This window comes from Solanum tuberosum, unplaced genomic scaffold, assembly GCF_000226075.1.
Source record: "Solanum tuberosum cultivar DM 1-3 516 R44 unplaced genomic scaffold, SolTub_3.0 scf00017, whole genome shotgun sequence".
NCBI lineage: Eukaryota > Viridiplantae > Streptophyta > Magnoliopsida > Solanales > Solanaceae > Solanum > Solanum tuberosum.
Window position 1 is genome coordinate 2,892,937 of NW_006238943.1, and position 57,991 is coordinate 2,950,927.

General features: G+C 34.6%; 9 protein-coding genes and 1 long non-coding RNA gene across 13 annotated transcripts in view; 2 read left to right on the top strand and 8 right to left on the bottom strand.

Annotated features, from left to right (window-relative positions):
- LOC107057965 (glucan endo-1,3-beta-glucosidase-like) overlaps window positions 1-916 on the bottom strand; it is a 2,522-nt gene extending 1,606 nt beyond the window's left edge. The window contains exon 1 of the mRNA XM_015303149.1: window positions 830-916. The gene's annotated coding sequence lies outside the window, so the exon portion shown is untranslated. The remainder of the gene's footprint in view (window positions 1-829) is intronic.
- Window positions 562-5,326, bottom strand: LOC102594384 (calmodulin-like). Its single transcript, XM_006340303.2, has 3 exons — window positions 5,147-5,326; window positions 3,021-3,390; window positions 562-1,016 (listed from the first exon to the last, which is right to left on the bottom strand). The coding sequence occupies exons 1-3, from the start codon at window positions 5,220-5,222 to the stop codon at window positions 920-922; spliced, it is 543 nt and encodes a 180-aa protein (XP_006340365.2). The 5' UTR covers window positions 5,223-5,326; the 3' UTR covers window positions 562-919.
- Window positions 5,327-6,688: 1,362 nt separating this feature from the next.
- LOC102594712 (uncharacterized) lies at window positions 6,689-13,753 on the bottom strand. Of its 3 annotated transcripts, none has more exons than XM_015303141.1 (5): window positions 13,616-13,753; window positions 11,380-12,421; window positions 10,956-11,151; window positions 8,790-8,872; window positions 6,689-7,215 (listed from the first exon to the last, which is right to left on the bottom strand). In XM_015303141.1, the coding sequence occupies exons 2-5, from the start codon at window positions 12,262-12,264 to the stop codon at window positions 7,150-7,152; spliced, it is 1,230 nt and encodes a 409-aa protein (XP_015158627.1). In that variant the 5' UTR covers window positions 12,265-12,421; window positions 13,616-13,753; the 3' UTR covers window positions 6,689-7,149. The 3 variants fall into 3 exon arrangements, with proteins under 3 accessions (XP_015158627.1, XP_006340366.2, XP_015158624.1); XM_006340304.2 differs by having other exon boundaries at window positions 6,689-7,231; window positions 13,616-13,751; XM_015303138.1 differs by having other exon boundaries at window positions 6,689-7,231; window positions 11,380-12,424; window positions 13,616-13,751.
- A 3,150-nt stretch (window positions 13,754-16,903) lies between these two features.
- LOC102595052 (40S ribosomal protein S13) lies at window positions 16,904-20,205 on the bottom strand. The gene is made up of 5 exons (XM_006340305.2): window positions 20,087-20,205; window positions 19,936-20,008; window positions 18,892-19,030; window positions 18,504-18,690; window positions 16,904-17,164 (listed from the first exon to the last, which is right to left on the bottom strand). The coding sequence occupies exons 1-5, from the start codon at window positions 20,107-20,109 to the stop codon at window positions 17,131-17,133; spliced, it is 456 nt and encodes a 151-aa protein (XP_006340367.2). The 5' UTR covers window positions 20,110-20,205; the 3' UTR covers window positions 16,904-17,130.
- An 896-nt stretch (window positions 20,206-21,101) lies between these two features.
- Window positions 21,102-24,825, bottom strand: LOC102595378 (probable calcium-binding protein CML13). Its single transcript, XM_006340306.2, has 2 exons — window positions 24,301-24,825; window positions 21,102-21,481 (listed from the first exon to the last, which is right to left on the bottom strand). Exon 1 carries the CDS (start codon window positions 24,751-24,753, stop codon window positions 24,310-24,312), a length of 444 nt encoding a protein of 147 aa, XP_006340368.1. The 5' UTR covers window positions 24,754-24,825; the 3' UTR covers window positions 21,102-21,481; window positions 24,301-24,309.
- A 714-nt stretch (window positions 24,826-25,539) lies between these two features.
- On the top strand, window positions 25,540-29,906 carry LOC102595709 (hypersensitive-induced response protein 4). The gene is made up of 5 exons (XM_006340307.1): window positions 25,540-26,092; window positions 27,471-27,591; window positions 27,699-27,790; window positions 28,780-28,876; window positions 29,426-29,906. The coding sequence occupies exons 1-5, from the start codon at window positions 25,898-25,900 to the stop codon at window positions 29,797-29,799; spliced, it is 879 nt and encodes a 292-aa protein (XP_006340369.1). The 5' UTR covers window positions 25,540-25,897; the 3' UTR covers window positions 29,800-29,906.
- A 330-nt stretch (window positions 29,907-30,236) lies between these two features.
- Window positions 30,237-43,621, top strand: LOC107057980 (uncharacterized). Its single transcript, XR_001471691.1, has 3 exons — window positions 30,237-30,250; window positions 35,598-35,599; window positions 43,416-43,621. It is a non-coding gene; the product is annotated as an uncharacterized lncRNA (long non-coding RNA).
- LOC102596048 (65-kDa microtubule-associated protein 3-like) lies at window positions 30,430-37,208 on the bottom strand. Its single transcript, XM_006340308.2, has 13 exons — window positions 37,059-37,208; window positions 34,062-34,203; window positions 33,692-33,898; window positions 33,149-33,391; window positions 32,855-33,064; window positions 32,617-32,772; window positions 32,370-32,529; window positions 32,121-32,275; window positions 31,951-32,038; window positions 31,769-31,842; window positions 31,596-31,670; window positions 31,213-31,507; window positions 30,430-31,009 (listed from the first exon to the last, which is right to left on the bottom strand). Exons 2-13 carry the CDS (start codon window positions 34,131-34,133, stop codon window positions 30,540-30,542), a joined length of 2,205 nt encoding a protein of 734 aa, XP_006340370.1. The 5' UTR covers window positions 34,134-34,203; window positions 37,059-37,208; the 3' UTR covers window positions 30,430-30,539.
- On the bottom strand, window positions 38,141-43,853 carry LOC102596371 (cysteine and histidine-rich domain-containing protein RAR1). 2 transcript variants are annotated; one of them, XM_006340309.2, is made up of 6 exons: window positions 43,632-43,853; window positions 41,086-41,088; window positions 40,910-40,992; window positions 39,256-39,422; window positions 38,734-38,972; window positions 38,141-38,593 (listed from the first exon to the last, which is right to left on the bottom strand). In XM_006340309.2, the coding sequence occupies exons 1-6, from the start codon at window positions 43,719-43,721 to the stop codon at window positions 38,498-38,500; spliced, it is 678 nt and encodes a 225-aa protein (XP_006340371.1). In that variant the 5' UTR covers window positions 43,722-43,853; the 3' UTR covers window positions 38,141-38,497. The 2 variants fall into 2 exon arrangements, with proteins under 2 accessions (XP_006340371.1, XP_015158654.1); XM_015303168.1 differs by lacking the exon at window positions 41,086-41,088 and having other exon boundaries at window positions 43,629-43,840.
- Window positions 43,854-45,796: 1,943 nt separating this feature from the next.
- Window positions 45,797-52,668, bottom strand: LOC102596942 (uncharacterized). The gene is made up of 7 exons (XM_006340311.2): window positions 52,403-52,668; window positions 52,289-52,320; window positions 50,310-50,407; window positions 50,142-50,224; window positions 47,624-47,701; window positions 47,454-47,546; window positions 45,797-46,416 (listed from the first exon to the last, which is right to left on the bottom strand). Exons 1-7 carry the CDS (start codon window positions 52,496-52,498, stop codon window positions 46,123-46,125), a joined length of 774 nt encoding a protein of 257 aa, XP_006340373.1. The 5' UTR covers window positions 52,499-52,668; the 3' UTR covers window positions 45,797-46,122.
- Between the last annotated feature and the right edge of the window lie 5,323 nt (window positions 52,669-57,991).

Sequence of the window (57,991 nt, forward strand, 5' to 3'; positions counted from 1 at the left end):
AAAAAAAAATGACGTGGCCGAATTATAATTGGCCACGTGTAAAAAATGGTTTTGCAAAACTACCGTTAAAAAATAATGGCATGAATGAGCCTTTTCTTAAACGGTAATGGCGTAGATGAGCCAAACTTTTAACGGATGGCATAAATGAGCCTTTTCTGAAAGTTCGATGGCATATTTGAGCCTTTTCCCTTTTATTAATAGAAAACAAAACAATTTTCGTAAAAAATATTTTTTGTATTTATATTTTAAAAGTGCAATTACTATGCTTCCATACCAAAAAAATGATAGCTCGATACATGACAAGAATACTACTAAGACTCGAGGAGGAATTATTTGATAGTTTCATGACTTAAACTTATATATTATATCATACAAACACAAATAAACCGTTACTCCAACACTCTCCTGTGTCGAGATGAAATTACTATGAATCATTTGGATATTTAAGATGTCTCTTTATTTCTATATAATATAATATGTTATATTTTCTTTATTTTGGTGCTTAAAAGGAAAAAAGGTGAAAATGACGATATTACAAGGATGACTGGTGCAAAATTCAAGCAGTTATAACATTATAATTTTATTTAATAATTTTGAAGGCTAGTACATTATACAATAAGCTAATAAGAAAATTAAAGAAACACAAAGCTAATTATAAAAAGCTATTTTTTTCAACAATAGAATACAAGTCGTTTGGTTCATGGAATGAGATAGGATATTTCGTAATTAAGTTTGAAATTAAATTTACACTTCGTTTAGTTACCTTAATCAAACAAAGTATAAATTTAATTTTAATTATCCCATCGAATTTGGTGTTATTTCAACTTACCTTTTAAGTGGGATGAATCAGTTTAAGAACTATAATCTCGAAATAACTTAATTTCCAAACCAAACGATCCCAAAGAGAACATTCTTTGGATCAAAGAATTATGCATCGGTCTCTTTTTCGGCCTTTTCTTCCATTGCTCTGTGAAGTGGGTTTCACACTTCTACTTTGTACCGTCTTCATTCGCCTCCTGTAGTCAATATATAAATAGCGAATTTAAACCATGTAACTTAAGATAAAACCAAAAATGACACCAAATATGAATTGATGAGTTAAAATATTTATCGTATTTTAATTAAAAGGAAGTTAAAACTTTGACCAATATATACAATATTATTTTTTATAGAGATAGGACATTCTTCTGATAGAAAAATATTCGATTGACCACTCTATGATCTAGGTGGCTATGCTATTATTTGCACATCAGAAATATTTCATGGTCGATATTACATGATTCGAAATTCAAAGATAATAAATCAACCCTTCTACTATTTGTAACTTAAATGCAATAACTTAATTATGTCTCAATTCAAATAAGTTAGCTCAGCCGAATAAATCTTCATTAATCATGTTTCTCATTTAACTTTAATGACATTTTCATACTCAAAAAATAAATAAGAGAAAATAAGTTAAATGTTAAACTTTTATTTGAGATAAGTTTCGAATCATAACGTGCATCTAACTCAGGCATCACGTGCACGGTTTTAATAAAACCACTGGACGAATAGTTCTTTCTTTTCTAACACGTCTTTAATAATGTAAATATGAAAAGAAAACAATTTTCCTACCAAAATTTTCTCCATTTTTTTTATTTAAGAAAATCATGAGTTATTTTTCTTTATTGATTTTCTGTAAATTAAAAAAAATAAAATCAAAAAGTACCCCCCCTCCCCCCCGCGCCTCAAGAGAACCCAACTAAAAGGGAATAACATCTATTTATTCCAAAAAGTAGTGAAAAATCAAATCCAATTAGTTATGCGTTGAGATTAAGCTAAACTGAATAAAATCTAACTCTTCTTTTTGTAAAGATTTTATCACTTTATCAGATACCTTGCAATAATTAACTATGCCTCAAACCGAAAAATCAAGCGAAAATGATAGGTCGATGCACAAAAAATCTCACTTTACTGTAAGGCTCAAGGAAGAACCACTCCAAAGAAGTTAGCGCAAACAACCTGCTTGACTCAAACATCAAGGACTTCCGCATAAACGTATGATTCAAAGAAAGGCCGCAACCTAAGAAGTGTGATATACGTAGCCCACCTGATGCAAACATTGAAGGTTGATTTCACAACTTGAACCGATAACCTATATACCATACGAAGATAACTGAATCATTGCTCCAACGCTCCCTTCCTCAAAATTAGATTCTATACAGCTTGAAAATGGCATTTGGACAGAGGAGATTTGTTCGAAAAGAAGGAAAGAGGAAGAGATTGGAAAGAAGATAAAAAGGGAAAAGGAGAATTATGGAAGTGATATTAGTAGAAGGAATGTAAAAAGTTTTATGAAATCGTCAAGCGAGAACGAAAGCTAGAAGCAGGCGGGTTACACGTTCCATTGTCCTGAGATGAGATACAAGTGGTGATGATCACCCCAAAGTACGCACTAGCGCCTTTGGCAGACAATTTTGAACTTCATTTCGCGACCTTTCACTTCATGAAACCATAGTCTTCGAGACTGAGGAACAATGGGCTCAACCTCCTATCCTTCTTCACTTGTGCATTAGACTTGGATCGCTTGGCACAAGGGTCAAACTTGTGCCCTACGACACAAGTCCGTCAAAACTCAAAACTTCTTAGACCATAAAGAGCAAGTAAACACAAGAGTTAAAAAGGCAAAGCAAACAAATGCAAGAATATGAAATACCAATGAAATTACTCAATCAAAAGGTTTCAAAAAAGGACATTCAAGGTCCCTAATTGTAGAAAGGTTTGAATACCAAATGCTGAAGAGTTACTAACAACCAAACTACTAAAATGGGAATAGAGCAGAAAAGCATATACCAAAGAACAGCACTACAAAACAATGCAAATAGGAGAACAGGCAAGCACCAAAACAAAGCTAATAATGTCAAAGAACACATCCTAACCGGAAACAGAAACCTCATCAAACTTATCTGCCGTTCCTTTTTTTTTCCCTTTTATGTTGTACTTCCAATTTTAAAGATTAAGATGAGTTGATCAATTCTCACTTGGCCATCATGACCTTGACGAACTCGTCATAGTTGATCTGTCCGTCACCATCCACGTCAGCTTCGCGAATCATTTCATCAACCTCTTCGTCTGTAAGCTTCTCACCTAGGTTAGTCATGACATGGCGAAGCTCAGCAGCAGAGATAAATCCATTCTGATCCTTGTCAAACACTCTAAAAGCTTCCTTGAGCTCCTCCTCGGAATCAGTGTCCTTCATCTTGCGAGCCATCAGGTTAAGGAACTCAGGGAAGTCAATGGTCCCATTCCCATCAGCATCAACTTCATTGATCATGTCTTGAAGCTCAGCCTCAGTTGGGTTCTGCCCCAATGACCGCATCACGGTTCCAAGCTCCTTAGTTGTGATGCAACCTGCAGCACAGTTGCACATAGTTATTGGACATGTTAAGTTTTAAGAGCTTACAAGTTACGAACACTTACAACTAGCAATTCACATCCTCCCCCCCCCCCTCCCCCCTCTCTTTGGTTCTTCTTTATGTATAGATGGGAAAAGGCTTCAACAACAATATGGAAGCCTCAATCCCAAACAAGTTGGGACCGGTTACCTCACTCCTCCATTCAGAGTGTAAGAAAAGGAGAAACAGAAACACAAGTTTCATCACAATACAGTTAACCATCATTAATAAGAATTCTATGCGTCGATCTCCAGATATAAGAAGCCTATGAATGATCCCAACAATGAGGAATACAGTTAACCATCATTAATAAGAATTCTACGCATCAATCTCCAGCTATAAGGAAAATCAAATGGAAACTCATTTCCAAACAGAACAGAAATAAAATTGGCAAAATCACTTGAATTCCATTCATCTAAAAGCATCAACTATTTCAAAAGACAGCAGCTACTCATATTCGAGTACTTACTCTTGCTACCACTATATTTTACTTATTACTGCTATATTCCAATGGCATACTACCAGCCAGTGGATGTTTATAGTTACATACATATAATTACAAACTTGGGTTTTTCTCAAGCACATCTATAGACTTGAACGCACTTTACCTCCCGTGATAAAGCAATGAATGGAAGGTTGTGAAACCCACCATCACAAACACATTACCACATTGAACAAATGGAGACAATCCATCAAGAAATAAAGTCAAAGATATCATGACAAACTAGGTAAATCCACAAATAGAAAAAAAAAAAAAAAGGCAATTGACTTATATAACTTGATATAATCAAGAAAAATGCAACATCCAAAAACACGCTTTTCAAAACTTGCCAAACAAACAAATTCCCTAACTACCAAGAAATATCAGCCAAAGAATTCAACACATTGACCCAAAATCTAGAAGCCACCAATTTCTTTTGCACCCAAGGGTATCGCCTAGTTGTCATTTGTCAATGCAGTGAGTTGGTTCAAATCCCAGCGGATGTAAAAACAATAGGTGATTTCTTCCCACTTAACCAGTACTTGTGGCGGAGGTAAAAAGTACCTAATGAATTAGTCGAAGTGCGTGCAAACTAACCCAATACCACCATTATCAAAAGAAAAAAAGGATCTAGAAGCCACCAGCTTCACAATGGATCCATCAAAAACCAAACCCAAACACAAATTGAAACTACCCAGCTAAAGAAACAGCATGTCCAAGGATCAAACACCGAATCCCAGAATTTCCCCGTAATGAACACAAATCTCATAATTTGCACATCAATATCAAATCATGTATCAAAACAACTGCCATTCCAAATTCTAGAGGCTACCAGTTTATCATAAACCCATCTTCATATCCATTTCTATCAAAACAGCATAACAAAGAATTAAACACCAAATCCAACAATATTCCCTTAAGAAACAAAAACTCTTATCAGTAACACATCAACATCAAATCATAGATCACAGCACTGTCAATCGAAAGCAACATTAACCAAAAGAATTCAACATACTGAACTCAGAATCCGTCAGTTTCACAAATAAATTCATCAGATCAAATCCAAACACAAAAATTGAAACTACCCAACACGGAACACGACAATTAGCAGCACATCAACATCAAATCATAGATCAAAACACTGTTCAACAAATTAGAGGATAAAAAATGAAAAACTCAACGATTGGATCTGAGGTAAAATCAAAAGTTATAAAAGGGAAAAAGAAGAGACCATCTCCATCCTTGTCGAATAGGCTAAAAGCTTCTTTGAACTCCGAGATCTGATCGTCAGTGAGCTGATCCGCCATTATCGATTAATTCACAGAGCTTTTTTTTTAGTGTGTGTGTGTGAGAAAATGGAGAAGGCAAAGAGGTGTTATTATAATGGTCCAAAAATTCCTAAAGGGTACATCGTGGGTGGCCAAGCATCTTATTCTTTTTTCCTTTTTGACTCAAAATTACTCATCTAGTCAAGAAAGGAATACTTTGTAATCCCGAGTTTTCAAGTTCGAGCCTTGATATGATAAAATTGTATGTGACATTTTGTATGCTAGTGAAAATGTATTCGAACCATAATAGACCGAATAACAATGAGAACACTGAAAAAAAGAATTTGATTCAACTCCACATAAATCGTACTCGATGTTCCGATAGTTATCATGTAACTATCGTAAACTGAATCTTAAGAAGTAAATTGGATTGTTCGTGACATTTTGGATGCAAGTAAGAATTTATTTGAACCACAACGGACGGAATAAAACAACGAGAACACCGAAAAGGAATCTAATTCAGCTCCATATAAGTCACGCTTAGCCACTCTCCTACTTTCTCTTTAACAACGATGTTCTCATAGTTATCATGTAATTGTCGTAAACAGAATCTTAAGAAACATAATTGTATTGTACATGACATTTTGGATGCAAGTAAGAATTTATTTGAACCACAACGGATCGGATAACAATGAGAACACCAAAAAGGAATTTGATTCAACTTCACGTAAATCATGCTCGACACTCTCCTACTTTTTCTTTAACAACGATGTTCTGATAGTTATCATGTAACTGTCGTAAACGGAATTTTAAAGCAAAAGATAATTATAATGTTGCAATGGTCAAAAGGATGTTCGAGTTAAGATATATATTATGTGCAATATAAAAATAAATCGAATTATTTCATTGTTTTCAATTGAACAACAATTTGACACGACTGACAAATAAGCTAACGTTAGTAGAAGGTATGATTCAACAAACAACAGGGTTGAGAAATCAAAATAAATAATTTGGTTCGTTAGATTATAATGCAAATATTAAATAGGCAACCATAAATTTCAAATATTTTTCATTTTTTTAAATAAAATTTATAAAGTTTGAACTGAATATACAATTGTGATCGGTTATACGTAGATGATTAAATTGAACAATTTTCTCTAATAAGGCACACTAAGACAACTCCAAAATTCCTCTTCCAATAAATTGTTAGTAACTAATCAAAAAATTCTAATTCTATTTTGTCCAAATGCTTGTAGATCTTTTTTGTTTTTCAATGAAAAAGGAAATTCACAGCCACTATCCTTTGGGTGCGCAAACCCTGTGCACTTATGCAATAGCTCGCAAACCACATAGGAGAGGTAACACGCACTAGGCAAGCCCGGTGCGACGAGCTCAACCGACAAACCCCTTGTTTTCGCTGGCAAGGGGTTTCGAACTTAAAACCCCCAACATGTAAGTCCCAAGCCCAAACCACTGGGCCACCCCGAAGGGTCAATGCTTGTAGATCTTTTTCAAAATCGCGATATTAACAAGGGGCAATTACATAAGTGGCGCTATTAACATCCTTTCCTACTAAAGGCGACTCCATTCCCAGAACTATGATATTCTCCTTGCCACCTTACAAAGGAAATATTACTCCAAAAAAGACTAATATGCAAACTTTTACATACACTGAATCAACTCCATTTACATCCTTGTTTGAGAATGTACAAAATTCCCAGGGCCTTCAAAAAATAAGGACAGGAGGGAAAGCTAGGAAGTATCACAAAAATAAGAAACAAAAAGTTCCGCGGCAATGCAGAAAATTCACAAGATGATCCGCGTCTACGTTTGCTTTCCTGTATGATATACTGATTTTTTATAAAATGGAGTCCATGATTTCAGTCTTCACCACAACATACATCATATACATGTTCCAGTGGCTGTCTTTGAGTGATTAATCGGAAAAAGTTGGACTGGAAGTGCATCACTTCTTAACTAGATTCAGCCACCCGTGCAAGAAACTCAGTATCGTTCCAAGGTTTGAAGGCTCCTGCATTAGTGAGATTCTAGCAAAACACCAAATGAGAAAGTACGTTACTAAAACTCGTCTTAAACAACTAGTATGCAATAAATAGAACAACAACAACTATGCCTTAGTCCTTGAACAAGTTTGGGTCGGCTATATGAATCTCACTTCATTTAAGCTCATTTTATATTATCATCATACATGCAATAAATATAACATAGGGTAAAAACAGGTTGCCGACTAAAAAGTAGAATGGGAATTAAATCATTGATTGTTCATCCTGAAATTCCGTTTACTAGCCAAATAGGATCAATGCTCATAGAACTCGCAAGTCCTCATATTCAACCAGTATATGAATCTGACAATTTCAGTATTTCGGAAGCTTAAACAGGAAGAAGTCGTCAATCACCAAAATAGTCTTGATTATGTGAATCACTTAAACATTTAAACTTAAGTCACTGCAGAACAAGGACAAGATACAAAAGAGTCATGACGTTTCGTCGTCTCATATTAACACATTGAGTGCTTCTCTGAAACTTAGTTCTAATTATAACGACAAAAAAATCCTTGTAAATTACTGAAATTGATCACTTGGAAAAAAAAAATCAAAGACGGTGAAGGCATGAAACTAGCATTTGCTACAAAAGCACAACTCATAATATGCCCCCTTTTATATCTTTGGCTAGTTCTGAATTCGTAATCGATTTAATTCCTACCTATTTTAGTAAAACTGCATAGGAAACTAGCTAAAACAAGACTTAAACAGAACGATAGCTACTTCTCATAAAGTGAGGTAATCAGGCACTTGCTGATTCCCCCCTGATCAAATCAACATCATTCTTTTTTGGCATAATATATGGATAGACACTTTAACTTGACCTCAACTGGCAATTGGACACTCCAACTTAAAGGATGTACATCTAGACACGTCAACTCGTCTCCACTGTCAGTTGAGAATTCCAACTTACAAAATGATCATTTAGACACCTCCAAAATTTATGTGTCATGTGAGTGTCGGGTGTCCACAAGACAAAACAAGGACGAGTTGAGGTGTTTAGACTTTAGATGTGCATTCTCAAAGTTGGATTGTTTAGTTGACAGTTGAGGCAAAGTTTTATGCCTTTTTCTTCTTTCTTTCTTTTTTGGATAAAGTATCAACATCATCATTCTTTTGTTAATGTTGTTAATAAAATCATTGCAATGTAACTTATTTTTTCCAGTATTCAAATTCAAACTACAACAACATCCCCAGTATAGCCTCACAATTGGGGGTTTGGAGAGAGTGGGTGTACGCAAACCTTACCCCTACCTACATGAGGTAGAGAGGTTGTTTCCAATAGACCCCCGGCTCAAGAAAAACATTTTTTCTGGACAATTAGAAAGAAAATGCTATGATGAAAATCAAATTTGAACTAGAAATTAGTTTCTGATATAACTTTAAACCTTGTATTTAAACATAGATCCATACAACAATATCTTGTGACCAACAACCTTCTTTAATTGATTAGCAATAGATGGACATACACATATCACAAGCACAAGCCAAACGAAAACCATCAATCTGTTCTCCATAAAAAGGGCTGAGATGAGCCACTCACCTGTAACCAAAACGAAAAGCCACGCATGATCTTCAACTTCTTCCTCTCGTTATTACCAACTTCTTTAAGCCTTTCCTTAAGGTCTGCAGTATAAATAAATTGAAAAGATGTACTATTATGTAAATGGTGAGTGCAACTAAAGTGAAAATTCAACCACAAATTTGAATGACTTCATAGTACCCAAACTGCCGAGAACTCAGAGAGAGGTGAAGTTGAAGATTGTCATTGATATACAGCAGATATGAATACATCAAACTTGCAAAAGAATAAAACAAGAAAATCACCTAGCTCAATTAATGTTTCTAGCATTCGACAATCCCTAATTTCCCAAATTATCAAAGAACAACTAGTTCACATTTCTAGCAAGACAATCCCAAATTTCCCAAAATTACAAAGAACAACTAGCTCTCAACACTGAGCTTCCATTGTTTCATTGGGCAAACTGTTCTTATGGAAACATGAATTATTTTGGTTAAAGGAACAGTGTGATGCAACTTAAATATAATCTGGTTCCTTCGTGATTTCTATGCTTTCAGGTTCCTATTCCCAAGAGAAAAAAGAGGCCGATGAGTTCTTGGTGGGAATACAAACGAAAATAATTTTCAAATGCTGCTTTAGTACTGCTAGAGTTTTGATCTGTGGTGCACTATTTACAAATAGTCAACTTCTCATATAGTCTATTAGTGATGTCCTAGATGGTAAACTTCTTCATAAAACGTAGGAAACAGAAGATTTCTTAAGTTTAAAGTGGAAATTTTAAGACGACTCCAAAGTACAATATCACATTGTTCCATTTTTCTTGAGTGGTAAGATGGTACACAAATTTTGGTTGAGAGGAATAAAATTTTAAATAGATTTCCTGACAAAATCCATTTGGAGCATTATATCAATATTAAAACCTAGCGACATGACATTGATGGTTCATAACATGGGTGTAATTCCATAGTTGGAGAAAGATATAAGTATAAATTCCAACAGTATACAGATTTTATGAAAGCTTTTCCTTTTTTTTGTTTGCCATCACTAAGTTTCCCTGAGATGGTGCATATTAATGACCTAGAAGTCCTCCAGCTTGACGGACATTGGCTTCAAATGTAATATAGGGTGAAAAAATTCCCATATCTTTTGTGAAGATGTACTTAGGAACGCGGATCTCACTGTAGGAGAAGTACAAAACTTTGCGAGAAACGAACAATTTGAAAAAAGGATTCTTAGTTTCTTACTGTTCGTAGTTCATGATTTTCTCTATTTCTTTTTCTTTCCGTAATTAATTCACAAATTAGCCAACTGTCCTAAACATCACTTAGCAATTGGCCTCCTCATACTTGGGAGGTTGTAACACAAATAGACAAATTCATAATTCTTTTAAGAAGGAATAGGCAAATTAATTTATTTTTTTGTAGAAGTATGAAGCAATACTAAAAATAATTTTACATCTTGCTTGGAGCTACTAGTCAGCAGTCAACCTAAATTACTAATTATGCTATGGCCTATGGATGGTATAAATGACCAGGGTTCCATAAAACTTAAAGCCAACCAGTGATATCAAAAGTGAAAAGCGCAAAAAAGCTCTAAGGTCCTTTGGAACTTTAAGTGCAAATAAAACATGGCCTTTAAATGAAAAAAGGCGCAAATGGAGAAAATTTACAAATATATAGATGTTTAGTCCAAGACTAATAATTATAAGCATGAATAACAAATATATAGACAAAGAAATTTTGAAATTTTTTTTACCCTAGATTGAAATATCAGTTGTTTAGTGTCCTACGATGACACTGAAGCGCCCATTAAGTGAGGCAAAGCACTCACATGTTTTGAGCCTTTGTACTACGTAAAATCTTAAAACATTTTGCGTTATTATTTTGCCTTGACAGCATACTTTAGAGAAACTAGCAAGACATTCAAAGATGATATCAGAGACTGCAAAATTAAAGTGTTTTAAGATATAAGAAGGAAATTACTCCAAGCATTTTGAGCTCAATGACAGGTGAGGACCATTACCCAAATATTACTAATGTTTGAGAGGGCATTAATTCACCAGAACAACAGGTTATATATTAGACATACACAACAGAAACCAAGCAAAGGTGCAGTGGTACCAAAACTTTGAAACCACTGGAAATCGTATTATCAATGAAAATGCAACTTACAGGATGTTGAACTTACCTGTATAGTACTCCAGATATGATTTTCCCATTTTTGTTGTCTTGTAAGACTTCACTCCCCCTCTACGCGATTCCATATTCCTTTCCACTGGTTTTTGATCATTGACATATGTCCATAGTTCTTTGTACTCCTTTGGATTGTAAGGCTTCTTCAGAAGATCCGTGACTTTCTTCCTGAACTCAGACGGCTCACATTTCTGTTGATATACATCCTTGACCTTAGTATACATTGAAGCTCATTCACATACAAGCATCACGAAGAACTATTTCCACAGACTTCAAACTAACAAACAGACAGGTAAGGACTAAGGGTAAAATAGGGAGGAGAAACAAAGGACGGAAGAGTAAAATAGGGAGGAGAAACAAAGGACGGAAGACACTCTAGTGGTCTTTTGCAGAAAAAGCTGTAAAGTTAAAGCTTCAACCTTCTTGAGCATATTATTACTGTCATAAAGGATTTCAAGGTCATCATCAGTAGCTTCATACTTAATATTGCAACCGCTTCTTAACAAGGCTTTCATGCCCCATTTTTCACATTGAAGATTCTCCAGGAGTAACGCATAATCTTCACCTACATCAGATGCTTTGTCTTTGTCTCTGACATGAACTAGTTTACACCCTTTTTCCATCATCTTCTCCTCACACGACTTTATCTTAGTCTCACACTTCCCCTGCCTCTTGGATGCACCACATTTCCCCGTGCTAAGTTTCCGGCTCATATTCCCATTGTTTCTCTGAGAAGTAGGATCGGAAGGCTCAAATATCACATCCATGCCTCCCATGGATCTATTGCTATCATACCTGGGATCAGTCCTTGGAAATCTCCGATTTTTTAGCTCATCTTTGCTACATTTATTGAGTGAGATGTCCTCATCCACAGCATCCTTTTGCGTCTCCATATCTTTCTGTTTTTTACAACAGAAACATTTGCACCCATTATTACACTCACTCTCTTTTTCATACTTTATGGACACAGGAAACTCATCCTTTCTATTGAGGTTAAGGATATATGACCTCCCATCACGCTTAGCATTAGCCAAAAATATCTTGTACTGCGGGTCAGTTTCATCCTCAACCTCATCATAGCTGACATCATCTCCATGTTCATTTGTGTATGACTGAGAATTTATATCATAGTTGTAGAGTAGCTTCAAAAACTCAACATAATCTTCATCAGCATTCTCTAATCTTGAAATCTTTTGCGTGAGATTGTCACTAATCTTTACTTCACCGGAATATTTTGCTCTCTTTCTGTTTCCACGTCTTGCTTCATAATCATCATCATAATTCCTCAATCCTGGTCGCCCCATTATAATGGAATTCAGCTCCAACAAACGAACAGCTCACAACAAAAATTCACTGTTATTTCACCCCAATTTCCCTCATTCATAGACATAGAGAAAGAGTAAAAAACTTCATAAATTTCACCATCTACATGAAGTGCAAGAATTTTTCTGAAAACTCCAGCTGCTAGAAAACAAAAGGAATAGTCAATGTCCATAAAAAAACATATCATAAAAAATGGAAAGAATATAATCAATGTCCAAGGACCCAAAATCCATGAGAATGAAAAAAATAGAATCCTAGAACTCGTGTATGTACATTTATAGTTATATACATAATCCATGTGTTGTGCACTTAAACAAACTCTTCATTGCCTTGTCATACCACCATTAGATGGTATGCCATGGGTATTGGGGACTCTGTAGGGATGTTTCCAAATACACTACAAACTTTCTCAAAGTTGAACACACTCGCACTAGATATATACGGACACAATGTGTCTACTAAATATTCGTACCTAAGTAAATCAAAGCTTCTTTTTTTATAGAGGGGTTCAAATCAACATGTGCACGCCTCAACTATTCCTTCAAGTACCTATTAACTTCCACCACCAACACAGGTATCCACTAACACTAAATCGTGGTATCCCGTGGTTTTCACCAACTTCATTGACTGCTAGGTACACGTAAGTTTGTCAATAATACTTCAAAAGACTTTTCATTCAAGGTTCATATACTCGGGAACTAAAATCCAAGAACTCAAGATGTATAGAATTATTTGTTTGATAACTATGGTATTCGGGCCCGCTTTCGCACACCTCAACTAATTCCATAGGATACATGTCACCTCCCACCAACAACAAGTACAAGATAACTCTGTCCACCAAGGCTAGGACAAACTCAAGATGTATAGAATACCCAAAAGAAAATGAAAAAAAAATCTATTTTCTTTCCATACTTAAGTTTGATGTGTTTTACTTGAGCCAAATATCTATTGAAATCCGTCTTTCTACCTTCCCAAGGTAGGGCTAAGACTACGTAATTACCACACTCCCCACCTGTGAGATTACATTGGGTTTGTTGTTGTTGTTTAGAAAATTTAACTATCATGGTAATCTTATCATCAAACTGGGAAAAGGGTTGTGCTTAGGGGGACCTAAAATTACAATTTTATATACAAAGATCAAATTTTTTTAACATATATATACACATATAACAAAAACAAACACATGGGTATAAACAAGAAATCAAATGTATACCATTTAGTGAAAAGAAAAACAGACAAATACACACTCAATCGTGAACAATACCAAGAAATAAACTCAAGAATCCAACAAAAAGGGCTTTTAGTAAAGAAAAAGAAATGTGAAAATTTTACCTGCAAATAAGAGAAAAGATAAAATACCCACAATAAGTTTTCTCTGTGTTGTCTGAAGAAGAAGTGAAGGAAGAAAAGAAAAATGCTTTAATGGCGAAACGGAGCACTTGTTCCTATGGAAAGCCGTCTTATTTTTGGCTCCAAACATCTTTTCATTACGGAGATTTCGAGATTCAAATAACTCTATCAAAAATTTTCATAGATTTGTTTGACTCTCGAAAATGAAAAGCATCATGTAAATTGGGACAAAGGGGTACTAACTTTTTTTTTCTTATTCTTGATCTGTATCCACGTTGGAATCCGATTAAATTTAGATTCGCGACAATTTGACTTTTCATTGTTATTTTTTTTTCAACCTTTGTTTGGTATCCACATTGAGTCTCGTGTCGATTTTTGTTGCAAACTTCTTTTCATTACTTTTTTTTTCTTCGCTCCCTAACAAAAGTGAGTTTGTATTCTGAGGACTCGAACTTGAGACTCTGATTAATGATGAATGAGTATTTACCACTCCACGACAATTCTTGTTAGTCTTTTCATTATTGTTCGTCACTTCTTTTCCCCTTTTTCTTTTTAAAACTACACAGTTTATGAGATTATATTGAATATGTTGTTATTGTTATTATTACCTAGCTTGATTTGATGTGAAGGATATATAGGTAATATGTAAGAGTATATCTATATTAGTAGGTACATATTGATTTGTTGTCCATTCTAGTAGTCACAGTGTTACTATTGTTTCTTGTTCTTTTATTTCAATCTATTTTTGTTTCGTGTAGTTTGATTATAATATTATTTTGTTATAGTATTGATTTGCTACTTTCTGTTATTTTATTATTGCTTGTTGTTTTCTTTAATTTCATTATTTATTTTTCTCGATTGTGTGTATTTATGATTTGACGTAGAGGGACATTTTATTCTCCTTAAATCTCACATTATGCAACAATAATGGTAATTATTGTTGTATTTGCTAAAAATTAATAACTACACCCTGTTTCTAATAGACTTCCGGTTCAACGAAAAAATATGTTCAAAAGTAATCCTAAAAAAAAATAACAGAAGTACACGAAACAACATATAGTAACAAAAATAAAAAATAGTAACAGAACAAAATTACAATAAAATAATACGATAGTTGAGACACAAAAAATAATATATCCCCCATCGTCTCACTAGCCGACCTTGACCCCTGTTATTTTGAGGTCATATCTAGTATTCAGAGTTTGCCTCGATTTGGTACTGCTCTCGCGGCTAATAACAGAAAGTAAGTAACAAACTAATTATACGACCAATAATGCGATTACCAAAAAAATATTTTGAATCAATAGTAATAAAAAAATAAAAAAATTACACAACCAAAAACACGATTACCAGAAAAAAATTCTAAATCAAAAATAATAATATAAAAAAAACTACAAAAATAACACGACAATTGAGGTACAAAAATTAACAAATAGTAACAAAAGGTAAAGGACAAAAAGTTACACGACCAAACAACAAGAATATTAGCAAGACGATGCATGATTACCTACTACTTACTATTACTATTAGTGAGAAAATTACTATAAAATAAAAGATAGGGAATCGAAATATAATACGATGAAGTTATGGTAAAATAAATAAATTGCTATAGTCATATTTGGCAAATTATCAGCAATTTTATTTTCTTTATTTTATATGTGTTAACAATTGTATTACCAACTCCAAGCCATTAATAATTGTTCATTAATACTGAGTTAAGTATGTTGATTTGCCTTTAAAGTTATTTATTATTATAAATTTTGAAACGTTTGCTATGATTGTCCCAATTTTGGATTTTTTTTTTTTTGTTTATTTGTTTTTATTATCTTATTTACTGGCATATTTACATAATAATATAATTTTGTCATTAGCTTGTCAATTAGTTTAGTATTCTTAGTCATTATTTTCTTACCCTTAAAATAATTTTTGTTTGTTCAATTTTATTCCTTTTTTTCACATTCTTTAGTAGTCTAAATTTATGAATAGTGCTTAATGTATACTTTTTATTTTCTTTATTTTCAAAATTAGATATCAACACTTTAGCACTATTAATGATATCCAATCGTTTTTTCAAAAAGAAAAAAGATTTTTCTCAACCATTTGAGTTCGAGTTTTGTAATTCACATTGTGATCGTTATATAAACGTTTACCCATTAGAGAAAATCAGCATTACAATCGAAATATATGAACATTACAATTCCTCTCTTCAGAGTAAGAATATATTTTTATATATAAAATGTCATTCATGAATATATTTATCACATAATCATGTATTTAAAATAAGCATTTAATTACTACAATTAAGTTGCTTTATTTGACATAAATATCATACATGAATAAGTAATTACCATCTGTAACATCCCTTTATTGTTTCTTTTACTTGTTCTAGTTTTTCTAATATAAAATTTTCCTTGTCAAAATTACTAGTTCATATCGTTTTGAGATATTTGAAAATTCACGATAAGTATAATTAACAAAAGTATCCTCAAGGAAGCAAATGATAATATCTAGGGAATAAGCATCGATTTATTCTGTGCCAGTCAATCACCATAGTAAAAATACAAAACATTATCCAGAGTGGTGATTGACATAAAGCGTCTATAGGTGGCTTTTTAAGTCCCCCATCAAATCCCAGGGCTTAGCAACAATCGAACAAGTGGGGAATGTTGTGGAACCAGAAAAGGTTGGGTAGATCTGGATATTTATCCAGTAGTCGAATCAAATTGGCATCAATAACCAAATTAAAGTATCGATGCATAACAATAATATCACCATTAAGTATCTAGGGGAATAAGCATCGATTAACTCTGTGTTAGCCAACAACCATAGTAATAGTACAAAGCATTATCCAAAGTGGTGATTGGCATAAAGCGTCTATAGGTGGCTTTTTAAGTCCACCGTCACATCCCAGGGCTTTAGCAACAATCGAACAAGTGAGGAATGTTGGGGTGAACCAGAAAAGGTTGAGTAGAGCTGGATATTTATCGAGTAGTCGAAAGAAATTGACATCAATACCCAAATTAAAGCATCTATGCATAACATTTAGTAAAAGTTGGAGAAAGTATCCAGAAACTATCACCATTAAGTATCTAGGGGGATAAGCATCGATTAACTCTGTGTTAGCCAACAACCATAGTAATAGTACTAAGCATTATCCAAAGTGGTGATTGGCATAAAGCGTCTATAGGTGGCTTTTTAAGTCCACCGTCACATCCCAGGGCTTTAGCAACAATCGAACAAGTGAGGAATGTTGGGGTGAACCAGAAAAGGTTGAGTAGAGCTGGATATTTATCGAGTAGTCGAAAGAAATTGACATCAATACCCAAATTAAAGCATCTATGCATAACATTTAGTAAAAGTTGGAGAAAGTATCCAGAAACTATCACCATTAAGTATCAAAATTCAAAAAAATGGACCTGAGAACTATTCGAATACATAGAGAAGAAGACTTCAGCTGATCAATCTTCTCAAAACTAATAATCCATCCATGTCTCAGTTTAAGCTACAAGTGTACTTGCCGTGGTAGACTCACTGTAAAATAATGAAAACATTCATAATCAGCAAAAAGGTTGTTTATAGGAACGCTAGAATACACTAGCTTGATCAATTCATCGAAGGGATTCAAAATATAAGTAAGTAAACACATGAAGAAGATGAGGTGATTCAACATCTATTTTATATACATAAAAAAATTGTTTAGACCTAGTATCTACCAACATTATCAAAGGCATGCTTAAAGTGTGCTTAAGCCCTAAAGCGAGGCCTGAAACGAGTTGTGCGCTTCATCTCACTTAATGCGAGTTCAATGTCATCATCAAGGTTCCAAGGCGTTTTCTTGCCAAGGAGCATCTTTTGAAGAGGTGACACTAAACAATTGATATTTTCACTTTAGCATAGTTTTTTTCTCTCAAATTCTTTGTTGAAATATTTGTTACTCATGCTTATAAAGGGTTTCTTCATATTAATTAGCCAATAACAAACTACTGCTCTCTAAAAATCCGAAAACACTTCTAAAAAAAAGCACTTCTCAAAGTAGATTTTGAACCTGGCCAAACAGGCTATGTGCAGTCTTGAGTTAGTGCAAGCTGGCTCCTGAAGAAAAGGTACTGACGAGAGTGTGGAGACTACGAAAAAGGCTACTTGGACTATAGTTAAGCGGTCTTGAGGGAATAAGGGTAACTTGGCTGTGGTAACTTCCAGCCAAAGTATAATGAAATACTGAAATTTTATGAACTAAAAGTCGTATCAAAAGTTTACGAGTAACAACAAAGAGGTTTTAACCCAAGTATGCAAATCAAACCCAATGACTAGTTTTTTCCGGGGTGGAACAAATCAGCATCAAACTATAGCAACATGTCAATAAATGTTTGGCCTTCAAATTGGTACCAGAATCATACTAGTAAACCAGCATTTTAGCTCGACTCTTCAAAAAAGTCCTTACCAGGATGAATAAGAACTGACTAAAAGGTATCTCATTTGGAGTAGTAAGATAGGAATACAACAAAGAAAGCAATGTTTCATCTTTATTCTTCAAAAAGATCCTTTCCATGTGGAACAAATATGCACCATAACTAGCGAATCATAATTTAGAAGCCATTCATGTTGAACCGCACAAGAAAGGAATAGACAGGGAACATTAAGATAGGTTATCTTTAAAAAGATACAGTACTAATGTTCTATCTATTCCTTCTCTTTTCTTACGGTTCATCCAATCCCTTAATCATATAGCAAGCATAAGCCACAAAGAATCACACAACCACAAAAGTTAAAGATTAATATTTCTGAAAATAACGGACCCTAGAAGCAACCAAACCACGGAATAAGGGAAAATGCAAAGTCACATTGTTAGGAGTGAAATAGAGAGACTTACTATTTCCAGACAGGTGGAAGCTTCTTAGTTTTCTTGTAATAACGAGCAAGGCGGTGAATCCTACTCTCCACCAAAATCAAGCGGAACTTGGAATCCTTGTCCTTTCTGTTCCTCTCCAAATGCTTCCTGATGGCAACTGCCTTCTTAATAAGGTGGTATAGATCCTCCGGGATCTCAGGAGCAAGTCCTATCCAATTGTCAAAAAAAATACATATATTAAATCAATCAACTGCTCATTAATTCCAAACTAAACAGTGAATTATCGATATATTCCATACTATTGGGGCACATTTCCTTCTAATTGATATATTAAACCAAATTTTATTTAAATATAACCACAATTGAATTTCTAGCAGCATTGATGATCTGGAAAAATATAATAAAATACCGTGAGCTTTGAGGATACGCAAAATCTTGCTCCCAGTGACACTCTTAACTTGAGCAATTCCATGAGAATCACGAAGAATCACACCAATTTGTGAAGGTGTCAATCCTTTTTTCGCAAACTTGCAGATATTGTCCTCAACCTAAAATTATCAAAACACAATCATTCATATATTTGATCTTAACATCTATTTGTTCGTTGTTCCTATATGAAGATGTACACATTAACAGCTTGTTTGGATGGTTGTTACCTAAACACAATCATTCATTTATTGATCTTAATATCTATTTGTTCGTTGTTCCTATACAAGGATGTACACATTAACAGCTTGTTTGGATGGCTGTTACCTGTTGAATTATATTGTTAATTTAAATACAATGTTTGTTTTGATTGTTATTTAAAGTTTATTGTATTGTATCGTTAAATCCATCATTACCTAATGATGAAATGTACCCATTTCATGTAACGACTAATTTGGTGTGATCGCATTGTTACCTTATTTTTTTCTTCTCATTTTATCTGTACTTATATCTAATAGTCTTATTCTATCTTCTTTTGCCAATTCTTTTGAATGAAGCATCTTCTAAGCAGAATCACTTGCTCACTATGTATACACCTTAATAACTCGTTTGGACATTTCACTATTTATACCCTATCTTTTTTATAATAACTCTAACCTGTGCCCTACTTTTCTTATAAGTAGGTATATTTCAAATTGCACATGTATGCCGTTATGTAACCACGGAAAACTATACAATCTACCTAAAAGTTGCATTCATCAATACAATACGACACAATATATTATGAAAAGATATGTAACAACCATTCAATCAAAGCATAAGGGACTGTTTGGACATATAAAGTTTATTGCTTATACATTGAAGTGAACTCTTTTCACTAATAAAACTTCAACATTCCAGATACACAAATTCAATTTTCCTATATATTTTTTTAACTTAATTTAAATACTAAAATTTTCAAATATCACCAAATTCATGTCCAAACGCCTATTAAAAACAGAAAACAACAAAAGAGTAGATAATTTACATCTGGAGCGGAGATCTTAAGCCAACTGGGAGGAGTTCTCTTGTAAGGAAGAGCCGACGCTGAGATACCCTTACTGAAACCCAACAAACGAAAAAATGGTGAAAAAAATAATAATTTTGCTTCGAAGTAAGACTATCGAGAAAATACTCACCCGCGACTGTGCATACGACCCATGGCGAAGATTAGAGTGAGCTCACTGAACTGTGTTGCTCAAAGCGTTGCTTCAGTCGGTTGAAGGAAGTTAACATACCCTAAAAGGTATTTTCTTTTAGGGTTTATGGGAGCAGTCGGTATTTTGGGCTTCAATTTTGCTGAAAGGATTGGGCCGTTAAATTCTGGGTCTGGCTTCTTCAGATATCCAACGGGTCATTTGCACTTTTGTTCCTATTTTGTGTTGAATTTTAATTTATGGAAATAACAAATCATTTTTTTCGCGAAACGTAACTTTATGCTTTTTGTATCGTATAACTTATGCTTCATCAGACATAAATTAAATCGCAATCTTAACAACACGCTGTCAAATCGTGCAAGTCTAGATCAAAAACTGATAATATGCTTTGTGCTCTTTTAGGAGTCATTCAGGTTGAAATGACACTAGGTAACCCCTCATGATTGGGTGATTTACAAAAAAAGTAACTTTAAAAGTGAATGATCTTGAACTTTTAACCTTGCTTTGTTTCAAAGGCAAAATTTATAATTTAACAAATTTGGCTTTTCAAGTTTGAAGATCTAGTTATTTGACAAGTGAGCGTTACAAAAGTACAAGATCATTTATTTCCGATGTCATTAGGCGTAATTCCGTGGCTGTAGTACCCCCAATGTATAATATACTATTTGGTTTGTACAAATTATTTAAATTTAACTGATTTTTGACAAATTTCTGGACTTGCTGCTACTTCTTCTTGAAGGTTTGAACTTTGAACTCCTATTTTGACAGTTATGTTTTGTTCAAGTAGTAATAAGATGATTGTAATATTTGCATAGCACCGAGTGCAAATTGTCATCCTTTAACATTCACAACAACAACATACCCAATGTAATCTAGAAGGTAATGCGTACGCAAACATTACCCCTACCTTGGGGGTAGAGATGCTTTTTTTCCCGATAGACCTTCACTCAAGTAAAAGCAGTTCAAAAAACAACCCTTTAGCATACACTAGCAGAAATAATACTATCAAAGCATACGGTTCTTGCTATTTTGATTGATGTTACATGAAAATTACTCCATAAATACACATAAAAATTCATCACTACAACAAGTAAAAGCATTGACGCGCTGAGTTAAAGATACATGGCATCTGAACTATACATAACTGGTTTAACATTGCAAGAAGCGATTGTATACCACATACCCGGATATAATCCAAACATCTGAACAATGAGTTGCTCCATGACAGTGCAAGGGGAAAATACAATAAAATCGACGATTAGCAAAATGGCTAATGAAAGATACACTTAAACATACAAATGAAAGGGCAAAGCTACCAAGGGCAAAGTTAGGTCCTGTTTCTTGCTATTGAGTAATATAGCCAAAGATGCAAATCTCCTGCAAGTAAGAATTAGGCAAAGTCAGGAAAGTTAAGAACATTTAACTCAATCTTATTACGATCAAAATTAAGCATGATACATGTCATCTCTTATAACTTCTTACTCCTGCATCTTAACACCAGCAAATAACTTGTTTCCATCCCGCCTAAAGTTTATTCTTAGTGTTAAATATATTAGGTTACAATACATAAAGGTCATGATTCCCCCAACCTCCCAACACCAAATATGGTGGTCAAGTTAAGCAATTTGGAGGCAGCATTTACTCGGTTATAACTATATAACTAATTATCAGTCTTACATGTTGTCTATTTCTCAAAACTCAAGTTATCTTTGAGTTTTTTTATGGTGGTGTCCGAGCAGCTTTCTTTGTACCTTGACTATACCACCAGGGTATTTGTTATTTGTTATCTCTGAATTGTATACCGGGCAACTTTGTCTATCAAGGGTTAGGTAGATGGGAAAGAAATCATCAAGCGTTCTTTCCTTTTCCTAGGGTTTGAATTGTGGTCTTCCATGATTAAAATCTCACTTTATTGACCACTAGGTCACACACTTAAGTTTTTAAAAGTTATCTTTGATTTGATTTTTTAATAACGGAGGTATCCAAGCCATCACGTGAGCACCTCAACTGTAAGCAAAAATATAAAGGAATAACAATGGTGTTTAGGTTTAACTGAAATGGTTAATTATAAAGTTTCTTACTTTCAAAGATGCAATTCAAGGGATCTGCTGCAGAAAATTGGTTATATCCTTTTAATTCTACTTTCCATTCTCTATCGTTGCTTCTTATATTTTTGTTTTTTCCCATCATTTTTCAAGTCATTTTAGTGAGTGCTTAGTAAGTCGATTATTCATCACTTAAATGAACCATCCAAAGTTATTGTTCCCTTAACATTCACATACAACAAATGAAGTTGCATAGGTATTAAGAAGAACATTCTTTCTCAAAGAAAAGGTATTAAGAAGAACATCATTCTAGCTTCATTTAACAAAGTCACATGCGCGGAAAAAACAACGATGCAACTCGTAGGATGAAGCTAATCTCTCCCTTTTCTAAACCGACTAAAATGCATAACCATGGAAGATCCAAAGCGATGCTTATCATTTTATTTTTTTTGATAAGTTAATGTGTAGCCCTATTCTCATTCATTCTGAATGCACCAAAAAGCTATCTGAAAATCACCATTTATGATGAGGATCACCCTTCTTAGCCATTTCTCACAACATTACATTGCAGCAACTATTCAGCACCTACATTCCTCAAATAGCCATTCAATATTGTGCCCACCCCACTTGTCGTTGTGCACTTACCTTAGATGAGTTTTTTTAGCATATCAACCATCAAAAGATGAAACACCGAGATTTTCCCCAAAAAGGCTCGACACAAAATATTTTTCAACATGAAATATAAATACAAAACATGTGGCCAAAGGTGGATCCAGGATTCCAAATTTATGGGATCTAAATTTTATAACGATGACTTTAATTGGTAATAACTGTGCTCTAAATTTAATATGTATACATATTTAATGAATTTTTCAACACAAATGCACTATTTGAACAAAAGCCACTTGATTCAACTGAACCTGTATCCGGGCTTCTATCTCTACCTGTGCATGCAGCAACTGCAACTAATCTTCAATCCTTTAGGGGGATGTATATAGCTCCAACCGAAAAACAAAGAGGGGGCCAGGTTAAAAAAGAGTGAAGATGCACTTGTAGACATTGAAATTTTGTGGACTCTACAAGACGTGTTCAATTTGAATTGGGACTCTAGAAGGTGTGTTCAGTTTCAATTAGAATTCTTGGAGGCTACTCAACCCTAAATCCTAGTTCATGTCTATATAAAGGGTACTAATTCCCTTAAAAGACATCTCAAAATATCCCATAAACTCTTGGGTATTTTTTAAAGATCAAAAATCTCGAATATTCCACAAAAGTCATGGAATATTCATATAGAGGTCAAATCTAAATCATCCTAGTTCGAGAAATACGCTACTAACGACCCTCGAATCATGATTTGGATAAATCATAGGAGAGTAGAATCAAGGGAGAAACAGAATTGTACCCGCATATTTATCAATAAAGTTATGTTTCTTCAGATTTTATTTATGTGGTTTATTTATTTTCCATATGTTTAAAATTTGTTGCAAACAACACTATTCTACCCAAACCATGTACATTATAAAACTTGCACTTATAGTTCAGCATAACCTTGATCATGTCAAGTTGAGCTCAAGCTCATGTACTTGCCACGGTTTTTTCTCTCTTTCTAGGATATTGGTGGTGTTAGAGCTAGCTAGCATGATTCTCGACTATTCTACCAAGTACATGCATCCTCCAAACCAACTATACCACTTATTTCCTCTACCTCTTTGCTTTCCAAATATAAAATTGCAAAGTAGGCATCAGCACAACAACAAAGGTCTTGAAATTGGCGCGTTGGTTCAGCATTCGTTTTTATTGTTTGAGGTCGGATGTTCGAACCTCAACCTAAGTATAACTTTACAAAATATAACATGCTATTACTTAAGATTGTGGCTAAGTAGTATTGAGCCCAAGAGCTCTTCCAGCTTAAGGCTAGTCTAAACCATTGGGTCAAGGATAACTTCTCACTTTCTTCTACAAATGTCAATGTTGCTTGCTGAAATTCTGTCTATGCCATTGATTGTAACGAGTACATTGAATTTTGAATTTACAAAAACTGGTATATATGTATAACTACTGAAAATGATATGAATAACAAGCTAAAACAAAATATTTGATAAGACATTTCAAATATGAAATTTTCAGGGGAGTTTGATAGAAGCAACTCACATGCAAAAATCACTTGGCAACCATCCTAGCAATGAAATCCTCATACCGGATCTTACCATCGGATCCAGCATCAACTTCTCGGATCCACTCATCAAATTCCGAAGGCTCAAGCTTCTCACCAATACTAGTTAAAATATGCTTTAGATCCGAAACAACAACGTAACCAGTACCGTCTTTATCAAGTACCTTGAACGCATCGCGTAATTGGCGATCAAATGGCTCCGGCTTTAGATGTTTCGACATGAGTTCCAAAAACCGATTGAAATCGAACGGGGATGTGAGTTTTTCCTCGGCGATTATTGATTTGAGTTGAGCTTGAGTCGGATTACCTCCAAGTGAACGCATTAGGATACCTAGCTCCGACGGTGAGATTTTGCCGTCGCCGTCGGTGTCGAAGAGAGTAAATGCCTCCTTCATGGAGGAGATTTGATCGTTGCTCAGATCTTTCCCCATTGTGCTCTTCGCCTTCTCTGTCTTTCTCTCTTACTTTTCTTCTCGTGGATTTTGTCAGATGAAATGGGAGTCTAAACTTGTGATTATATAAACTTGAGGGGTGTTTAACTAATTTATTCAAATTTCAAAACCATATTAATGAAATTATTAAAAAAAAATGTGAGTTTTATAGTTTAATTTTCATTCTATTTTTATCTAACTAAACTTCACTCCAACAATAACAAAGATATGTCGGTGTAATCTTACAAATAAAGTATGAAAGCTATAATTTGTATGGAGATTTACCCTTATTTTGTAAGTAGAAAAGTTGTTTACACTGAGTTTTTAGTTTGAGAAAAAACATAAAAAGTAGGTCGGAAAAAGAAATACAAAAATAAAGAAGCCACAATACAATATTAAAATTAGCATGACAAAATTTTTTGAAAAAAAAGAACATTAACTACAAAATAATATTACAATCAAAGTAGAAGGATAAGTGATACAATGATCAACTATCTACTAGATCGAAAAAAGAAATTTAAAAATTTAAAAACTACAACTACTAGTATTGAACGATAAGTGGCACAATGATAACTATCTACTAGTCCTCAACTTAGTGTGTATCCTCCGTAGCCTTCAATTTAAAGTTATCTTATCGATAAATTGAAGTTGCGTTAATATTTCTTCGATCTCCTCTACTTCTCTTTTGAAGCTATTCATATCCAAACTTACGCTTCCGCATTGGAACACGTATATCTTCCGTAGTTTCGTTCATATTCCCAAATTATCTCACTCTCATTTTCCAACATATTATCTTCCATTAAGGCTACTCCTAGCTTATTCGATATCGAAATTTCACAATCCAAACACACCATATTATAAAAAATGAATTCCTTCTTTTACCCCTCCTTAAAGAACTCGTAACTCATACTATTTTATATTTTTAGTGAAAATATCTTTTTATCTTAAAAAGTGATTATTTTGTAATTAACATTTGAATTTATCCCCAACCTCCGAACTCCGAAGGTAAAGAAAAAACACAAGTTAGGGAAAATAAAACCCGCGAAGAGAAGGCGGTAGTCAGATCGGTGCAATTCCGCTTGCTCCGTCGTCGGGCAACGGCAAAGGCAAATACAGCAGAAGAAGAAGGAGGAGGAAGAGGACAATGGGGAATGCATATTGTATATTCTGCGGATGTATAGAACAAGCGAGTGTAGGTGTGGTGGAGAAATGGGGACGTTTCGATAGGCTTGCAGAACCGGGGCTCCATTTTTTCAATCCATTGGCTGGTGAATGTCTTTCTGGAATTCTCTCAACTAGGATCTGCTCTCTTGATGTCAAAATCGAGACGAAAACCAAAGTAATAGAGACTTACGATGCCAATTTCTGATTATTTTTTAATTTGTGTTTTTTCATGTCTAATGTATGTTTCCTTTTTGTGATTTGTACTCTTATCATGTTTTAGTCGGTCAATCTCTGTCAAATATTGCACTTTATAGCGTAGTGGTTAGTAAAGTGGATTGAGAAACATGAGGTATCACGTTCAAATCCAAGTAGAAGCAATAACACTAGTTGAATTTGTTCATATATATCCTAGCTTTGATGGATAGAGTTATTTGGTACCTGTATTTGGTGTGAGGTAGATGATGCTCGTGGAATTAGTCGAGGTACCTGCGTACTAGCCTGAACACCATGATTATTGGGGCTCTAGTTGCTTAGAAAAGAGTTGCCCAATGCATGAAGCATCCTGCATTCATGTAGGGTTTGGGGAAGGGGAAATGGGGAATTTATATTGCGCATTCTGTGGATGCATAGAATAAGAGAACGTAGGTGTGGTGGAGAAATGGGGTCGCTTCGATAGGCTAGCCGAACTGGGGCTCCATTTCTTCAATCCCTTGGCTGGTGAATGCCTTTCTGGAATTCTCTCAACTAGGACCTGCTCTCTTGATGTCGAAATTGAGACTAAAACCAGAGTAAGAGAGCCTTACAATGCTAATAATTCCTGATTTTTCATTGGGCTTTTATTTCATGTCTAATGTGTGTTTTCTTTTACCATTTGTGCTTAATGATCAAACCATATGTATTTCCTATTGTATTTTGCTCTCTATCATGTTTCAGTCGGTCCGTCTCTATTAAATATTGGGACTTTGGTTATCCAAAGGGGTGGTTTAGTGGTCAATGGAGTGGGTCGAGAACCATGAGGTCTCACATTCACCGATGGAGGCAAAAGCACTAGGTGAGTTTTGTCCATTTGTCCAAGCTTTGGTGGATAAAATTACCTATTACCTATGATGGTGAGAGGTAGCATTGCAATTAGTCAAGGTGCAGGCACGGACACCACTATCATCAAAACATAATAGTTGGGGCTTTGGTTGCATAAAAAAAGACAGTCACTGGTATGCGAAATATCCCACGTTCATGCAGGGTGCTGAAGGGACAACCCAAGGAAGTGTAATGTAGGCTGCCTACACTATCACAAGCATCAATGTCTAATTACCACTCTTTGTTTGCATGAAGAGTGGTAAAAAATTTAGATTATGTATTTTAATGGCTGGTATTGTGAGGTGTCTGTGAGCTTATTATTGTCTTCGCTATGAAGATACTGTTCTTGTAGTACTTTGGTAATTGGTAAAAAGTAGTTGACATGATGGATGATGAAAAATTATATGTCAGGAACTTATGATAAAATTGAGCGATTCTTTCTTTTTCAGAGAACTTTACTGATATGCAATTTTCAGGACAATGTTTTTGTTCAAATGCTGTGCTCAATCCAATATAGAGTAATCAGGGAAAATGCTGATGATGCTTTCTATGAGTTGCAAAATCCAAGGGAACAGATTCAGGCTTATGTATTTGATGGTAATTTGTTGTGTTGCGCATCCCTTTTTATATGGCATAATCTTGAGTATTTCGTCTGCTATTTTGATAACACACTTCTCTTTCGATGTTCCTTATATCTATTCTAGTTGTTCGAGCCCACGTACCCAAATTGAATTTGGACGAGCTTTTCGAACAGAAGGATGAAGTTGCTAAGGCCGTTCTGGAGGAACTTGAGAAGGTAATTTCATGCTCTGTAGATTCTTCTAAGCTCAACTGAAGGTTTTAGCTGATCTTGTACAATTCCCTTATTTACTTTTTGTATTTTGACTCTTAGGTGAATAGAAACTTTAAACTTTATTATCTATGCTAGGAGAAATGGCTCAGGACAGGTTAGGCACAAGGAAAATAATGTTACTCCAAAACAAGCCTGTAAACACACTATGACCATTCTGCATTTCCTTTTTTCCCCCCAATGTGGAGGTGCATTACATCATCTTATATTGCTGTCCTCGTCCAATTTTTTGGTTTAGTAGCCTGCTTAATAGGATCTTCTCCCTAATATTTTTGGGATTGTTTTTGCTTTCTCAAATTTGTTTTCCTAATTTTAGGATTGACGCACAGTTGAATGATTGATTTATAACTGAGAAAAGAAATGTCGCTGCTGCTTATGTTTGTGTTTTTCTTTTCTTCATGTATTTTCTGAATATCAAAGTCCACACTTTTGGAATTTAAGGCTTCAAATGCCATTAAAATTTAAACAAGAAATGAAAAAGTTTAGATCCATCGGATGACTTGTCTTGGACCATTGGCACGTGCTTACTTGATGAGATCTGTTCGTGCAAGTGCCTCTCATTGTGGATATCCATGTAGTAGACTGCGATTCAGTAGAAAATAATTATTTGAAGTACTCCACAAATTCTTGGGTTTTCTTTCAGCACTTCTTCTGTTTCTAAATTATTATTTATTTATTTCTTCCACCTATGATATAGATTTTCATTGGGCTATATTCACAATTCAGGCGAAGGTGCTTCGCATTTCAAATGTTGCACTTCCATAGAATTGTTTCTGTCGTCACCAATATTGAAAGGGAAATATTATTTTTGCTTGATCTTTTGGTACTTGACAATTTTGCATTGTAGAGCCAAAAAGGTCATGAAATTCCCACTCTATATAATAGAAATTTGTGTTCCATTTCAAGATATATCCTGACGTTAGTGTGTCTGTCAGGTGATGGGAGCATATGGATACAATATTGAGCACATACTGATGGTTGACATTATTCCCGACTCCTCTGTACGGAAAGCAATGAATGAGATAAATGCAGGTAATGGAATGCTCCTAGTGTTGCAAATGAACACAATATCTAGTTTAAACAATTTAACACACACTAATTCAAAAGGAGTTTTTCCCAACCTCTTCAGTAGGTATAAGATGGATTGTTGGTTATATTTACTTGAGTAATTGCTCTTTCAAAGTTTTGTCGTACATATCGGAATATAATCGTGTGTGGTGCTGATAACGAATGCATCTGGTGTGTGGAAAGAAAGATTTTTACATTTATGTCATTTCTGAAAGTACTTCATGAATTTATGATAAAGATGGGCAAACATATTTGGAAAATTTCAAGTGTTTCTAACTTCGATATAAAGAGTGCCTCCAAGCTATGTTGCCATACTCTCCAAAAATGATGCCGCACCCATGTTAGATCCTCCAAAATGCACTACTTTTGGAGGATTCGACACACACCCTTCGATATTTTTGAAGAGTTTGAGCAACATAGCTTACAAGTAGTTGTTGTGTTGATCGTGCAGACAAACTGTTCTTGGCTCTAATGTGTACACTTCTCCTTTGCATGTCGTATGTTGTATTGTAGCTCAAAGAATGCAGCTTGCTAGCGTATACAAGGGAGAAGCAGAAAAGATTCTCCAAGTTAAGAAAGCAGAAGCCGAGGCGGAAGCAAAGTATTTAGGCGGAGTTGGAGTCGCTAGGCAGAGGCAGGCGATTACGGATGGGTTGAGAGAGAACATATTGAATTTCTCTCACAAAGTGGAAGGCACCTCAGCTAAAGAAGTGATGGATCTCATAATGATCACACAGTACTTTGATACAATCAAAGAACTTGGAAATTCTTCAAAAAACACCACTGTTTTCTTACCACATGGTCCTGGCCATGTCCGAGACATCGGTCAGCAAATACGCAACGGGATGATGGAGGCAGCCAGTGCACAACATGTCAACACTGAATAGTTCTTTTGGTCCCTCAGTAATAATACCCTTGTGATGAATGTATATGTTTCACTTGCCTCTGGGCAAAGACTAAACAATAAAGCTGCTTCCTTTGAGATTTGTTTGGATGGATCGTCTTCATTACCCATCAGCTCTGATATTATTTGAGGATAGTTGAGTTTTTGGAGTAACATACACTCTAAACTCTTCAAACCCCACTTGTGAAATTACACAGGATAATCGTTTTATTCAATACTCGATGTAGTCCCTTAATTTCCAACTTTTTTGAGGTGCAAAGTTGAGCTCTTTGAGATGTACATACCCTCGTTGTTGAGTTGGCCAAATATTCGTTCCTAATTGACAACAATTACGTATGCCAACTCTATATCGAGGAGTGTGAAAATGAAATGCAAAAACAAGAGCAAGTCCAACTACCATGTCAGACTTGGACTCTTCAAAATTGTCAATAGATGTTTGACGGATCCTTCAAAAGTTCATATTTTTGAAGGATCCGACATGGGTACATCAACATTTTTGGAGAGTCCAGGCAATATAATCCTAACAATATTGGTGTTCCATCATCTTGTACTAATCAGGGGACAAGTATTAGCAAATTCAGTTACTTTTTCGTATCTACACATTTCTCAACCATAGCAACAAAAATGTATAGACTGCTATACAAAAGACGGAACGTATTTAATTAACAATCAATTTCGTCTATAGTTGAGTTGGTAATGGTATCTAACTTGTATGACAACTTACTAGATATGTGTTCTCTGAAGGTAAAACTCAAGCCGACTCTCCTCAAAGGAATACTCAATCTCCTCCACCACATGGGTGTTTTCAACGAGCTTCGAATTGTAAGGTGTAACAACAGCAGGACCTGGTGTTGTCGTCTGCATTGGAACAGACACAGTTGATGGAGTAGAAGGCACGGGAATTGGCATTGCTTTAGCAGGAGTTCTGTTCTCTTCTTCATAAGTAGAAATCGACTTTACAGGAGTGGAGACTGGTGTAGTATGGTTACTTAGCGGGGTCTTTATCATCGTTTCATTATGTTTTCTGTTCATATCTCCCAATATATTTGTTGCATTGGACTTGGAAGAACCTTTGGAAGAAATGGGTGAGAAAGGCTTCCGCATTACTGCTGTCTCGACTTCTGAACCATTTAGTGCACTGATGGGCTGCTTTTTCGAAGGAAGTTCATCTATACCCAAACCTCCTCTCCTCCCTAAGCAAAGAAGCATAACAAGATTAAATTGAATAAGGGGTAGTACACTTGAATTCTTTAATATGATAAAAGAAAGCTAGTTAGAATTTACAAACAGCATATGCATGTGGACAAAAGATGTATGTCAAGACTTTTTCCTCGGGCTGAATTTCCAGAGGAATGAGTTCTAAAAAGTATTTCAAGAGAGGTGAGGAGAAGATTACCTGTTGATAAAGCTCCAAATCCATCATCAGTAGGATGATTAAATTGGTCAAGTTGATGAAAGCGCTCGGACTTCTTTGCTTGACGTGTGTTTGGAGTAGCTTTAGTGGAATGAGGGAGTTCAGTTTTACAAGTTTGCTGCATTGTTCCTCCTAGCGAAAGCCTTCTATTGCTCGGAGCACCACCGCATGACAATTTAGGACCTTTTTTGGCACTTTGGTTCTTCATAGGGCTGGGTTTTGAGCCATAAAGAGACTCTTGTTCTGCCATTAACTGTCCCTGAAGTTTCTTCTGGTCCTGAGTTAAGATGAATCACGTGCAAGTTAATGGCTTCCCGTAATAGAAAAGATATAAAGTCAACCAAAAGCCAGTTGAGAGTTCATACCCTTTGCTTCTTACGCTCTAGCTCCTTTTCTTCACGCAAGATGGTATACTCTTCAAGCATAGAGAGGAGAGGAATCTAACAAAAAGAAACAACCACTTTAGGGAGATCTACATGTATGGAACCTTAGACCTCAACATTATCATATCTTAAAAAGTAAGCTACGAAATGCTTACACCATCATAAGAGAATTGAGTTCCTCTCTCGTTTTCCCAAGCTTTTGTTTTTGAGGCCAATGCCTCCATCATTGCTGTTGAACAACATTAATTTATTTCATTCATTCACCACTAAATATCATTCTCTAACCTTTATATGGAACAAATATGCATTAACAAATGGAGAGGAAATTATTAGAAACCTGGAAGTTTATTAACCAAAGCACGAGCTTTCTCAGCACGCTTTAGAGTTAGGTGGGTGCCTCGTCCAGCATTGTAGCGATTTTCGTCCTAGACAATAAATCAAGGTAATGAATAAGCATTTGGGCCTACTTCATGGAACATGTAAATGCTAGTTGAAAGAAAAACCAACCCTGTTATACTCCTCAAGCCAACACTCCTCCTCACATGCAGCGATCCATTTCTCGACTCTGTCTAGAATGTCTTTCCTGCTAAAAGCTTCCTCTTTAACTTGAGCTATTCGGAGTTCAATTTGTTCAAGGACAGCATCAGCATCATTGACAGCTCCTTTTCAGAGATATGAACAAAGAAGAGCATATAAGTAATCTCATAACAAGGACGTAATAATCAATTGAATTCTACGTGATTACTACTTAGATACCAGATTCAATATCTTCAATAGCTATATTCATTGCACCGTCTGAATCCCCAACCATATGTGTTTTTCTGTAGATCTCCTCTAGTTCTGACTTCTTCTTGAGAACAAGCTCCTTCATTTTGCTTGCTTTCAATTCCTCCAAACGATCCACTTCTTCCTCAACCTTGATAGTAAAAAAATCCATCATATTCAGGCCCAAAGTAGAATATTTCAAAGTCAAGCAGAATGATCACAAAGATACTATACTCACATAAGTAATGAATTCCATAGACAACATGTTAGGCTCTGTTATCTCATGTTCTTTGGCAGCTATTTTACATGTGACATTCTGAAACATCTGTTGCTCTTCAATAGGTGTATCCATCAAATTCCATAGTTCCAACATGGACGTAGTAAGATCTTGCAGCTGCAAAATCCAGAAGGTCATCAATGTCTAAAGAGTTAAAAAAACGCTAGGTAACTCGAGAAGAATTTACTCAACCGCATACCCGCTGCATCCTTTGTAACTTAACTTCTTGTAGTCTTTGTATTGTAGCTGCTAAATTTTGGATGGTACCATCACAAATGTTCTTAGTTTCTTCTGATTCCCCAAGACTTGGATCAACCTCATTGACAGTATGTTTGAAATCCATGCCAAGAACCGAGCATAGTGAATTTAAGGTACCTAAGTGATTCAGAACCTGTTTCAAACGTTCACTCTGCCAAAAAAGAGAATAAATAGTCTTAAGTCAAAGGACGGGGTCGGAGAACAATTGGCTTGATGCGATAGAAAAATTGTTAACCTTTTCTTTTTGAAGTGTGTGCAGTTCCGTATGCAATTCTTCAAGCTTTCGTAATGATAAATCACTTTCATCCACTACCAAGCTTGCAGAAGTAAACCTATAGATTTCATTCTTAATCTTCGTTATCTGCTTCATAACTTCAATGAATTGATTCTTTCTATCGGACTTCCTCTTCCGCATCTCCTCAAGCTCTGGAAGAACGGCCCTAAGTTCCGCCTTCAAACCTCCTTGGCTCTTGTCAGACTGAATACAAGATATTCATTAAATAAATCCTTACCTGAACTAGTGGAAGGTAAATGCAAACCTTACTTTAAATATGTATATATAGAGTATTCAAATTCAACGTTTTCTGTATATTCTAGAATATAAGAGGAGCCTGGCTTGGTCATCTTAATAGTTTACTGTTGCAAGAATAAAGCCAACCTGCACTAGTGCAATACAGTTTATTTTTCTATTTACAGATAAGGCCACTGTGATATAACTATTTCATACAACAAGCACACATTGAAAACTGTGAAGGTAATTGACTACATCATTCCTAACCTGTTTGATATGCACTGGTCGCTCCCCCATTGCAGAACAGATAGCTGCAAGCTCTGCTTCAGAATCAGCAATTGCCTGCCTTAGTTGAGCTCTGCTTTTGTTTGCTTGGTCCACTTTACGTCTATACACTTCTAGACATTCTCTTTCAATCTCAAATAGCATTCTGTCCCTTTCAGTATCACACTCCCCAACTTCATCCCATATAATCTTTAAAAACAAAAAAGTAAGAATTAGACAATGGACATGCTATCCATCATGAAACTATCAAGAAGATAACATATGACAAGTAAAGAAAGATACATGAAGAGAAAGGCAGGTCCCACTAAATAAATTATGAACATGTTAGTGGCATTATATTCATGAAAATTACCTGCAGTTCATGTAGCAACAACCCACATGTTGTTTCCGTTTGCAGGAGTGGATCATTTTGAGGAGTTGACATATCAAAGATATTTCAATCACCAAATAAGAGCAATTCTTACAAGATTATCTCCGAAGAAACAATGTATAATCTGAAATCAAAGTGAGCAATTTCACTCGTCATCAACTGTAACATTAGTCATAAACAGTACTGCAGCCTGGAATGTAAAGAAGCAATTGTTATGATGAATGATCAAGGAAGTAACAATTTTGTAATGTCCTTCTAATGTCTTATCTTCAAAAGAGCGTGCCTAGTCCCAATATTTTTCACCTAAGATACAATTTCAAAAGATATAACTCTCCTAATTATTTTTAAAAAAAAGACTCCACCCTCCATTCTCACACACACTAATAATAGTTCAAATTTTTAGCTATAGTCAAGTCTATAATCTATAGAATTCTTTTAAGTTCTTGAAATATCAAACATCTACTTCTCAAACTTATTAACATTAACTAAGTGCTCACTCGAACAAGCTAATTCAAATGCTTAGATTTCAGATCACCAAAAATTGAAACTGGCCATTGGGATAATCACAATGATTCTTCAAATGTTAAGCTATATTCAACTCTATAATTAAATGATCAAGAGAATTCTTAAGTTCTAGAGATATCAAATGAGTATCTATTCCTCTAACTTATTAAAATAATTAAGTGCTCAGTGCTCACTTGAACAAACTGATCAAATGCTTAATTTTCAGATTGCCGAAACTCGAAACTTGTCATTGGATAATCAAAAGGATTCTCCAAATGACTTGAAACTTACTAAGTTCTTATCAAGTTCTTACTAAGCTCTTTATTTTTGGTGTAAAGAGGAAGGGATAGAAGAAGCTGCACAAATTTTGGATTTTATAGGCACTTTGTAATCTATTAACCTTTTTGTTTTTTTCTCTTGTTGGAAACCAATTTTTGGAGGTCTCCGGCATATCCTTAATGCTTAGGAATACAACATTATATTTCTCAAAAAAACGTACTGAAAACTCGTAGGTAGTGTGTTACAGCTTTTCTGACCTTAATCTCTCCTTTTATTAAGTGAAATTCATATTCATGGGCCATTAACACATTGAAACAAATGGAAAAATTGTGGAGACACCGCTCTGAAATTCAAAGTTCATACTTCAGCAGTCAGCACTGAAAATGAGTTCTGAAAAATCGTAAACAATGATAGCATTACAGCTTTTATAGCCTTTATGTTTTTTTCCTTTTCTTAATGAAATGCATGTTAGTAGGCCATTAACACATCAAAACAAATGAAAAAATGCGTATGAACTTATCAAAAAATTAAGGAGACACTACTTCAGAATTCATAATTCATAATTCATACAGAAAACTCGTAGAAAATGATAGGGTTACAGCTATTATAGCCTTAATCTCTGATTATTTTTTTCCTATTTTCAATTGAAATGCATATAAGTAGGCCATTAACACATTGAAACAAATGAAAAATTAAGTATTAAGTTGTCAAAAAACCTTCAGCACTGAAAATGAGTAGTCAAAACTTGTAGACAATGCTAGTGTTACAGCTATTATGGCCTTAGTCTCTGATTTTTTTTCCTTTTTCCAATTGAAATGTGTAAAGATATGACATATGAGCCTAACTCAACCCCAAAAGCTAGCTCAAGAGGGCAAGATTGCCCAAGTCCATATAAGCAAATCACCAATTCATTCCCAAACTAATACGAGGCTCTAATAAAATGCATATTAGTAGGCCATTAACACATTGAAACAAATGAAAAATTGTGTATTAACTTGTCAGAAAACCTTAAGCATTGAAAATGAGTAATGAAAACTTGTAGACAATGATAGCATTACAGCTTTCATGGACCTAATCTCTCTTCTTTCATTTTCCTAATGAAATGCATATTAGTAGGCCATTAACACATCGAAACAAATGAAAAATTGCATATTAACTAGTCAAAAAATAGTGGAGACACAGGTTGAGAATTTGTAATTTGTACTTGACCAATGAAAATGCAATAGCTTTACAGCTTATTTCTAAAGTGAAATGCATATTAGTAAGCTATTAACACATCAAAACCAAATGAAAACTTGCATATTAACTAGTAAAAAAATTGTGGAGACACAGCTTGATAATTCATAAATTTGTACTTCAACAATGAAAACTCAGATATAGCTTTGCAGCTTCTTTTTCGAAAGTGGAATGCATATTAATAGGCCAGTAGCACATCGAAACAATTGAAAAAATGCTAACAAAATTGTGTAAATATTGTGGAGGCACATCTTGGGAATTCATAATTCGTACTTGAGCAATGAAAACATGTGGACAAAGCGATAGTTCTACAACTTTTTTTTTCTGAAGTGATGCATATTAATAGGCCATAAACACATTGAACAATAGAAAAAAAGGTACAAAACTGTGTAAAAACTGTGGAGACACAGCTTGAGAATTCATAATTCACACTTGAGCAATGAAAACACGTAGACAAAGGCGATAGCTCTACAACTTTTTTTTCTAAAGTGAAATGCATATTAATAGGCCTACTGTACATCCAAACAATTGAAAAAATGCTTACAAAATTGTGTAAAAACTGTGGAGACGCAGCTTGAGAATTCATAATTCGTACTTGAGCAATGATAACACATAGACAATGGCAATAGCTCTACAACTTTTTTTTCTAAAGTGAAATGCATATTAAAAGGCCATAAACACATCGAAACAATTGAAAAAAGGTACAAAACTAAGTGAAAACTGTGGAGACACAGCTTCAGAATTCATAATTCGCACTTGAGCAATGAAAACTTGTAGACGACGGCGATAGCTCTACAGCTTTTTTTTTCTAACGTGAAATGCATACTAATAGGCCCCAAACACATCGGAAAAAACCGTACAAAATTGTGGAGACAAAGCTCCGAAATTCATAATTTGTAACTTCAGCACGGAAAATGATTTGAAAAAATTAATAAAAAAGCGAGAAAGAGGAAAACTCACAACAGTATATTCTCGCCGGAAAAAGAGAAATCGCCGGAGGAGTTTCCGGCAGCAGAGAGAGATGATGAGCTTGGCTCTTCAACAAGTAATTTTGAAATTTGAAAATTTGGGGTTTTCCTGATTTGGCGTCAATTATTAAAAGTGAAATAAATAATAATGGAAAGAAACTAAGAACGGATATTGTGGAACTGGGCTTTATGACTGAGAAATCCACAAAAACCAAAATGTTTTTTCTTGAGCCTTGGCTATGGAGTTGGGCCAAACCTAGCCCAATTAAGTAGTTACCCCTCGACCCTCGTCTCAATTTATGTGACAGTATTTGAATTAGGGAAACTATATAATTCGACTTCCTCCACTACCATATATACTATTATTAACTATACTTCCAAAATATTACATAGCTTATCATTAATTAAGAGTTTTCTACCATATATTGAGGAGAATATACCTACATACATGTATTTTTGCTACCAGATACACTAAATAGGGAGAGAGGCGAGCAAGATGAGGAGGAAAGCAAGCGAGATTTGTTATTCCAGATACATATGAGAGTGGTGAGCGAGATAGAAGAGAGGCGAGCGAGATTTGTTATGTATCTCAAATACATGTGAATCCACTTGGATACAACATATCATTAACAAATTACACTTAATTTTGACACTGTGTATCCCAAGATATGTGTATTTGAATGTAACTAGACATAATTGTAAACTAAAGTATATCTAATAACACCTAAACTAGTGAAATTTATGTAAATTCCTATTTGAATTTGACACAACTCAAAAAAATAAACGACTTTTAAAATTTATCATCTTAAATAATAATGTAAAAGAAATTTTAAAGTTAAAAGTTATTTCTAATTAGAATAAATGTCTGAAATTCAATGTGTGGCATATTGCTCAAGTGCAAGCAAAACTTCTATCATTTTTTCTGAAAGAACTTTCAATTTTCACATTGTACCTAATCCTTTTCATGATACCTTATTTTAATTTGCTCTTTTGCATTCGAGAATTAGCCAAATTAAATAAAATTTATGGGAACAACAACAATAACTTACCCAAAGCAATCTCACCAAGAGAGAATAGTGTGCAATAAAATCCCGACTAACAAACTTTTAGAGCATCCGACACACCCATTGACATTTTCTAAGAGTCGAGTAACATAGTCAGAAGTAAAATGATACCAAGTAACAAATGATGAAGGCCTAAAGCGGGTCATAACAATCTCAACAATGTATTAACTGAGCTATTTCTCCGAATTGTCTATCAAAAAATTCAGACGTTATAGATTGTCCAGTCTCAGCTGTCTACCTTACCACAGAGAACTGGTTGCAGATGGACCGAAAGTAAAATTATATCAATGTCCACAGTAGCAACGACGGTTGATTGATGAATGATGCAACAAACAAGCCATATGTGGCTCATCCGTGAGCCTATCTATTAGGACACTGGGTCAGCGTTGTGCCATCCTTTGGTGCATGGCGGTATGGTCATGAACTCGTCAAATTCGTTGACATGAACATCACAGCATTTCCACTGCAAATTCATTGGACAACCAGAAAACATGAGATTCTCCGATAGTGCTCTTTGAATTTTTATAAACACAGAAAATATCACAGAAGCATAACTTGGCACCAAAGAGATTTAACAAGATCAGTATCAATTTATCAACTTACTCCTTTCATCCGGTCATGGAAGATAGCAGGGCCAGGATGGTAACTACAAGCAGTGTCGTGATTTTCCTTTTCTGTAAAGGTCTTACCGCAGCTCTTGTTTTTACAAATTTGGGGCTCATTTATATCAATTTTCTTCTTCACTGGAGCTGGATGGTCTTGCTGTACAACTGTTTTGCTCCCAGAAGGTACAGATGTTACTGTATTTGATGCTTTTGGAATTGCTTCTCTGGGTTGTGAACCTTAAATGAAACATGATAGCACAAGAACTGATCAGAGTCGGCACTAAAAGCAAAAGAGTCCCTAAAATGGGAGTAGAAAAAGGCAAGAGTGAAAATGAAAACACACTTTTTCCTCGTTATTAACCTACTAGGAAGCCACAACTGAGAAGCTTGAGTTCAGCATCTATAGAATGAACAGCCTCCCCTGCTACCTTTCAGCTTTGCTACACTCAACTAGAAGTCTAGAATTGTCCTAGTCTTCCAAAGTATAATGTTAGATGAAGTTAGAAAATGGAAGACTTACCATGATCAGAACAAAAGAATCCCTGGTGGCATCTAGGACAGGCATCTTTCGGTGATGCATAGGTCATAGGAGCTGGCACACTCACCGGCACAGGAATTGCTTTATTTTTGGTAGCAGATGGTGTTGCGATCACTGGTTTTTCTGTTGTGTGCTTTCCTGTCTTACACCTGCAAGAATGAACTTCAATGTTACAAATAGACACAGAAGAAATTACATGTTTTAGCTCGAAATTAGTAATCTCAGGTAAGGTTCCATTTCATCTCGGTCAAACAAATCAAGCAAATTATGAAGAGAAAAAAAGAGGGCAGTCCACTGCATCCATTCAGGGTCCGGGGAGGGTTGCATCACAAGCAAACTATAGAAGTGTTTCATAAATATTTCTAAACTAGAGATAAGGAGACAAGGATTGATCAAGTAGTCAATATCTTCCCTAGCAAGAACATTGTTCGCTCATTACCTATCCAAAAGAAAAAGTATGTTCTTCTCTCATTGTTTGGAAGAATAAGGGGATAAAAGGAACCACTAATCTGTGACAGAGACGAAAACGAGTTTTTCTGAGGCAGTAAAAATTAATAAATGACCCTGCAAAATACCTCCTTAAACTATTGAAAGTGATAATGCAGGGCAAAAGCTCCCTGCATATTCCACCATAACATCCCCTGAATCTCGAAAAGCAACAAAGGGTTTTCTAATTTTCCAATATTTGGTTGGTCAAAATATTTTGGAGAACATTTTCTCTAGGAAAACAAGTTCCTTAAAATGAAGAAAATAACTTCCCTGATGAAAGCGAGGGAAAACAAGTTCATAAGGGACATTCCAAGTTTGTTGTCTCCTTTCAAAATTCCAACCACCAACACCCCCAACCCCCACCTCTTGACCATCCCAATCCACGCCACCCCCTGAACCCCTACTCCTCACCTCATCCCACCCCCGTAGGGGTTTGCTAGATTACATATAAATGCTCTTGGGAAAATATTTTTTATTTACTTCCCAAACACTAGAAAATAAGTTAGAAACCCACTTATTTTTCAAGAAAACATTTTCCTTCATACCAAACGCACTCAAAGAAACTGAAAAGTCAATACAAAATTGACAACTAATCTTCAACTAGAAGTGTCTGAAATGCTTCCAGCTAGGCTATCATTATAAAGCAATGAGTTACAATAATAAACTAACATATTATTATGTATGATAGTCATTTCAATCTAGTCATCTTACAAATTCAACTCAGAAAAGTACTTCTCTGACCACCTTCTTTTATTGGATTCTCCAAATATTGTGTCCACTTTCAAAGAAGAGATGCTTTTTCTAACACGCCTCAAGACTTCAATTTGTTACCTCTCACTCGTGCAGACATCAAGTAACTCTGCCCATCGAGGTTTAAAGTAGGAACAACTCACCTAGTATCACCTCAGTTGGATATAACATGTAATATATGATACATGCGATAGATGATAATATACCACCTCAGAAAGGATGATCTGTAAACAATTTCTAGTCCAATGATTTGATTGTCACCTATAACCATATTCAAATCTTCACTAATACTTCAACGGGAGTTTACCAGTTTCAACAGATTCTAGCAAACAGAAATAGTACTACTATCTGGCACAAAAGTTTCAAGTAAAATAAGGAAAAGGCGTAAGTTACCCACCCAGGAATTTCAAGAAATAAACTGAAATCATGACTTTTTTTCTTGCAACAACTCCACTGCTTCGTTCCATCATGAAATAAAGGCTGCAAACATGAACTTTGATGATTAGCTGGGTGTTTTAGAAGCTATGGTATCTGGAATGCACGATAAGAAATCAGACAATTTATTTTACTTACACCCTGATGCCAAAAGATCCAGCAAGTGCATTCACGTCCAGAACGGTCCGTGCAAAAGAAAAACAAACATGTCAACAAATGTTTAGAAGGTAAGGCATAACTAGTGTTCAACTGAATGGGAATGCAACATTAATCTAATACTTAAGATGACAATTATATAGTCTCAGTAGATTCCTGCCTTAGTCTTTATATTCCAAGTGACAACCATCTTTTTACATGTATCTGCAGTAAATTCACCAGACACTGTGTTGACAGTCTTTTCTGATCTGTAAGCAAAAGGACAATCTGCTGATTCTTGATAAAGGAAACAGGGTTTTCTTAGGTGACAAGATTGCTTGGATATTAGTCAGATATTACATTCTATAGCTATATCTGTGCAACAGGATTGTACATGTACATGCATCTTATTTCTTAATTAGTTTTTTTGCTTTGGTGGGTGGTCATCGGTGATTTGATAAGTTCTAAAATATAGAAATATTGTTGATAAAAAATTGTCTCATCGTATAGATACTGGTGGGCATCAAGGGGACTGGTGGTGGAATGGAGAAGTCGTAGGAAAGGTAAATGCAAAGAAGGTTGCATACGCAAAGTTGGTGGAAAGTAAGGGTGAGAAGGAAAAATGGATGAATAGGGAAAGGTATAAGGTGGTAAGGAAGGAGGCTAAGTTAGTGGTTACAGCGGCAAAAATGATAGTTTTTGAACGCTTGCATGTGGAATCAGAGGACAAGGGCGGGGACAAAAGTTATATAGGCTAGCCCAAGCGAGACTCGAGAGAGAGTAGGGCCTGTGACCTGGACCAAGTGAAGTGCATTAAGGATGGGGATGACAAAGTACGGATGGAGGAGACACGCATTAGACGGAGATGACAGGCATACTTCCATAAACTCTATGGAGTGGAGAACAAAGGCATTGTGCTGGGGATTTGGAGCACTAGGGCAGCAGGCGTCACGATTTGTATTATAGGCATATAAAGGTTGAGGAGGTTGAGGGTGGTACTCATAGTATGCGTAGGGGTAGAACGACTGGGCCAAACGAGATTCCAGATTAAATTATGTGTGTGTGCCGTTTAAGCTAACAGAACAGTAGAAAATGGGAAAAAAAGAAAACCCCACATCCCAAAAGGGTTTTTCACTATGAACTTCAGAGAGATTAACACTTGAGTGTATACTGAATACATGAACGTATTCCAGCTCAAATTCTATAGCTATGCCATTCTTAAGCTAACAGAACAACATGAAGCTGGAAAAGAAAAACCCCACATTCCAAAAGGGATTTTCACGATTAAGTTTGAAGATATTAACACTGAAGTGACCACTAAATTCATGGAACGTATTCCCAGCTCAAATTCAATTGCTATGCCATTTCTAAGCTAACAGAAAAACATGAAGCTGGAAAAGAAAAACCCCACATCCCAAAAGGGATTTTCATAATGAAGTTTGAAGAGATTAACACTGAAGTGAATACTGAATACATGAAGCTATTCCAGCTCAAGTTCTAACCTATGTCGTTTAAACTGAAAAAACAGCAAGAAGTGAGGATAAGAAAAACCCACATTCCTAAAGAGATATTCATGATGAAGTTTGAAGAGATTAACACTGGATTGAATATATGAACCTATTCCAGCTCAAATTCTATACCCATGTAATTTAAGCTATCAGAACAGCAAGAACGGTAAAAGCAAGCAAATCCCATATCCCAAAAAGGGATTTTCACAATGAAGTTTCAAGAGATTTTCACTGAAGTGAATGCACAATACATGAACCTACTCCAGCTCAAATTCTATACTCACGTCATTTAAGCTATCAGAACAGCAAGAATGGTAAAAACAAACAAACCCCACATCCCTAAAAGAGATTTTTCACAATGAAGTTTCAACAGATTATCACTGAAGTTAATGCAAAATACATGAACCTACTCCATCTCAAACTCTACACCGGTACACCCATATCATTTAAGCTATCAGAACAACAAGAATGGTAAAAGCGAACAAACTCCACATCCCAAAAAGGGATTTTCACAATGAAGTTTCAAGAGATTAACACTGAAGTGACTACTGAATACATGAATCAATTCCAGCTCCAATTATATACCCATGTCATTTAAGCTATCAGAACAACAAGAATGGTAAAAGCAAACAATCCCCACATCCCAAAAAGGGATTATTCACAAAGAAGTTTCAACATATTATCACTGAAGTGAATGTAAAATACATGAACCTACTCCAGCTCAAACTCTATACCCATGTCATTTAAGCTATCAGAACAGCAAGAATGGTAAAATCAAACAAAGCCCACATCCCAAAAAGGGATTTATCACAATGAACTTTCAAGTCACTGAAGTTAATGCAAAATACATGAACCTACTTCAGCTCAAATGCTCCATGAGCTATCAGAACAACAAGAATGGTAAAAGCAAACAAACCCCACATCCCAAAAGGGATTTCAACCATGAAGTTTCAAGAGATTAAACTAAAGTGAATACAACGAATCAACCAACAAACAAAAAAGCAATTGAATCAAAAAGATTAAAAGGGGAGCGAGACAAACGGAATCGTGATAAGTGCATGAGCCTTCAGGATTATCATCCTCAGTGAAGGTAGCGTTGCAACCGATCCTCTGACATCGAAGTCTCTCCATTGCTGATTCTCTAGAAACTACTGTAACTCTGACACTAGAAAAAACTGATTGCAAAGTCTTTACAAATTCTTTTCTTTTTCCCCAAATTTATTTCTTGGAATCTGGGTTTTCCCAATATTCTCTTGGCCCATCTTATTGTTTTTCCTTTTGTGAAGGCAAAATTTTAAAGCCTGTCGGGAGAGTTGCTCGGATGTTAAGCTTCTCACTTTCAATTTTAAAATTATGAACTCGGATGTTAAGCTTCTCACTTTCAATTTTAAAATTATGAACTCGGATGTTAAGCTTCTCACTTTCAATTTTAAAATTATGAACTCGGATGTTAAGCTTCTCACTTTCAATTTTAAAATTATGAACTCGGATGTTAAGCTTCTCACTTTCAATTTTAAAATTATGAACTCGGATGTTAAGCTTCTCACTTTCAATTTTAAAATTATGAATTCAAGTCACGTAGAGCAAAAGTGAGAGCTTCAGTAATAAAAAAATTAAAAATAACAATAAATACTTCTTTAGAGCTAATAGATTAAAATCTCTTTGGATTATACTTTATTCTGTTTCAATTTATTTATTTTATATTTTTTAATTTGTTTAAAGAACAATTTTTGTTTTCTATTTTAGTAATTTTTTTTTTAATTTCTTATTCAGTGTCTGGTATTCACATTGGAGTTCGATTAAATTTGAATTTGCATTGAAAAGTTTCACATTAAAAGATAAAGCACTACCTGACAAAGCGATTATGTATATTTTGACAATAGTTAATGTAGATGACATGTTTAAATTCATAATATATATATAAAAAAAAAAAAATTAAAATTACAAGCTCCAAAACCATTAACCGGGAAGTAGCACATTTCAGATTATTTAGTAATTTATTCATTTATCTCACATTAAAATAACACACAAATTAATTAGGAGAATTTTTTTGGCGCATGGAGTAAATTATTTTCTCATTTTTGGTGTGACAAAGAGTGGATCTCTTTTTTTCCCATAGTGACATCTATAATTTCATCCAATGTTCATCTCAATATGGTCCATGTTTTTGTGAAGAACCAATAAATAAATAATCATAGGCAACATCTTTGAAGAACCAATTCTTTTTTTTTAACCAAATGAAATGAACTCAAAGTCTTAGTTTTTGTAATCCAAGCTTGAGTCAATAAGAAATTGCTCTAGTTTGAAATTCGATGGATCGTTCAGTACTTAAGTCCCTTATCAGTTTCCACATGTTCACTATAATCTTAGGGGTCGTTTGGTTGGAAACAAGTTATCCCCGGATAAGTTATTCTGGGGTTAGCTATCCTGAGATAACTTATCCCACCATGTATATGGATAACTTATTCCATCACTATGATATAAATGGTGGGATAAGCTATCCAAACATGGCAACCAAACAACATAATTCTTTTTTATCCCAACACTATTATTTTTAATCTCTCGCACTAAACGAGCCCGTGTCACATGAAGTTTTGTATCCCATGACTTCACATTGATGCATAAGTCATAACGCGGTGTGGGAAGAGCAATGATGGTAGAGGGTGACATCGTAGCGTCTCCTTCGTGCAAGCGTTTAAATATGACAAAGGCTCTTCTGGAGATTAAAGTGATGAGGTCGCAAAGAATTTTGAAACTCAGTGCAAGTATTCATTGGATTTATTGTCAAAAGCTGGTCTTTCTGCATGCAAACCGGAATAAGATATAAAATTAGCCTCAGATGCAGGAGAGATATTGAATGACCCATCAAGTCGAAAGATTCAATTATAATTTTTCATTGGTTGTTATTACCTTTGTAATTTTTCATCAAAGTCTTTTCATGGCCTGTGAGTTTTTCAAGAAATTTACTAGTCTTTCACATTTGAAAACATGTACAACCAAAAGACACGATAAGTACAAACACCATATTCCTTTATCGTATGAATGTATCTATCGCCAAAAGTTCATGCAAATCTAAATTTAACATAACTATATATTCCCAAATAACTTCAAATTAATTTCTCTGTATCAATCATTTTATTTGAAGGGGTTTTTAGAACAACAGTAAAGTTGCCTTCATATGACCTTCAAGTCATGTGTTCGAGATGGAAAGTTGTCAATAATGTTTACATTAGAGTAGAGTGACTACATCACACCCATTGGACTCAAAGTAGACTATCTACATCACATTTATTAGGTGCAAAACGAGGTGCTGAACTAGATTAACTCAAACTAAAATCAATTTAAACAAGAAAGATTCAGAAACTATATATTTCAAAGTATTTACAAGTCATTAGAATTTTCAGAAATGATATTTCACACGCAAGGAATAAGAGAGTGAAAGAATTTGATAATTTTGGACTGGATGATCTACCTCATTGAGAAACAGCAAGTCTCTTATTCCAATGAACTTAAACAGTGAGAAATTCTGCTATCAACTTCTGCCATCCACATCGAACCCAGCTCCGGTCCAACCAGGTCCTTGTGAACCTCGGCCTTCGGGAATTATACCGATTCCTTTTCCTCTTCCTTGTAAATTTATTTTCTTCTTAGCTCTTGTTTCATCAACAGAATGCGATTGGTTGTGTCCATTTTCTGCTGCACCACTTCTAGCATTTCCTTCTTTCAATGTATTTCCAGATGATCCGCTCAACGATTCTTGTGTATCCTTTACTGAGGAAACATCTTGAGCCATACTGTTTTGTACAGATCCCACAGGACTTTGGTCCTGAGACCACACATGAAAAAAGCCATGGGCATTGGTTAGGAAGTCATATTAAGCACGGAATGAAACAAGCATTATATCACTGCAGTGTGCTATTTTATCCATATCGTCCAAATAAGATTCAGAAGTAGAAAAAGAGCAATACAAGAAACTCTACAATTCATATCTTTGATAGGTAAATTTTTCAGTCAACCATTGTAGTTTCTAGTTTAGGTACATGTAGTAATATTACTGTCTGGCATATATTCTGCTCATACTCATATGGAAATCGTTGCTCAGGTTCTAAAATACCTTACAAGTGGGATAGCAATCTACAAGCAAATAAATATGGTAATAAGAATATGTGGCTGAAAAGGTGGGAAAACATGGAGGTTTCTAATATCTATACAGGCAAGGCATAGTGCAGATTTCAGCAACCAAAAGATATAATTTTATGGCTGCCATGGCACTGCAGTACTGAGGTTAAAATTAATAAGTGAATGGTGACAACAAAGGAAAAGGAGGAGAAAGAAGGAAAGACGCATTCGACATTCAATTAGAATTCCAAAATACTTCACAAATTAAAAAGTGAAGTGCTAGTTCTGAGCTGCCAGCAGAATCAAGCCAAATATTCAGCCCCATATCCACGAAAGCTATTTCAAATTGTGAAAGTCAAAGGTGAGATTACCAAATAATGTGTTCCATTTCCCAAATGTTTCTCACCATATTCTCCTTTTGCAAGATTGTTCTATAAGCAATCTTATAATGAATCAACCAGTTAGTTACTGCACATGACTGCTTGTTATGCTGGACACTAGAATTGGTCAAAAACATAATTACTGAGAGCACCAATAACTTAAGACGACAGAAGGTTAACATCAGTTTGTGTACCCCACTCTTTCATGCACAGATAAGGAATGTCAAGAAAGAAATACTATATAACAGCATAAAAAGAGATCCATCTGGAAAAAGAAAAGGATAAAAAGCGTCCACAAACATACTGAAAACCTAATAGAATTCTGAAATACACATACAATACACAGATATGAAAGAATTCTTACAGAGGCAGTGGATGCTCTACTTGGATTCAAAGCTTCCAGCCGTCTTTTCAGTTCCTCCAATTTAGCAAGCTGACTGTTACTACTTTCCAGAACCTACAAAAGAGAATTTGATTTCAGAAATATTCACACAACCTACTATTGCAAATGTAATAGTGCAGAAGAAAAAATACCAGACTATTCAAATCCTCACAAAGCTTTTGCTTAATCGCCTCCTCGTCCTTAACAGCCTGTGATGCTGCTTCCCAAGCCTAGAAGTCATTATCAGTTTTTTGATAAGTAAACCACATAAGCAATGGACATTTCATTACAATTTCTTAAGCTGAGAACTGTGATTTTGCTGTTCCCTGTCTCACGTTAGAGCCTTTTTTTACTTCTTCCGTCTGTTTCTTAGACTGTTGAAAACATATTATGGGAGCAAAACACATTACAAGAGAAGTAATGCTCTCATTAGACTGATTATAAAACGACATGGTGTGGTGGGAAATTACTGCATCCTAAAAGAAGGTGACAGGATGAACCTCAGAAAAAAATCATCCATTACCTTTGATATAATTTGCTTGGGAATGAATCAGTTCATACTTCTATACTATAAACTTCTTCTTCACACTGCCAATACTAGAAGTCTAGGTTTTCTAATTCAAGAAGGAACGACAGATTTTTGTCAAAGAAAAAAACTCTCATTCCAACTTGAATTAGAAAACCTAGACTTCTAAATCTTCATTATGAAAGTCAAAGAGAAGACAAAAGATACTCTTTACACCTGTTAATAGAGGTCCCTCCAACCTCAACACCAGACAATGACTTTCAGCGCACAAGAATTGACAAATAGCAAAACCAGCTAAAATGTGATTTAGTGCTAAGCCACTTTTTTTTTGGAGAAATAGTAGCTGACAGTGACTGACACAAAAAATTTAGACAGCAGGTAACTGTAGAGGTTAGATGCTCATTTAAGGTGACAGACGGTATCTGAGGATAGAAGAGTGATGAAGATAATGCTAGGGTTGTCTAGTGACTCTAGTCACTCTGTTACGTACTCCAAAGATATAATATTCCATGAACATGTGTTTCTGTTATCATTCATCCCCTGCCTCTACATTTCCAGCTCATCCTAAACTTTGTGAATCATCAGCTTCCTAATTCCTCTCATTTATTCCTTCACGCCCTTCATCTTTCTCTTATACTGCTCCTCCTCACCTTTCTCCTATCCTTAGGATATAATATTCCATGAACATGTGTTTCTGTTATCATTCATCCCCTGCCTCTACATTTCCAGCTCATCCTAAACTTTGTGAATCATCAGCTTCCTAATTCCTCTCATTTATTCCTTCACGCCCTTCATCTTTCTCTTATACTGCTCCTCCTCATCTTTCTCCTATCCTTAGGATATCCACAAGGACTTCTAATCCCCCCAGCAACATCTAAGCAGTGGTGTACGCAGAACTTTTATAAGCAGTATCGACATTTAAAGAAAATTGTCTTAAAATCCCAAAAAGAAACAAATGATAAATAAATTCACCCTCTATTCCAATTTAAATGCCATTTCCTTTTTTTTGCTCTTTCTATATTTAGTAAGTTTTCTAATTCTAACATTCTAAGTGACAAGTTAAAGACCACAAAATTCAAAAGACTTCACACATCTTTAATAGAAGAGTACAAGATTCAAAATTTTCTATTTATTTCTTAAATTTCGTGTCCAGTCAAACTAAGACACTTAATAGGAACGGTGGGGGTAAATAAAAAGACCAATCTAAACTCTTAGGACAGGTGAGCCTACAAAAAATAGGAAAGACTTCCTTTAACTTGTCTTCCTACACTAATTATGTGCCCAAAAACTAATCCTACTGTTGTCCCCAACTTTTCTACAGCATATTAGACCTTATGTCTCTTTCTCAGTTTAGCACATTGTCAATTTCTGAACTTCGCGAGGTTCCTCTTAAATGGCTCGTTGCCTGAGCCGCAGAGGTATCTCTTGAATGATCATGCTTAGGGGATTCTGTTGGGCAATTCTGCAATTTTTTCTTAAACTATTTTGCTCCTAATTGGGTTCATTACACTAGATGATTCTAAAGAGTTAATATCTCAAATGGTCACTCCACTTTAAATGGTTCACTTTTAGAAAGTCACTCAACTATTGGTATTTCACTTAGAAAGTCACCCAACCAATTTAAATGATTTTTTCATTAAACTTTTGTTGAAATGCAATTTTTGTTTTAAACTGAATTTTTAAGAAATTATAAGATACCCATTTAAATTATTTTATTGACCTCTCACTGTTCGAAGTTCGCATCTTTTTCACCTTTTTTTTCTTTATGTGTAACATGAAGAAGATTACTCTCGTTTGCCTTTTGTTTTTCTTTATTGTTGGATGACATCATATCTTCTTTCTTCTCGGTCTGTTCAACCACACACATCGTAAATATTATGTAAACCTACTTAACCAAATAAGCTCATCTATCTCAGACAAGATCCATGAGATATCAGTACTAACATTTTCTTTAGTGGCACATATGGATATCACAAATCCAAGGGAGAGATATATGTAAAAAGAAAAACAATGTTACTGCAAGGCATATGATTTGACAAAGAAATAATTAACTCTCTTTAATGGTAGAAAAAATGGAATTGAAGCCTTTGATCTGTTGAGGTAAAACATAAAGAGAGAGAGGGGGTGCAAACGGTTAGACAAACCTTTTGTGCTTGTTCTTCCTTCAGCTTAGCAACACGGATTCTCTCTGTTGACATTTCTATTTTCTGTCTCATGAGTTCAAGTGCTGAAGGAGCAGAGGAAGCACTTAAATTAACTATTGTGTCAAGAGATACAAGTGCTCAACGAAGTAGCATTGACAAGTCACAAACCTGCTTTTTTGGGGCCAGCAGTAAGCTTCATCTCCATTGACAGGTTTGCGAATTCCTTTTCGACATCACGGATCTTGGAATAATTTTCAGCAATATATCTGGAAGGATATAACAGAACAGAGAAAATTATCATGCATATGAAACTTGGGAAGGCCATCTGATGGGGAAAAGCAGTCTGATGCAGGAGACAACATAAATGCATGCTTACACCTCCATTACTTCTGTAGAAACTTAAGCCTCCATTCAAGCATTCAATTCCAAATAATTACCTCTGACAATGTGTTCACCAGAAAAAAAGAAACTAGAACATATAGGCAAGGTGCACACAAGCTAGTACATGGACTCAACATTGGCATAACATCCAGAATTTACTAAACAAAGATCTGCAGGTTGAAAAGTACTCTATGCATGAAAACAAATTTTCCTAGAAAAAATCTCTCCACTACAATGTTTTCATTTGGCAAAATGAATGACTATTCTTTTATCCCAACTTCAATTTGTAAAAGGTATGTGAAGAAAAAGCCTATTTGAGAATGAAAGTGACCAAATATACTCATTTTTCATGACTATTCTTTTATCACAACTTCAATTTGTTCGAAAGATCTCTAATCTGTTAAAAATCAATGCAAGATCTCCAATTTGTTAATTTAATAATGACATTTTAAATATTCCAAAATGAAAGTTATTTCAAAGAAACAGTCTACCTTTTCCTTGATAATAGGTTTCCATGTCATATATTTTCCTCATAGATAAACCGCACGCACTATTTATCTATTTATTTTTTTTATGACCGTGGTGTCCAAGCCAGCTTTCGCGCACCTCAACTAATTCCACGGAATACCTGCCACCTCCCACCAGCAACAGGTACAAAGTAACTCTGTCCACTAAGGCTAGGACAAATGGAAGAATCACCTAGTGTTTTAAACCATACTATTCTATCCAATATAGTGATTTATTGAATAGTTTCTGTTTAAATATCAACCAGTGTATTCATTATTTGAAACTACATAAAATAGATGATTTATTTGTAAATTGCTCCCAAGATTTCTATTCCCTAACTGTGTATAACTGCCCAATCAAACCCTGTGAATTATTATGGTCATCAGAATTCATTACTATATCCTGGTATATGCTAAATCACCTTATTTTCTCTCAAATTTCTTAAGTTGGGATACATGGTGTCTGACCCAATTTGCACGTTATTTTCTCCCAGTTTCTTACCCATACTCCTTTAATCAAATTCAACTTTTTTGTTCCCTAATCATCTCTTGCCGTGTACTCCAAAGTGAGGGCATACTTTGCTTTGTTAACCTTGCATTTTTATTTTTTTTGAAATTGATGTTAACCTTGCATTCTAGGTAAACCTTTTACGATTGTACTAGTATCCAAAGATCCTACGTTCAAATGAGATAAGTCCAAATACAGCAACGTATCTAAATAGTTCATATCATGGATCCAAACTAGTTTAAGGGTAGTTGGTTGATTGATTGACGAGATTTTTCGTTTCTTGTTCTTTATAAAATTACAGAAAACCAAAACCAAATTTTTTTTGGTAAGTAAATAATTGCATTTATTACTAAGTGAGAGCTTTACAAATCAAGAAAAGAAAAAACCAGGCAAATAGAACTACCACTACTGCACTAGGCTGGCCACATGATCCATGCCCTTCATGCCTTCCCTATTCTCAACATCCAATACTTCAACTATTTCTATGCAGGATATCTAGGTCACACACTTTGCTGCTAATTGATCTATTTACCAGTATCTAATCAATAGAGTGGAATTCATAGAAATGAACCCAATCCAGTTGAGATTAAGCATTAGCTGAATGATTGATCGACTTAGTATCAAAAGAATCAAACAATGTGTACTTAAGAAAATCCAAAGAAGCAGTTACTAACTCTCGAGGGAAGATAATTAAGTAAATTTCAGTAAAATGCAATAGAAACAAGCAATACTGAATTTAGAAGTCAACTTACTTTCTCAATTGAAGCTGTTCTTCTTCAATTATCTGTAACAACCACGAACACGAGAATCAAACAATGCGTATAATCACAATTTTCCGAAATAAAACACAAAATCAGAGAAAATACCTTTTCAGTGTAAGCAATCACCGGTGATTCTCTAGCGATGCCGTCAGGTCCAATCTCCGGTAACATCACATGATTTGGATTAGCATTTCTCGCCATTGATCTAGCAATTTGGTTTCGGTACAAAAGCTATTCACGGCTGCGGAGTTCTATATAGTCGTGAAAAAAGTTTGCTAAATGGCGAACGTGTCCGCGACGTTTTCGCGGCGGCACATGCCGTTAACTGTGGGCGGAGCCGATGACCCGATTTTCTGATTTCACGTGGATTTTTCTTTAACAAAAAATAAATAAATTATTCTACCATATATTTACTCATTCTAATGTTGTGTTTCGAAAATCGAGAAATAATACTATTTTGTTGGTTTAATATGGTTTTAATTTTTAAAATTAATAATTTATTGATTTTAATTTTAAGTAAAAAATAATTGAAAAATCGAACAAAGCAATTGTGTAAATATCTAATTAAAAATTATAAGTGTACATAGATGTATGTATATCACATTTGTTGTCTATTCTATCGGGAATAGTTGATTTCTTGGTATATCACATCCATGCATTTACGATTCACGTAATAATATTGATATTCTTGAAAGATATTTCATTTCTTCGTAATTCATTATATAAAATAAAAAGTAAACGAGAAATAGGGTCTTTCCGTCTTGAACTCCTCTCTGATTTGAAAAAGAATTGTCATGTATCGAAGAGAATACCAATTAATAAAACATATCTAAAAGTCATATTCAGTTGAATTTCACAAAATCTCATTTTAGTCTTAAAAATTACATAAATAAAATCATAAAGTCTGCTATAAATTTTAGGCTTTTAGCCATATCAAGCTTCAAAATAACAATTGTGTTATCATTGAGTTTGCATGTCTTAAAGTAATTTCTTGAGTCAACAAAATATTTTGATAATGCATCTCATTTTAATAAAACCACTCTGATTTCCACTAACCAAGTTAAAAAATGAAATTTTTACACAAATCTTATAGTGTTAAGAGCTAATTATATCTTATTTCTACTTTTTTTCAAATTGCAAAAATCCCTTAAATTTGGTGGAATCCGAATACATCCCAAAACGTCTCGATAGATCGCATCCCTGTTCTAGATACATCGTTCAACGTCTCGATACACTGCATCTCAATTTCGGATATATCACTCAACGTGGGATATATCACGTAAAATGATGTATTCAACTGATATATCGCGTAAAGTGATCTATCCGATCAATACATTGAGTAGAGTGATGTATCAAAGAATAGGAGAGAGTAGGAATTTTTATAATTTTTCAAATGGTAGAAAAAATTTAAAATATGAAAAAAATAAGTTATATACTTAGGTATTTTTTTCTTAAAGAATAGCTTAGTCAACCTAGAGTTAGGCAATTTAGCAAAGATTTTACTTTTTACACTGCAACAAACTAATGGGCCTAATATCATAGAAATGTTGAGGGGATGCTACCTTAAGGTAACATCACTATAAAACTTTTATTAATATCAAGGCCCATAATATCCCAGCAGATTTTAGTTTGTTTCCCACAAAGAGTTCATCAGGTCCATAAGAGCTATTAAGACCTCATTTTTTTATATTAAGATTAAGACGTCTGAATTTAAATACACATCTTAGTATTAAGATTACTCATTTACTCAACATCTGAATATATAAATTTATCCTTATTTAAAAAAGGGAAAAAGGTCAAATATACCCCTAAACTATGGGAAAATGTCTAGATATACCCTCCGTTTGAAGTTTGGCTCATTTGTGCCCTCGTCGTTCAACTTTTCACCCATATATGCCCTTGTAGACGTTAGTTGCTTTGCTGGAAATAACCAACTCATTTTTCTTTCTTTAAATAACAAATGAAATTGACACATCCCCTTTTAATTACCACATGTCATTTATTTATATTAAAAAATGAATACACCTCTTTTAAATAGAATATCCGACTCGTAAATCCTATCCGACCCAAATTTCTATGGTGGATATTTCACATAAGCCGATAAATCATATCTGACCCAAATCCATTTGGTCAGAGAAACGCCATCTCTAACCAAACCCATCACTTTCTCCTAAAAGAAAAACACCATTAAAGATGACCTTCGAGCTCTAACTATGAGCAAACAATAGAGCTCCAATGAGCTCAATGATTCACACAACCTCGGACAAACAACCACCAAATAGCTCCGACCACCACGAGCTCCAGAACACCACCCCTAAGGTAGTCGACAAAACACCAACCCACACACCTCACTAGTCTGGCAAGATAGCTAGCAAACGACCCAAAAATAGTTGTATTTCAAATGTCAAATGTTATCTCATTTTAGATCTGGTCGGAGGAATTGAAACTCCGGCCACCTTGGGTTGGATATGATTTACGGGTCGGATATCCTATTTAAAAGAGGTGTATTCATTTTTTAAATATAAATAAATGCCACGTGGTAATTAAAAGGGGATGTGGCAATTCCATTTGTTATTTAAAGAAAGGGAAAATGAATTGGTAATTTCCAACAAAGCAACTAACGTCTACAAGAGCATATATGGGCGAAAAGTTGGACGGCGAGGGCACAGATGAGCCAAACTTCAAACGGGGGGTATATCTAGACATTTTCGCATAGTTTAGGGGCATATTTGACCCTTTTCCCTTTAAAAAATAATAAATATAAAATTAAAAAAAAAAACTAAATTAATCTAATATTATATCAATAAAATATTTTGAAATTTTATATGGTAATTGATGGTGGTAATGACTAACGATGATGATCGTGTATGTTGATTTTGACTAGTAGAATTTTGAATTTTTAGAAATCGCACACACTAATAACTAGTAAAAATAGAAGTTTTTCCGCACGATTCATTGAGAATTTGTGCTATAAAATATAATTTTTTTTACTAATTTTCTATCGAATTATAACAATAGAAAAAAACATAGTGGATAACAAATTATCACTGAAATAGTAGAGAGCTTTCTAATTGTTCCTATAAAACATTACTATTTTTTTTCTCACCAATTCAATCAAAATATCTTATGAAAATAGTCACCAAACATTTTCTATAATTGAAAAATAGTAATTTTTTAGTAGTGTCAGAAATGATTATATTGATATCATTATTGTCAACCAACATAGCATGTTCTAAACTAATAATTTTCAATTCAAGCTTTTGAAAACTTTATTATTAATAAATCACCAAAGTATTCACATAGGGACTCAATTTAGATTCATTAGATACTAGATATACAAATTCTTCCTCCCCTTTGGCACTTTAGATAACTAGATATACTAATTCTTTTTTCATTGGAAATCATAAACTTCAAAATCATGATTCGTCTATGCAATATGACTGAATTAGAATTGTCTCGTATACAACAACCATCCCGCTCTTGTGATTATGAGAGACTTGATTTGTCGATCTCTAAAATGACTTGAATTAACAAATGTACAGAAACTTGATCAACGAATTAAGCGCATCATATTTCCATGAACTAATTTTATCACCACGTTAAGATTAACATTAGGTCACTTTTATCTTCTTTTTTCAATAGCATGACATGAGCACGTTAGAAGCAGATGGTGTATGTTTCCACTAAGGTGGTGAAGTGAATCCAGAAATATAATGTAAGTAGTTTGGAATGTTGTCAACTTGGAAGGTGGATTATTATTATCATTATAATATTATTATTATTATTATTATATTATTATTATATTATTATTATATTCTTATTATTGTATGTATATATGGAGTACTAATGAATTTTAATTAATTGTCTTTATGTTGGTCCATTACAACATATTATTGTACGTGCATCTATTTATTGCACCATATGTATTTATAGAGTTAGGTCCTTGCATGCTATGCAAAATGGTACTATTTGTTTGGTCTCTTTTTGGATTTTTTCCAACATGAATTGGTTGATATTTGAGAAAAAAATGAATTTGAAGTTAAATTTAAACGGGGTATTTAAAAGTTAAAGTTGTGTTTGAGGATTCAAAAAATGTTGAAGTCAAGGTATTTTGAGAATTTAAATTGTGTATAAACATAAAAACACGGTTGAAGTTATGTTTGACCCTGATTTGAGTGTGAAAGTTGAGATTGCATTTGAACATTGATAAAGTAAAAGATTGTTGAGCGAAAACTTGAAAAAAAAAATCCTAAAATCTTTGTTTTCAAATTTCATATTACAATCTTGAATTTAAAATAATATAATGGATCAATTTGATAAGTAAATACTTATATGAATTAATCTTCAAATATTAATTTTAAAAGAGATCATAAAAGCAATTTTCTCTATTGAATTTTCAGTTAGCTAACTAGAAACTGAATTATCTTATCGATCGAATGATACCATTTATTCTTCAGTATAATTTATCATAAATCCACTGATTTATATTAATTAGTACGATAACCTAATTAAAGTAGAGAAAAAAAAATACGAAATATTTGCTACGATACCTATGGAGAAATATGTATTCATCATTTGTTTTCTTCTGATTATTCATACTCCATTAATTATCATAATCAACATCGAAGGTAGAATTTTCATCAAAAGACTTTATCATCTAAGACATTAAAAAGCGATTGTATGAAGGGTGTGTCATCAGAAATTGAGCTTGAAGCTCTCACCTTACCAACAATATGAAAGTCGATAATTGTTACTCATAATTATTATAGTCTTATATACAATGTGATTTTCCGATGCCATCGACTTCTCTAGCTATCTCTACCTATGTGTGCAATTGGTAGGTGTAGGTCCCCATTACCACATGTATGTAAACTATATAGTTGTGTCCCCATTCATTATTTGAACTTTTTGTGTATTTATAGGTGAAAACTACTCTAAAATTTCCGACATAACAAAGTGATATATCTTAGCACATGATCATACCTCAAACATGAACTAATTAATTTGTCAAGATAGAGGTGTCTCCTTGGAGCTTTCTATTTGAATTTGTTCACTTGTAGCTTTTTATTCACGAGACATCTCAAATATTTCATAAACTTTGAATTATTCATAAAAGAGATCAAAATATATCACTCTTACTATTAAAATACTTCAAGATCGACAAATCATCATAGTTCAAAAAATATGTCACTAACGATCCTTGAATCACGGAGAAATGTTAAGAGAGAAAAATTAAGAAATCAACAGCTTTGTAATAGAATTCTTCTTTCTTATTTATTTTGTAATTGCAGTATATTTTCATACTTGAAAATTAAATTTGGTCGAAACAAATTGGTTGGTGCAAAAAGGGACATATTTGAAACGAAAATAACTATGAAAACGTTAAAAGATAAATAGAAGACAAAGACATTATTATAAAACAAATGGCAAACATGATTAGATTAAGCACGATTAAAGATACATGTTTATTTGTTTTGGCCACTAGTGAGGATTTAGGAGATGCTTTATTTTAGATTTTGTTGGAGTGTTTAGGTAGAAAATACAAGCAAATTTGTGTTATTGACAAGTCGAACTAATAATGTGTGAAAAGGTTCTTCCTCTTTGTGTGAAGGGTACTATTGCACTAAAGAAAAAGATAAGGATGAAGGGGGTTGTGGGGGGGGGGGGGGTCCTTAAGGAAAAAATGGGGGTTTG

Bases quoted from the DNA above. Each gene is read 5' to 3' on its own strand.
- LOC102594384 (XM_006340303.2), bottom strand. From the start codon at position 5,222: ATGGCGGATCAGCTCACTGACGATCAGATCTCGGAGTTCAAAGAAGCT. The intron at 3,391-5,146 runs GTCTCTTCTTTT...ACTGTGCTGCAG, and splicing joins ATTCGACAAGGATGGAGATG to GTTGCATCACAACTAAGGAG. The intron at 1,017-3,020 runs GTGAGAATTGAT...TATTGACTACAG, and splicing joins GTCAAGGTCATGATGGCCAA to GAGGCGAATGAAGACGGTAC.
- LOC102594712 (XM_006340304.2), bottom strand. From the start codon at position 12,264: ATGGGGCGACCAGGATTGAGGAATTATGATGATGATTATGAAGCAAGA. The intron at 11,152-11,379 runs GTTGAAGCTTTA...GTATATCAACAG, and splicing joins GTAATAATATGCTCAAGAAG to AAATGTGAGCCGTCTGAGTT. The intron at 7,232-8,789 runs GTGAGTGGCTCA...GTGTTTTGCTAG, and splicing joins GCTTTTCGTTTTGGTTACAG to AATCTCACTAATGCAGGAGC.
- LOC102595052 (XM_006340305.2), bottom strand. From the start codon at position 20,109: ATGGGTCGTATGCACAGTCGCGG. The intron at 18,691-18,891 runs GTATTTTATTAT...ACAATTGGATAG, and splicing joins GCGTATCCTCAAAGCTCACG to GACTTGCTCCTGAGATCCCG. The intron at 17,165-18,503 runs GTAAGTCTCTCT...ATTATTTTACAG, and splicing joins CTTCCACCTGTCTGGAAATA to TGAGTCTACCACGGCAAGTA.
- LOC102595378 (XM_006340306.2), bottom strand. From the start codon at position 24,753: ATGGGGAAAGATCTGAGCAACGATCAAATCTCCTCCATGAAGGAGGCA.
- LOC102595709 (XM_006340307.1), top strand. From the start codon at position 25,898: ATGGGGAATGCATATTGTATATTCTGCGGATGTATAGAACAAGCGAGT. The intron at 27,592-27,698 runs GTAATTTGTTGT...TATCTATTCTAG, and splicing joins TCAGGCTTATGTATTTGATG to TTGTTCGAGCCCACGTACCC. The intron at 28,877-29,425 runs GTAATGGAATGC...GTTGTATTGTAG, and splicing joins AATGAATGAGATAAATGCAG to CTCAAAGAATGCAGCTTGCT.
- LOC102596048 (XM_006340308.2), bottom strand. From the start codon at position 34,133: ATGTCAACTCCTCAAAATGATCCACTCCTGCAAACGGAAACAACATGT. The intron at 32,039-32,120 runs GTTGGTTTTTCT...TTTATTGTCTAG, and splicing joins GGCTTGAGGAGTATAACAGG to GACGAAAATCGCTACAATGC. The intron at 31,843-31,950 runs GTTTCTAATAAT...GTTGTTCAACAG, and splicing joins TTTGGTTAATAAACTTCCAG to CAATGATGGAGGCATTGGCC.
- LOC102596371 (XM_006340309.2), bottom strand. From the start codon at position 43,721: ATGGAGAGACTTCGATGTCAGAGGATCGGTTGCAACGCTACCTTCACT. The intron at 39,423-40,909 runs GTGGGTAACTTA...TCATTCTTGCAG, and splicing joins TTATTTCTTGAAATTCCTGG to GTGTAAGACAGGAAAGCACA. The intron at 38,973-39,255 runs GTAAGTCTTCCA...GTTTCATTTAAG, and splicing joins ATTCTTTTGTTCTGATCATG to GTTCACAACCCAGAGAAGCA.
- LOC102596942 (XM_006340311.2), bottom strand. From the start codon at position 52,498: ATGGCGAGAAATGCTAATCCAAATCATGTGATGTTACCGGAGATTGGA. The intron at 50,225-50,309 runs GTTTGTGACTTG...CTGCTCCTTCAG, and splicing joins TGCTGGCCCCAAAAAAGCAG to CACTTGAACTCATGAGACAG. The intron at 46,417-47,453 runs GTAAGAATTCTT...GTGTGGTCTCAG, and splicing joins GTAGAGCATCCACTGCCTCT to GACCAAAGTCCTGTGGGATC.